Genomic DNA, 71,239 nt, shown 5'->3' with positions numbered 1-71,239 from the left:
AAAGAGGATGCACTGTTTGTTGATTTCTCCCCCATCATCAGGTGGCCAGTGGCCAGAAGGCAGCCCTTGGCAACTAACAATGAAATAGGAAATGGCCTGTGGTAAATATTCCCCTCAATGCCCTGTTCTGACAACAGCACTGGTCAGGAAAAGACGGGGATACTCAGATGACTAATGTGTGGATCTAAAATGCTCTGAGTTTGTCGGGAGAATGTCATAAAAAAAACACCCTATTGTTTTGCCTGCATTTTCATCATCAAGAAGACGGGAGATAACGAACGCTGGCATGGGTGTTGAGGAAAGAGAACCTCGGTGCCCTGTTGCTGGGACCAGGTAGTAGGGAAGCCACTGAGGAAAACAGTCTGGGGGATCTTCAAAAAATTAAAAACAGAACTACCACGTGACCCAGCAATTCCACTTCTGGGAATATATTCAAAAGAAAAATAAACTCAAAGACATGTATGCACTCCTACGTTTATTGCAACATCATTTACAACAGCCCGGACCTGGAAGCAACCTCAGTGTCCATCAACAGATGAATCCATAAAGAGAATGCAGTATATATACACACTGGAATATTGCACAGCCATAAGAAGGAGGAGATCATGCCATTTGAGACAACATGGATGGACCTAGAGGGTATTCAGACTGAGAAAGACGAATACCGTATCACCCCACTCATAAATGGAATCTAAAAAATGAATAAGCAAACAGAAAACAGAATCAGACTTGTAAATACAGAGAATAAACCGATGGTTGCCAGAGAGGAGGATTGGGCAAAATGGGTGAAGGGGAGAGGGAAATACAGGCCTCCAGTTACAGAATGAGTAAGTCATGGGAATAAAAAGCAGAATAAAGAATACAGCCAATGACATTGTTAAAAGTGATGTCATTCGACAGATGGTAGTTACCCTTGTGGTAAGCATAGGGTAAGGTATAAACTTGTCAGATTACTAAATTGTACAGCTGAAACTAATGTAACATTATGCACTAACTATACCAAAAAAAAAATCCAAGTCATTAATAAAGATATTAGAACAAAATAAATCATAGTAAAATAGAAAAAAAAATACAACAAAACAAAAAAATAATCCCAAACTCATAGAAAAAGAGATCAGAATTGGGGTTCACCAGAATCGAGGGGGATGGGAGATTGGGATAGGGAACTGGAAGAAGGTGGTCAAAAGCTGCAAATTTCAGGGGCGCCTGGGTGGCTCAGTCGGCTAAGCGTTGGACTATAGCTCGGGTCATGATCTCACCATTCGTGAGTCCGAGCCCCACATCGGGGCTCAGACTCAGAGCCCCTCTGAGCCCCGGGGACAGCTCAGAGCCTGGAGCCTGCTTCGGATCCTGTGTCTCTCTGCCTCTCTCCCACTCACACTCTGTCTCTCTTTCAAGAATAAGTAAACACTAAGAAACTTTTTTAAACAAAGCTGCCACCTTCCAGCTGTAAGATAAGTAAGTACTAGGGATGTAACCCATAGCATACTGACTACAGCTAAACACTGCTGTATGTTTTACAGGAAAGTTGTCAGGAGGATAAATCCTAAGACTTCTCATCACAAGAAGTTTTTTTCCCCTTTTTTGCTTTCCTTCTTTCTTTTTATTGTTATCTATATGAGAAGATGGATGTTAGTGGAACCTATTGTGATAATCATTTCACGATATATGTAAATCAAACCGTCATGCTGTATGCCCTAAAACGACACAGCGATGTGTATTAATTGTTTCTCACCGAAACCGGAAACAAACGATGACAAAATCTAAAACACAATAACTGCCTTACAATGTACAAAGTTATCTGCAATCTCAACATCCTATACATTCTGAAAATCTCTAATATCAGATGTTAAGTTCTGACGACAAAAGATAACAAAATAGCTCAGTGTTGGAGAAAGATTGCGTAAAAAAGTGTCATTCGATATATGATGGATGTGGAAGGTTTAGGAAAACATACAGTGGTATCATGTGTCAATAGCCACTTATCATTACATGGCTGAAATTCTAGGGTACGTATCCCTTGGAGTCTGTGAGAACAGTCACTGCTAAAATCACAGACGATTCATCCAAATGTGCAGTATCATCATTAAGCTTCTGTTGACCCCAAACTTTCTTTCATTAGGGTATTTAGGATCACTTAATTATTAATGTACGTACTCAAACTTTTTTGAGCTTGCTTTTGTCTATGTGGCATATTACATCTTAGAGTAAGTAGTATTGACTTGGTACTTTTTTTGGTATGATTTATTTTTTCCAAATTGAAGGCCTCTTTGCCCACTTAAATATATCAGAGATATGAAACATACTACATGACACACATATATAATATTTATCTAAAATAACTTCTTAGAGTGGGTATGCAATAATGTGTCTTCTACTCATAGATGTTGAAATCTGCATAATATTCTAAAATTTTGCGCAGTGCTAATTAGGAACTATCATCATATACACAATGAGAAAGTAAGGATTTCTTGAGCTTTTTCAGAGCGACAGAGTACATTTTCCAACCCTCAGTCTCCTCCCTTCCCATTTCATAGACCTGTGAGTAGTAAACGCAAAGAAGTGAAAACCAGTGAATTAGCTTTCGTTCTTGCTGGCCGATCGCCTGCGCTCTTAGCTGCTTCTCAGAAATTCTGATTGAACGATTCCTGTGATTTAATCTGCGTAGCTGAAAGCTAGTATATGATGTATGAAAATTATTTATCAAAACTGTTACAGGTGACAGAGGTGGTGGGGTCACATGTCCTTCATTCTTTAAAGTTTTTAGAACATCTTTCAAGTGTCTTAAACTCCCACCTAGCAGAAGAACCCACCAAGCCGCTTTTCCTCTTCAGATTCCACCCTCGGGCTGGAGGGAGTTGGAACTTCTGCGTCTGGTCCTGTCGTGAGTCTGTTCCCATTTCCTACCCAACCGAGTCCTGGCTTCTCAGCTCCTTCCTGGTTAGGACTGAAGAAGACACAGGTTTTCACCTGTTCCCATTTTTAGGAAGAGTACTTGCTTTTTCCTTCTTGAATGTTTAGGAAGTAGGGTCAAGTTAGACTCGATTTGTCTTGCAAACGTTGCTCTAGATCAAACAGAGGATCTGAATATGGAAACAGATGTAATAGTCGCCGAGTGGGAGCTTGGTGCTGGTAATTCAATTGGAGGAGTGAGAAGTTTTCTATGTGAGAGGTAAGGAGGGGTCAAAAGGGAAGACACTGAATGGAACAGGAAGAAGTAAATAAGAGAAAGAAACACATTCATTACAGTCCAGAATTAAACCAAGGTAGCAGCTTAAAAATTGCATCGGATTTGTGTAAAATTTTACACTGTCAGCTTTATTGGTCAAGGGAACATCAGATATTCTGTATGCCAAGAAAGTTGAAAATTCTGTTGTTTTTTTAAACAAATTTTTTTGGGGACGCCTGGGTGGCTCAGTCAGTTAAGCACCAGACTTTGGCTCAGGTCATGATCTTGTGGTTCATGAGTTTGATCCCCGTGTCGGGCTCTGTGCTGACAGCTCAGAGCCTAGAGCCTGCTTCAGATTCTGTGTCTCCTTCTCTCTCTGCCCCTTCTCAGCTTACACTCTGTCTCTCTCTCTCAGAAATAAAGAAATGTTACAACACATGTTTTGATGCCTTAATATGTATTTTGCATGCTAGAGGGAATTTGAGTATAGTGTTATCTAACCTCACTTTTAAACGTGTAGAAATAATGAAATAATGTCTGAATGCGTAGGGACCAGGGCTAGTTTATGTGGGACCCGGGTATCTGAGGAGACCATGCAGTGGGACAGCCGGAGAGGCCAACGTACAACCACTCTCGTGGGTAGCTCCCAGATTAGAAGGCTTGCTGAGAAAAGTGAATATGGGGTCCTTGCAAAACTGCAACGTACATGCCTCTTCACATACCATAGGCTCAGAGAGTTACTATTCTCTTGATCACTACAAAATGTCTAGGGCCGAGACACCTGGGATGGGATTCATGGTTTCTAAAGCCATTCGTTCTTTAGGTAATAGAGTAAATGTGCTGTAAAAGTGATGTCCTTCCTTCAGTTGAGTCATGCAACCTTATTAGTACTATCTGATACAGTCGGGTTATTTTGGACCCACTTACGTGTGTACATTTTGGTTAGTTTTCCATGGCAATTTCATGATTATTTCTTAAGATATCTGAAAACCTACTCTTCCTCCGCATGCAGGCTCTTAATAGCTCTGATCTGGTAACCTTTTTATTTTAGCCAGAAGATGGATATTTCAATAATTTGAAACGAGTTAATGTGAGCCCAGATCCCAATCAGATCCAAAATTTTAAGTGCTCATAAAAATCTGAAACTCTGCAATAACACTAAATCCCCATATGCAGAGGAAAACAATTTACGTTTTGTGGCACTTGCAGTGAACTTTTGCAGGCATTTCTGCCTGGATTGTCTGTTAAGCCTTCTACTATATTAACGTAGCTTTGGAAGAAAAAGGCTAAGTTGGGTTTAAACGTCACATTCAAAACATTGTGAGTGTAAGAAATATAACCCCAGGGCCAAAAATCACCAATGAAAAGAAATTATACTGCTTGTGTAAACACTGGCCCTTGGGCAAGGAGGCCATGGGTTCTGGTGCAAAGGGAAAGTCTGTCCCATTATGGAAAGGAAGTGAGGCCTCTTACACAAGAGGAAGCGGCCTGTGGGTAATACGTTTTTGCCTGTTAGATTAGGGATGGACGACTGGTCTCAGGAGGAGGCATTTTCTGTTATCGTGTGAAGAGATTTTAAGTCTTTGCTTGGAATCCCACACCAGGAACATTCCAGAGATATCATTTACTCTTTTATTCACAAGTGATGGTCTCTGTTTAACTTTCCAATCTCAGCTTCTGCTGTCCTTTTGAAACACTCTTCAGGATTAATGGAGTACTGAGCTGTGGCAATTCCTGCTGCTGGCTGTCTTACGTGGAAGCTGTTACATATGCCTCTGCTTTTCCATCCCTGGAAGGCTTTCCCTCGTTTTCCCTAGCAGACAAGCACATCCTTCACGTCTAAGCCTGGGCACTACCTTTGGGCCTCTCCTGACCCTTCCATCCTGGGTTGGTTTCCCCTGTCATGAGCTCCCCTGACGCCTTGTGCTTACCCCCAAAATACAGATGGCAGCTACAGGGACTAGACCATCTACAGAGAAGACCCCCACTTTGGCTACGGCACTCGTGTTCTCCAGCCTGGATGAGTTGTTCCACTGCGTTTTGGCTGAAGGCCGTTCTTACACACACTCCTGGCGTTCCTAGGAATGCTTTTCTGCCAGCTGTTTACAAACCCCTTGATAGGAGTGGATCGACACTCTCTGCAGGAAATGTATGGTTGATCGCAAGATAAATATACGTAGCTTAGAACTCAGAATTAATATTTAAATTTGTTGTAAATTGCGGAGAAAAGGAAAGGGCAGTGTTCTCAGGGAGGTGGATGCTGAGGAAGCCTGGCCGTGACCTCTGGCCCCAAGTCGCTAGGCAGAACCATTCTCCAATCCTAAGACTTTACAAGCACAGGTAACCTGTATGTAAAGTCAGTAAATTACGTCCTCTGTCTCCGCTGTGTCTCCTGGTTCTAGAAGAAAACATGAGCGAGGTGGACCCCGGTGAGCGCAAGACCAGGGCAAATAGCAAGAGACTCCGTGCCTCATTCTGAGGCTTGGGGGCTGTCGATGCTCTTTACCAGGCTCCCTGAGCCAGCGCACAGCCACGTGGCACGTGCTTCATGGGTATCACTGGGGAGTCAGTTGGTAGCATCATGTCAACGGCTGTTGAGTCCTCAAAGGACAGAAAGCCATACGAATTCAAGTACTGACATAATTACATGGCCTAATGCTAAACCGAGACTACACAGCTCTCAGCATTTATCCTCAGGGAATTCATATTCTCTCTCAAGCTAAAGAAATGTGGGAAACATGGGGCACCCAGCCCATGCTTCCGGGGGCTGATTTATAAAGAGCTCAGGGCACTTGGAGAAAAGCTCACTGTCTAATACATTTTTTTCCACTTAGGCTCAATCATTTTACATAATTACTTTTCTTGATGAGGTCTGTGAAGAAGTGAAGCTGTTTTTCTTTATTAATTTGTGATCCAAAGTTAAAATGAATGGATAGTTTTTAGGGACAAGCCTATTATTTTGTGCTTCCTCCATTTCATTCTTCCCTAAAAGCCAAAATCCTTGAACAGATGTTCTTTAGATTTTTCCAAAATGTAAATAAGTGACCCCTGGAGAAAGAGAGACTCATAGCGTGGAAAGCTTTCAGGAAAAAATACTTTGCTTTTCAGAAAATCATACATGAAGGAAAATGAGATACATGGGAGTTCTGATGAAAATATATTTATGTAACTCCAACTATAACATTCTCTTCCTAGTATGACTGTAATAACGCTGCTTTCTCTTTTTGCAAATTTCACTTTTAAAATTTTTGTCAACAGAATTACATATTGTAATAGGTGCTCATTTGTTTCTGACTTGAAACTCTGCTTTACTTTGGATGAAAAAAATTTTAAAATTCTCTTTATTATCATCTGTTCTTGTTTCTATGACTACATAAGATGTTTTTTAAAAAGTATCAGTGTTCCTTGACATTGGCTGTAGCAACTTCTTTCTAGATATGTCTCCCGAGGCAAGGGAAACTAAACCAAAAATAAACTATCGGGACCTCATCAAAATAAAAGGCTTCTGCACAGTGAAGGAAACCATGAACAAAACTGAAAGGAAACTTACAGCATGGGAGAAGATATTTGCAAATGACATATCTGATAAAGGGTTAGTATCCAAAATATATAAAGAACGGCTAAAACTCAACACCCCAAAAACAAACAATCCAATTAAAAATGGGCAGAAGATGTGAAGAGACATTTTTCCAAAGAAGACATACAGATGGCCAACATACACATGAAGAGATGCTCAACATCACTCAACAGGGAAATGCAAATCAAAACCACAATGAGATACCACCTCACATCTGTCAGAAGGACTAAAATGAACAACACAGGAAACAACAGATGTTGGTGAGGATGTGGAAAAAAAGGAACCCTCTTGCACTGTTGGTGGGAATGCAAACTGGTGCGGCCACTCTGGAAAACAGTATGGAGGTTTCTCAAAAAGTAAAAAAAAAAAAAAAAAAAAAGACTAGAACTACCCTACGATCCAGCAATTGCACGACTAGGTATTTACCCAAAGAATACAAAAATACTAACTCAAAGGGATATGAACACCCTGATGTCTATAGCAGCATTATCTACAATAGCCAAGTTATGGAAACAGAGCCCGTGTCCATCAACTGATGAATGGATACATAATAGGTAGTAAGACTGATGGTTTTGGCTCAGGTCATGATCTCACGGTTGGTGGGTGTGAGCCCTGAGTTGGGCTTAGCACTGACGGCATGGAGTTTGCTTGGGATTCTCTCTCTCTCTCTCTCTCTCTCTCTCTCTGTCCCTCCCCTCCTTACGAACGCACACGGGCGCATGCTCTCTCAGAATAAATGATAAGAGACAAAAAAGACGTGATATATATATTCACACACACCATGGAATATTACTCAGTCATTAAAAAAGAATGAAATCTTGACATTTGCACTGTTATGGATGGAGCTAGACAGTATTATGCTAAGTAAAACAAATCAGTCAGAGAAAGACAAATACCATATGCTTTCACTCATATGTGGAATTTAAGAAACAAAACAAACCGGCAAAGGGAAGAAAAGGAGGGAGAAGCAAACTGAGATACAGATATTTAACTATAGAGAACAAACTGATGGTTATCAGAAGGGAGGTGGGTGGGGGTTTGGGTGAAACAGGTGATGGGGATGAAGGAGGGCACTTGCTGTGATGAGCACTGGGCGATGTACGGAAGTGTTGAATCGCCATATTGTGCACCTGAAACTAACACTGTCTCTTAACTAACTGGTATTTTAAATAAAAATTTAAAAAAGAAATAAAAAGTATCAGCGTTTCTGAAAGTTGGATGGGGTGTCAATTGTACACCCAGGGAGTGATTATGATTACTGTTTCCAGAGGCCATTTCCCACTTAAACTACCTTAATATTTGCCAGGAGGTTTTAAATCAATTAAAATCAAATTCAGTTGTCGTTCACATTAAAACCTATTTGCTAAAAGACAGGTTTTCCTTCCTCAGTACTGAATATATAACTTTAAACTTCAGTCAAAACCATACACCCCGTAAGCTGCCAATGAACTTTCTTTTGTGGGAGCATCTCACCTGTGGAAGGATGGTAACTTGTAACAAATCTCAAGGGAGAGAGGAATATGGAAAGCCAAGTTGTGGGGAGAGAGCACTTGACTCAATTTGTGACAAAATGGTTCAGATTATTTGAGAACACGCGTCTGTCCTGCCCACTGCCACTGAGAGTCAGGCTATAAGGAAACAAAGACAGTGGCATCTACTTAAGAAATAGGCATTCGGAAGAAGTCCCTGAAAACAGGGCTTGAACATACTATCCTCCCTCTGGTTTTCAGCACATGTGGTGTATCTCTCCCGGGACAATTCTAAAATATGCTGTGGGGGAGGTAAAACTGGAGGGATGGCAGGGAAGTAAAAGAAAGTGGCAGATATACAAGAAAGGGAGGACCTAGCACAAATAAGAAAAAGGAACAAGCCCAGTTTTAAACCAAGCTGACTGTTCTGGGTCTCTTCGACCTTGGCAATACTCAGAGGGTCATATTTTATATAGATGAACTGTCTTCGATTTCTCCTGCGTCTCTGGAACATGCCAGAGTTTTCCCTTGATGCTTTATCACTACATTGTTTTTATTCCTCAAAGTTTTATTATATTAATAGACGTCTCTTGGTGCACGTATTTGAATTCATCTTGACACGGTCTTTTTCATTATTAAAGAAAAATACATTTTTTTGTTTTGCCTGACTTTTTGACACTCTGGCTTCCGATATGATGCTGATGCTTTCTTGACACATTCCCCAACCCCACTGTATTTTAGAACCAGAACACCATGATTGATTGAGTTTATGAGACACATGAAATCATCCTTATCAAATATCATTATTAAACATGATGGAGCACTCTCAATGCCTTTTACTGGTGGATTCTTGTTTGGGGAGGTCATCCTTGTGGGTTGGTCCACATCTGTACCAGACAAACATTGCGAGTGATATCATTTTCTTGACCTCATTTTCCCATTCCTTATTGGGAGTTTTATTAATTTAGAAAAATACACTCAGATAGAGTTAAAGATAAAGCAATGAGATGGAAACACATTCTGCTTAGGACGTTTCTCAAGTAATTACAGATGAGAGATTAGACTTCTCCTCATCATGTTCAGATGTCCACAGGCAGTTGCCAGCTACATTGCCCCTGGAGCGGTAGGTGACATCATTTCCAGTGTGGAAGAGATCCTACTTCTTGGACTTTCAGGCTGCAAATGATGATAGCACTTTGTCTCACACTAAACTATCCAAGATGCAGTATAGTTTCCTAGATGAGGAACTGGCTCACTGCTTTTAATATCTTTAAGATCTTTGACATCAGGAAGAGAATTAGTAGAGATTCAAGGAGCTTCAAGTGAGAGAAAACCCCAAGGACAAAGACCTTTATGACCCCACAAAAAAAAGAAGTCCAGAAATAAGACAGGTTTTGGGTTGGTCGATTCAATAGCTCACGAGCACGTTAAGAATGAGGTTTATTTCATCCTTCCCAGTTTAGAGAAGCCCACATGACCAATAGATCTCCAGATTCGATTTCCAGGTATTTTGAAGGCCTTAACTGAAATGAATTAATGGGATCTGGGGTTCAAGTTCTTCATCAGATATGCTGTTCTCAAATAGAATTCCGCAAGAAACATTATAAGAATCTGTCTTATCAGTCAGTTAAGCGTGGAAGGAGCTCATCTGCCATCTTCTCATGGAGCCCTGTGTTTTATCTTAAGAGCTCCCTGCAGTTTGGCATTATGCTTTCTCTCCTCGTGATGGTGTAAGGTTACTGTTTCAAATGACCGGTGGGGGGGAGGTCCTGAGACTAACCCTAGAATAATCCAAAGTTGTTATAATAGATTAATGAGTGATTTCAAATTTTACTAGTGAAAAAAAACCTGCTACAGTTCAGGCTAAATCAGTGCTCTGGCCACTCAGTGAACACTTCTGAGATGTCTGACACTCTAAATGAGACATGCAGAGTAGATAGGTATATGTAGGTGCCGTGCCACGTGCTGGATGCCATGGCAAAAATAGTAGAAACTTACAGTGGCCTGGAACTTTAGAGTTTGAAGTATCTCAGCAAACTTTCACCCTCATGACAACCTCCTGGGGGTTCTAGCACAGCTATTACTACCCGTGTTACAGACGGGGAAATTCAGGCTCCAAGGACGAGCGACTTCCACGGAGTCATCCGGAACCAAGACAAGAGCATCTCCCAGCATCTCATCCAGAGTTTCCCCACTTTGCCATGTTGCCGAACCTACAGGGCAGAGCTCATGGTTCAGTGGTTGCCGGCCCTGCGTGTGTCAGCTCTGCAGAGCTTGGCTGCCGACTCCCCCCCAGCTCTCCGATCAGCGCCTTCAGCCCGGTGGAAATATTTATACCACCGACATGGGCAAATGCTCCAGACAGAGGGATTTACCTCTCCTCTGCCCTTCAGAAATATATTGTTAAAATTTTCCAGCACACCACTCATTAAGACTATGTCTCTGTATGTTTGCCAGTAGGGTTGTTTGGACACAAGGAATGTTTCCTCTTTACTAATCCATATTCTTTTGCAGGGTAGACTTTGCAGGTAGGTAGAAAATAAGTTCCCAATATTTTGAAGTCACCTGTCTTGAGTTTATGCAATATCCGCAAATAGGCATGTAGGATATGCACAAAGCATTTGTCTTCATCGGGAGGTAATATAATCACATATTTCACTGAAACAGCATGTTCTTCTGAGCCGCTTAGGACAACCCTTGAAATTTACTCTGGTGATAAGTATCACCCTCCTTCCCTTTGTATAAAACCTAAACTGAAGCAACAAAAATCCATGGAGTTATTTAAGAATTAACACTTTACGGGCCAGAGAACAAAAGGCAAAAGGGGTCTGTTGGCCCATGGGGCAAGATGCTAGTTCGGTTGGGATGAACGCAAGCCCTCTGGATTTACCCTCTGAGTCTCTATGAGAGCGGAGGCTTCCTCTGAATATTTGGGAAGGCCGACGCAAAGTAGCTGACCGTGGAGCCCACCCTCTGGGCCACCGCTGACCTCATCGGAAACGCACACGTTTGTCAGCGGCCTGGTCGTGGCATCAGGAGTCTGTTAAAGCGCGTGCTCTGGAGGCAGCAACCCGCGCAGCCCGTGCCACGTGTCGGAACGTCTGTGCCGATGCTTAAGAAAGGTAAATTTTGGTGAGGGAAAGCGGAGGGGCCCCCCCAGATGGGCTGCAGCCCCAGGAACACAAGGGGCCAGGAGAAGAGAGCGAGGAAAGAATTGCGGTGAGCACTGCCACCTTTCCCTTTTATGAACGATAATCAAACTGACGCCATGAAATGTGTTGAGTTCTTTCATACGTGACCCTGACGGGCAGCTGAACTGAAGGAGAGAATCCGCAGCCGGTGTCTCTCCTGCTACCTGTTACTCCGCCCACTTCCAAGACCTGCCCGTGGGCAGAGGTACAGACACTCGCCTTTGTATCTTGATCTCTTAGCAGACAACCTGACCCACTGTAATACCAATGATGATATGATCGATCTTAATAGGATTAGTGTAGGAACAGCCGCATTGTTGATAGGTTTTCTTGTGCCAAGCATCATGCTAAGTTGTTCTACAAGCATGACCTCATTTTATTATCACAGCCACCCTGGGAATTAGACCTTGTTTTCCCCGGTGTGCAGATGAGGAAACAGAGGTTCCAGGAGGATATGACACTGGCTCAAGGTTGAACAATTACTAATTGATGTAGTTGAGTCTCTACCCAGGTCTACCTGATTCCCTAATTAGGGAATAAGAATTCCAAATAGATGCATAGTTCTGCCCTGCAAATATGTTTTCTGTTCTCTTTGAGTAACTTCCTTTCTCAGTGTTTTCTCTCAGTGTAAAGCTTTATCACAAAACTGTTCGTGACTCTCTTTCCCTTGAAGGCCGACTTTTGATACAAAGAATGAGACACAGTCCAGAATGCCGATTCTCCAGAATCACCTGACTGAGGGAAGATACCAGACAGAAGCTGAGGGTCTCTTTCCACGCTTAAGTTCACCAGTGAGGCCAAAGGGGTGACCTCCAGAGGGGATTGTGACTTTTCTGCTACATTCCACGACGTCCACCACTCCCTGATCCCTCCTTCAGGAAACTCCCGCCTCCCTCGGGTTTCAGACTCCCACAGAATGCCTCACAGCTTGGCCTTGGAGTCAGAGTGACTCCGTCTGCACTCCACCATCTCTTACCACTGGCCTGCTGGGAAACTTTCCCACCCTGAGCCTCAGTCTCCCCACTGCGGTGTGGGGAATCAGCAGGACCAGCACAGGTTTGCTGCAAGGATCGCATGAAGCGATGCTTCTGAAGGGTCTGGTGCACACACTGAAGCATCGTGCGTCCCTTGCCCCTTCCCCGAACCTGGAGACGATATGAGCCAGGGCCACTCATCAAATGAGAAACAAGGCACTTTTTAGTCGGAGCCGGATCCTTAACTTCTCCTGCTACAGAGGCCCATTGGGGTCCCCCTTAGTTTCTCACCCTTATTCCGAGGAAGCAGGGCCCCCCATTGGTATTGAAGATGAGGGACAGGGCTTGCCTTGTGATGCCTGCCACCTCACCTGCAATATCCTGAGAGGGAGCATCTCCTTCAAGTTTATGGCCAGGTTCCAGACTGGACACTGAGCATCATCTGTATTTCTATCTTTCCAACTAGAACTTCTGGTCGGCCCAACTGGGGTGGAGGAGGAGGCCTCTTACATATTTCCAATGACATAAAGTTGACATTCAATAAAAGTTAGCTGGACACGTGAATTATCATGTAATCACTCTTTGGTTCTGGGGAACCATATGAAAGCAAGAGACGTCGGAAGACTTCTAGCCATTGTATTAGTTCTCCTGGGCAAGGATCAGCAAGCTTTTCCTCTGAAGGGCCACATACTAAATATTTAGGCTTTGCCAGCTATGCTCCCTCCGTTACAATTACTCAACTCTGCCATTGTGGTGTAAAAGCAGCTGTAGACACACATAAATGCGTGAACATGGCTGTGTTCCAGTAAAACTTAATTACAAAACGGGTGCCGGGCCAGATTTGGTGCAGACGCTGTCGTTTCCTGCTCCTGCTTTAAGGGGGGGGGCACGGATCTCGTGGTTTAAATTCAGTGCCATAAGCAAATTTTCATACTTGGTGTTTCTCAAACATAAAGCCCTCAAGTGACTATGCTTACCCTGGTGGCAGGCTCAGGATGTCATTCATTCATTCATTCATTCATTCATTCCATGATATTGGACCCAACGATGGTGAAACATTGTCCTAAGTGTGAAAAAAGAATGCTCCCAGACATATAGTTTTATTAAAAAAAAAATCTGCCCTGAGATACTCACCTCCAGAAGTATGCTGCTTATTATTTCACTTCAGTTGTTACCTGTGGCTTTCTGGAGGTTTCTTGAATGCCTTTTATGCTGTACCTGCCTCTGCAGCATAATCTATATCTTATGTCAGTTTGGCATGGCCTGAATGATTGCTCTCATTGCAACTTTTGGAACATTCCAGTGGCTTTCTTGGGCAAAGCCCCTATGGGATTGGTGCTAGGTCCGGGAATGGGACCTTGTACCCTTTCACCGCCTCTTTGGGCTGACCTTCCAGTCTTGGCTCCTGGAAGGAAGCTGGGCACTAAGAGGTTTGGTGTATTCCTGATGTCTTTTCTGAAAAAGCAGAGTGTGTGTGTGTGTGTGTGTGTAATTTTTTTTAATTGTGACTAAAATTTTAGGAGAAAAGTAGTAAAAATAACAATTTAAGTCATGAGGTGTATACCATTGTTCTATGTTTAGACAAGAATATAATTTAAATGGACACAGATATTTAATTTTTAATAATTTAATTCAATAATTTCAGTAATTAAATAATTTAATCAAATATTAAAATCAATATTTTAATATTAATTTAATATTGATATTAATAATTAAACGATTTAAATATTTAAATGTAAATATTTTTAAATTCGTAATGATACTGGCATAATGGTGTCTGAAATTGTTTTGACTACTACCGTTTTGGTAAATTGTCTTCTGGGAACTATGACCAAATAAATTTCTTTTTTTGTTTTAATTTTTTTAACGTTTATTTATTTTTGAGACACACACACACACACACACACACACACACACACACACAGAGTGCGAGCGGGGAAAGGGCAGAGAGAGAGGGAGACACAGAATCTGAAGCAGGCTCCAGGCTCTGAGCTGACAGCACAGAGCCTGATGTGGGGCTGGAACTCACAAACCATGAGATCATCACCCGAGCCGAAGTTGGATGCTTAACCAACTGAGCCATCCGGGCTCCCCGAAATTTATTCCATAATCAGAATTTATTTGCTTATTTCTATAAAAACAAAATATCCCTTACTGTTTCCTTAGGAAAAACATTTGGGCAAGTAGATCTCCTTCAAATTGGCTAGAATTTTCATACACACGAGAAAAGCCAATGAAGACACTGAGCCATTGGTGTGCTGGTAAATGTTTAGCAACCATCTATCCAGAAAGAAAAAAAACAATGTGTGCATCTCTACACACATAGCTTTATCATGAATAATCCTGACATGAAAATAATTTGCATACAGTTTACCAACACTAATAAAATACACATGATTCTTTATCATATACTCCATTTGATTCTCAAAGAGTGCTTTTGTTGACTTGCTGAAATCTTAGGTCTGTAGCCAACCCAGCATTGCCGCAGATGTACAAACGTGGTTCTGACCTGACCGTGGGGTGATTTACTTGCCTGATGAAGCCAGAAAGTGAAGAGAAAGTGAAATAACGAAGATGGATGTTTTGGCTTCACGGGTTCTTCATGGTGTGAGTGACTTCTTCACTAACTTGGATCGCCAGTTTTGAAAACTGAAGGAGGATCCTCTCAATTTCTGGTGCTGCCTTCGAGGGTAACAGCTAAAGGCACAACACACGTTCAGGTTTCATCTGCAGCATGAACGTTTTCTTCAACCTTGTCATGAGCCTCGGCAGACGACGAAACACTAAATCAGACCCCAGCTGGTGACATCTGCTGGTTTCTGTGGTGTAAAGACCCTCACCGATGACACGTGACTAAGCACGGACTTAGCTCTGCATCGGGCAGAACTTCCGCCCCACTGATGTCGTGGGGGACAAACCCCTCAAGAGCACAGGACACAGCGAAACAGAGTCAAATGCTCGGGAAGTGATGATGTTTCAGCTCTTATTACCTTGCATTTAATATAGTAAGATATAGGTTTATATACTTGAATATTAAATCACGGTAAAATCGAAAAGCCAAAAAGCTTCCTGAAACTTTAACAGGTGTCTCTTATGTGCCACGATGAGCTGAAACCACCAATCACCCAGTTGAGTTTGGCGAACGGCTCAATCGTTAGCATTAAACGTACCTATAGCTTGAGAAGAGCCTTGTAAGAAGTTGTACTATCTTATTTGCAGAACATTTAACGTTGGTTCCTAACAGGATCAGTTGCTGGCATCTCTTTCATGGAATTAGCTGTGAAGCACGTAATATATGTGGCAACTTTTATTGAAACATATCAGAATAGATATACATATTGCAGTAGTGAGCCAATTAATTGACCTAATTGCTAACACTAGACGTTGTGGGTTGCCTATTGACAGTGAACATGGAACTTCGTAAAATGCAGACTGTAAATTCCATGGGTGTGGGGACTGGGCCCTTCTAAATTCTTATAAAATAACATGGGTTATTCTTGGTAATTTGCATCTAATTATTATAGTCTATCATTATGATAATGTGTCATCCATATTTAAACCACTTAACACAGGTAAAACCATTCGTGAGGTTTATAAAGTAGAACTTGGGACCCAAGCAGTGATGATTGAGTAAAGATAGATATGAAGGAGGACAAGGCAGGATATGTGATCTTAGCGTGAAAACTTTGGGTCTCTGGGTTACTTTTAAAATGTGGGAGGATTCTCTAATTATTCAAGTGGCATTAATGTGAAATTAATTGACTTCTTTCAATATGCACTTCTTTCTGTTCTGCTTCCTGCTAAGACACCTGCTACTTCATAGTGAACTGGAATGGTCGTGGGTCCTGTGTGTGAAAGCCCCAGTGTGTGGGGCTGCTGCTTTGCACACATGTGTGACTCTCCAGAAGGCAGGAAGGAAAGAATGAATGAATAAATAGTGTGCGAAGCAGAGTATCGCTGCTTGGGAAGTGATGGCTATTGCTGGAGGACAGAGACATCCTTACAAACCTGGCCAGGCCAGGCGTGGGGGCCAGGAGAGCCATCAGCACACCGGGCAGCAACCCTCTGGCTTGTGGCTGGACCGGGGACCTGGAGGTAACACCTCTCTGTGACCTGGCCACCTCTGTCATCTGTGCAAGTGTCCTTCACCATCAGCTTTAAATGTTTAGCTCACTTTTCTTACTAAGGATGCGTGATTTTCTCCCTAACTGAACTCACATTTTCCCCTGGGTGATCTGCTTATATGTATAAAATTGGATAGAACCTTTGCCAGCAGGGTGGAATGCACTCCTTGGGTTTCCTCTGGGCTGGCTGGCCCGTCAGGAAGAGCTGACATCCCAGTAATTGGGCCACGAACAGCATTTCCTTTGAACCCGACCCGAGCAGGAACAACAGCTCTGTAGCGAGGTGCTGTCACTCATACTTTATGATCCCTCTCCTCAAAGACACAGGTAGACAATATGTACAATAAACACAATTAATGAATTCACAGGGAGGCCGGGCCCATCCCTCCTTGGCATTGTTAAACCCGCAGCTTCAATCACTGTGAAAAGCTTGATCGCTCAGTTCCCATGCTACGCGCAGGCTTCCCAGATTTGCTCTACCGTAGGGCATCTTGCGCTGGCCTCTAATTGGTCTGCATGCACAGAGGATGCATATTCCGCGTATTGAACTAGGAGGTGCGACTTGGAACCTGTTGCAGGAAAAGGTCCAAGGACAGGACAAGTGCCCCCCCCCCGAAAACGATCCTGCTCGTGACCCCCAGAAAATGACCCTGATCGCTCCCCTACCCACCAGTCTGAAACAAAACACACAGCCCAAACTACGTAAGCTCACACCAACATCTGCACTGGGGGTGCACGCAAGGTCACCACCACCTTGCAGTGTCCATTTCACGTGCGGTTGCCACGTTTCAACAAATTTTATTCCACGACTGTGGTTTTTAGGTGGGGCTAATGAGAAGAAAGTCGGATCACTTAATCTCAGGTTCGACAAAGAATGAACTAAGCCTTCCTATGGAAGATAATATAAACACGTAGAAATGGTGTCCTAGGGAACCAAACTCTATCAGAGAAAATGCTTCTAAGAAGTTATATACTAATAATATTAATTACAATGTAAATAATAGGTAACACTGTCCTCAGTACGTACCATATTGATATCAATTCCTTATTTTCTCCTCAAAACAACCCTCAGACATCAATAGCAGCTTCTTCTTCCCCAGGTCGGAGAGACCTGAAGGTGGGACGGACGCCTGCTGTGTTCCAGCCCTGCACGGTAGATGGGGTCTTGGAGACATGGCACCTGATGGCTTTGGGCACCTTCTACTTATACCAGAGCATCAGGTCCTGTGCACCTCACAAGTGGGGCAGGAGGAAAGGGGCTTCCAGACGGAGAGAGCAGTGAGAGCAAAGCCTTCAAGTTCTGCAAGGCAGGAGAGGGCATGCCAGGAGCTGTCCCTCCATTTGCTTGGGGTGTGTGTGTGTGTGTGTGTGTGTGTGTGTGTGTGATAAAAACAGATAACACGACTTCTACCCTCTTAGCGAATTTTTAAGTGCAGGGTACAGGAGCGTCAACTGTAAGCACGATGTGATACGGCAGGTCTTTGCAATGTATGCGTCTTGCAAACTGAAACTTTATGCCGTCTGAACAACAATGCCCCACTGCCCTCTCTCCAGTCCCTGCCAGCCGCCATTCTACTTTCTGTGAGTTTGACTGCTTCAGGCATCTCATAGAAGGGGACTCATGCGGCATTTATCCTTCAGTAACCGGCTTATGTCACTTAGCGTCCTCCAGGTTCATCCATGTTGTCCCGTATGGCAAGATCTCCTCGCTTCTTTAAGGCGGACTGATATTCCACATGCCCCACAGCTGCTCTGTTGATAGATACCAGGTCGTTCCACAGTTAGGAACAGAGTTCCCGTATGATCCAGAAATGCCCCTTTTGGGTACTTATACAAAAGAAGTGATATTAGGATCTCGAAGAGAAGTTCACATCCCATGTTCATTGCAGCACGCGCACACACTTTCGCAGGTGTATTTTGGGATGGGAGGAGATCAGACTCTCCGATGTCTTGCCAAGGGCTCAGCCGCCAGAGCTGTCACAAAGAGCTTGGAGTGTGTGTCCTGTTGCAGCATCAGGCCGGAGCATTGACACACGGAAGGATGTTTGAAAGCCGGGGGGACTTTGCCAAGGCTTTAGAGCTGGGGTTTTAGGCAAGGATTATCTGGTAGCCTATACGAAGGCACCCCAGGTGTCTGGGCCTCACCACGGGGCCAGGAGCCCCGCGGGACAGTGTCAGGAGCCACAGTAGCCACAGGAGGTCTACTCGCACTCCTGGCGAGGGCCCCCTGCCTCGATGCGCCTGCATCATAAAACCAACGGGTAGGAAAGTGACGCGTCAACACTCTCTGTGGGACTCTCTCTTCCCCCAAAGAGGTAGATGGCCTGGCTGCATTCTGCGGAAGGATAAAGTACAGAAGCAAAATGTGTCCCTGAGCTAACCTGCTCTCAGGATCCCTTCTTCTGTTGTTCTTTTTCATTCCCTCAGCACCCCGACTGTCATGGCGATGAGACATCTGTCCCCTCCAAACAAGAGGAGTGACCCACCCGGCGTGTGAACGTTGCTCGGACTTTGGGTTCCTCCCTCAAGCACTTCTTCCTAAGTTCTTGAATGTACGAACCACCAGTGCTTAGACTGAGACCTAGGACTGGCCTTACACGGGTACGACTTGGGTACAGACGTCCCTCGGGCTCACAAGGGGGGCAGAGAAACCTTCAGGCTGCGGTCCCTCACGAGCAGAAGCCACCTCTGTGGGAAGTCATCCTGAGGAGAAAACGGCTCAGGCCTGCTCTGAAAACTAGACGGCCTAAAGCGGAGTCTGGGCCCGCAGTGCCGGGCCCGTGGAGGGGCTGGCGGGGGGGGGGGGGGGGGGGCGGTATTCCAGGCCACCGCAGGGGCTCACACCAGCGTCAGCTTCACCAGAAAGTGAGTTTCCTCTGTGACCTCCGTTCGGACCTCAGGCCCCACGGCCAGCAGGGCTGGGAAGAACGGAATAGTACACAAACAAGGCACGCCACTGTAAACTGCAAAGGGCTCCCTTGAGAGAGCTCTGTAAGTGCGAGGAGATCTCTGCTCCCTGCCTGGCTGGGAGCCCCCAGGGGCTTGCACCTGGGTCAGACCCCCCACCATAGCCCCTGTGGCCCCGGGGCGGTGCCGGCCGGGGACCGGGGGTCCACAGAGCGTGGGGATCCAGGCCGCGCCTCGTGGCCAGCACCGGGAGAGGGTGCTGGTGCTTGGGATGGGCCGCAGCAGGCAGGGGTCCCGGCGGTGGTGGTGGGGGCCGGGTGTGGGCAGCCGTTGCATCCTGGCTCCTCCACGGAGCCGTGTGTCTGGGTCTGTGATTACTGGAGGCAACCGGCTGCAGGCCTGGACCCGCCTGTGTGCTTAGCTGCTCTGAATGTGCACGGGCCCTTCTCTGGCGCAGAGCTCCCCAGGGGCAGGTGAGCAGGTGCGTGGGCCTGGCAAATGTGCCTCTTCATGACCCCCCCCCCCCCCCCCGGGGCCCGAGGTGCGTCCGGCTGCTCTGACTCCATTGGGAAACTCACGGAACAGAAAGTGTTTGCCACTGGAACACGACCGAAGGTATAGAAGATGAGATGAAAACCGAGTCTCGGATCCCCCATATTTCTCTGTTGCTGAGAGACTATCCTCGGGTTTATTTACGATCTGAGTACCTCATAAGAAAAGCAATATGATATTGAAACAAATAATGTGTTAATGTCCTATAAAAACAAACCTATGCAATACAACTTATGAGAAATGTGATTCCACACAAATATCTTTGCACTAAGAAGCCATATTTATTTACCTTTGGCATTCCTGTATAATCCGAAACCTAAGTGGCTCGCGGCAGATGCTCAGAGGCCTTGGCTGGTTTGAATCGGGTGCTCTGACCCCGGAATCCTGTAGGAACCAGGTGTCCTTTATCAGCAGTGGTAGGCCACATGGCCCATGACAGTCTGAGACTACAACATTGGATCCCATATTACCCCTTTTTTCCACCTGTACTTTTTAATGCCACATTTAGGTCACTCGAGCTCCCTAATGACGTCCTAACCAAGGGGCACGTGGATATAATCTATTTCCATATAATCGCTTTCCTTTAATCGTATTTATGTTATTTGGTGCATTTACTACACTGGGAAGAAAGCTTATAGGCCTTACAGAAGCCACGCACAAGGAGGTTAAGGGTGCACTCCAGGACTGACGGGAAGTCCCACATCCCTCGGCTCACTGCCACCCCTCAGCCTTTGCCTCCTCCCCAGCCCGGGAGTCTCCAGGCCTGACACCCGGTCCCACAAAGGAGGACACACTCCCCTGCTTCAACCCACCCTCAGACCGGCGGCTTCCTCCAAGGCCTGACAGTGGACAATGATCCTCTCTGTCATAGGGGTCCTGGGCGCCACACAGGAGTGTGGGCTGGCCTCTGGTCCTCAGGAGCAGTTGTAGGATTAGCTGGGTCGTGGCTCCCGGAGGACGAGCGCTGTAGCCTTCGCGGGTAGTGCCCGTCAGGCCCACCCACCGAGCCCGGGGGAGCCGTGTTGGGGGCCACAGCGTCTTTTTTGGTCTCTTCATTGAAGTCTGAGAAAGTCTGCTGCTGGCCTTGCCCATGGCTGTAGCGACTCCTGTGGGAGGTACATCTGCCCTGGCTTTGCTTGTGTGGAAAGCGAAGAGGCAAAACGTGGAACATGGTATTTGCTCAGAAGAGACATGCCGGGGAAATCACACGTTGATTGTAGGGCAGCAGTGGAGATTTGAGCTTTTCTTTGCACACAAGGCATCAACCCCCCTGGAGACAGCAGTGTCTTCTGTGCTGTTTGTTGGCCGAATTACCCTGGACCCATTACTTGGTGCCAGTTTCCTTGTCTGTAAAATGGGGTAGTAACAGAATCTTCCGCTATGTTTTCCTCAGTCCTAGATCTGTGAGCTAGCTATGAGTCCGGGCCCCATCTGGGCCACACTCTCCTGTCTACAGGATGGGCCCGTGATCTATCTGGACCCCACTGTCTCCACCTATCCCCCAACCCCAGGGTTAACTAACTAGGACTTAAATGAAAAATTTGAAAATAAAATAAAATTAAATTAGATATAAAAACATACAAATGTCGGTGCTATTTCAAGACCCTTTTCAGATGTATCACATTTCTCCCATTAGTGAAGGGCCACGACTGACTTTCCTTTGCTTCAGTTGGTACAAAGCCAGCCATGCCAATGGGCTTGTGCTACTTCTCTCTCTCTTTTTTAAATATGAAATTTATTGTCAAATTGGTTTCCAGACAACACCCAGTGCTCCTCCCAACAGGTGCCCTCCTCCATGCCCATCAGCCACTTTCCCCTCCCTCCCACCCCCCATCCACCCTCAGTTTATCTCAGTTTTTAAGAGTCTCTTATGGTTTGCCTCCCTCCCTCTTTGTAACTTCTCATTGTTAGTATTTTGACTGTTTGTTTTTTTATTATGTGTGCTTATTTTTTCAAGTTGATATACTTCCAGACCCTCGTAAGTACATAGGTCTTTCTGAAGTTCACGTTCCTCTTCCTGAGCTGAGAAGCAAGCTCTTTGACTTCATTCCTCCCCACCTAGATTTTCTATTAGTCTCCCCTTGTGAAAAAAAAAAAAACCCACAATGCACTGAAACTGGGAAATCCCTCACCAATAGGAGTTTTCCACCACATGTGGCTGTGGAGGAGGCATCCTGTGGGACCTTAGCACCTTTCACCGGCTCCTTCCACTTCCCACGGGGAAGTCTCCATGTGACGGCAAATCTTGGCTTCGTTGTCTGTGCTACAAGGAACCCAGTGTGGTTCCTTCATTATTACGGCACTATTACCTGCCCCGCCCCCACTTTTGTTTTGTTTGTTTTTAACCGAGAACCCTTTGCACTGCAATTTTTGTGGGCGGTATCCTTTCTATGATTTGGTGGAAGTGAGAAGAAAAGCCAGAGGGAGGTGTGATTCAACACAAGGTGGCAGAACTCTTTGTCAAGAGGAGTACTTCCTCAGAGCCCTCGTCTCCTCTCTCCACGACTCCTGTTTCCAGGCAGTTATTGGAGAGACAGGTGTGTGTGCGTGTGTGTGCGTGTGTGCGTGTGTGCGTGTGTGTGTGTGTGTGTGTGTGTGTGCACGACGGATGCGTAGGAAACAAACTGAGGCCTTGAGGGTCTCCACTTCCGGGAAATCTCCTCGCTATGGTTGAGGCAGAGAAAACAAAATCCCTGATGGTCTCTCAACTTAAAAACCTTTTTTGTTTGTGTGTTTGTTTACAGAAGTTTAAATATTCGGCAGTTTGGTGATGATAGTGATGCAGTCACTTTTTTTTTTTTTTTTTAATTCTTTGAACTTTTTAAAGCCCTTTGTGTTTTCCTAACTGTTACTCACGGGGCCGGGAGAGGAAAAATGCAGGCAGGCTGGTGCCTGCTTCTGAGCACTCAAGTTTGAGCAATAGCGTGCCACACAAACTCGGCTAGTTACATGTATGCTTTTCCCTGGTGGTGGCAGCAAGAAGTTGGATGGGTTTCTGGGCACGTCTTGTTCTCCGGTCAAATGAATGATTTCCTTTCAGCCCCGCAGGTTTGAAATGAGTTCCTGACACAGGCTCTGTGTCCTGTTGGGAGCTGCTTGTCTGTGAAAACAGCCATCGGACACAGGGCTCCAGGCAGCCCAGGTCACTCTGTGCTCACCAGCCTAGATGCCACCTTGTCTACCTGAGGGCTGGGCGGGGGCGGGGGGGGGGACAGGCTGTCACTGCCACATTGACCCCTATCTCCCTCCAGGTGTCTTAAGCCAACTCCGGGCTCTGATGTTTTAGGACATGTGGTGGGATGCTCCTGGCAGGAGTTGCTGCTGCTTTTGAAGTGGCCTTGTGGCCGGTCTTGGTGGGCAAATGGCCAAGAGATGCTATCTTTCTAACATCTGCTGTCCTCTCTGTTGTGTGGGAACTAATGGCTGCGTTTGAATAATTAGGCCCGAGCACACAGCACAACAGAAGCACCCACCACTCCATTAAAACAAACATAATTATCGTGGTGCACGGATTCAAAGCCCCTTTCATCCCTTCAGAACCTGCGGCCTCTGGGAAGGTCTGTGCGCTGGAGTGTTTGCTCGGGTGCCGCGGACGCGGTCCCCTGCGGGGTGAGGACGACTCTCCGGGTGGAGAGCGCATGTCTGGGGGGTTTGGTCTTCGGACCTTCCTCTGTGCTCCATTACACTCTAGTCAGACCTCTGCTTTCGCGTTCATTGTCTCTTGGGCGTCGTTTTTCCTCCTAAGCTGCTGGGGTCCTCTGGGCCGGCACCGAGATCCTGTCCACAGCCATTTATTTCTCTTGCACAGACTTTGGAGCTGAAGTCTGCTGACCTCTCTGCGCCTCAGTTTATTCATCCGTTCATCATCACTTCTGCCCCAGCCACTGCCAGGATGGCTGTAAAGATCAAATGCAGTCATGGATATAAAAGTGATTTGCAAAGTATAAAAATACCACACAGATAATAAAAATCCTACAGCTACCTGGGTTAGGGCACAGATACTATTTAACCAGCCCTGCCAACCATTTGACTCAGGATGTGGCTCTTCAATGAATACTTTTGAGAGATAGGATTTGTGTTCCTGGTGGCCAGGATAACTCTAAAAAATGACAGTCCTATTTATGAGAAACTCTGGTCTTCAGCTTCTTGGGCGCTGTTCCCTTCAGATCAGTGATCAGTGTGTTCTTTTCATTAATCAGCTGATCAACATTTATGGAACACATGTAACATGGAAGGCACCGTGCCAGTTAATGCGAAATACGAATATGCATGCGGGCGGTGGGGAATATAAGGCTCTCCAGTCCCTTGAATCTATCAAACTGTGCCAACTGGTGGTAAATCCAAAATGGCGTCAGGAATTCAAAGGACAGAGACGGGAATTCCTGGACACCGCTCTCTTTTTCAATTTTTGCTATTTGTTGATGAACCTAGGGCTGGAGATGTGTCATGGAAGTAGAATTTGACATGAAGCTTCAAGGACGAACAGCCTCTTTGTCAACAGAGGAGAGATCACTCATAAGATGTACTCATTGATGTATTGATGCCAATCATATTTTGGAATTCTCCCTAAGATAGTCAGCCACCTATTGCTTCCCTACGTGGCTGTACGCTCCACAGTACATGTGATGAGCACTCATTACGACTGTCAATTATAGGAAAACCCAAGGTTAGCCCGAGACAGACAGGAATCCTCAAGGAGCTGGTGGTTGCATTGCATTATGGGTGAAAGGGGAAACGGGAGGTAGAACTCTTCACTTATGTCAGCTCCTGAATGAAGAAGTGTTTTGTTCTCCCATTTGGAATTTTAAGCCCCATAAAGAAGGATTCAAATAGGTTTTGTTTTGTTTTGTTTTGTTTTGTTTTGTTTTGTTTTTAGATCTTAGCAGTACTCCTGGGGTGCTCTAAGTTAGAGGATCCAGACACCCTTCTATCCTCTGCAAATCCTTCGGCTTTATAGACGCTGCCCAGGCTGCGTATAGAATCCTCACATCGGTGAGATATTAACAAGTCATACGCAGACGAATAGGCACATTTTATTCCTGGAGGAGCTCATCTTTTGTAGAGTATAAAGGTACACCAGGAGGAAGTTGTAAGTGGCTGAGTACCTTTGGGGAAATGTCAGCGTTCCATAGAGTTGATGAATTTGGTCTGAGAACACTCTTCACGTATCTGTCACTTTAGTGGAGAATTATCATATGTCAGATGAAGGCACTGAAGTGAATTAGGTCCCTGGCCCAGGTGAAATCAAAGTGGATAAATGAGTTCAATGCTCTGTGATGCCATAAGAGAGGTCTGCACCACGGACCCCGTGCTGGAGGTGGGGTGGGGTGCAGACCTCTTGGCCAAGACCGGGAGGGTTTGCAGTGGAGGTGAAATTGGACGTAAAGGGTAAGTGGAGTTTGTCAGGCAGGACGAGGTGGAAGGAAGGCCATTTCTGAAGCAGGAGTGGAGGTGACAGGACTCCGGTGGGCCAGCTACGTGAGCATCATGGCAACAGTGGCCTGAAGGAACTTGCACAGTCAGCTAGCTGTCTTATGAAAGCCCTCCGGGACGTTCGAGAGTCGGGCAACCTTTCAGAAGCACCAAACTGCTCTCACACGTTCTCTGCATCTTAGAAATTGTCCATTTCTAAAATTCAACAGATGACTGCTAAGAAAGGAAGATTTTCCTCGGCCAGGGCAGCCCTTACCATCTAATCCCTAATCCTGTCGACCTACATTACACACTCCCTTCCTTTGGGAGTTAAGATTTCGTGGCTAGCCATGCACTGAAAACCATGAGATTCGAACCTCTCGGCATTTTCCCTTTACTCAGGGCTTGGAACAGCAGTAGAATCATCATCCTCTGGAAACAATGAGCCCCTCCGTGGAGGGGCTCATCTTAGCCATCACAGAATATGGGACAAGCCAGTTTTTTAAGTTTCACAACGATGTTTGTTCCTTAGCTGATTGCCACAGCTCACTGTGGCCGTATCAGTAGAATAACCTTCATTTCAGTCAGACCAAATTTACTCTGCACTTCGGCTGGAGTCTATTTACTTTCATTCCATTATTTGGAAGATATATTCCACTTAATAAACTTCCATGTGTAGAGTTCCAGGAAGGCCTTGACTCAGGTCTAACTCTTCTCCAGGCAAAGAAATGTTTACCCCTGTAATTTTCCCAGGTACGTGAGTGTCCCTGGGACACTCATGAGGGAATAACTCATCTTATTCCCTAAGGGGCCGTGTTCAATTTTGTTTGCTGGCCGAGTGAACAGGATGCTACTGAGGCCCGGGTGGTGATGAGTAGAATAAAAACACTGCCTCCTGCTCATGATTTCATACAATAAATCAGAGGCCCTCAGGGCTGCTGCGGACCAAGGAATGCTAGTTCAGCCTTCCCTTTGTACTGTTGAGTACAACAGTACTCAAATAGTGTACATCAGCCTCCTCAAAAGACAACGCTACCTTGAGGACACAAACTCTTTTGAGATCCGATATAAAAAAATTGATTTTCCCATAGCACCTGTCTTGGGATTCAGTCATTCAACAGATATTTATTGAGTGCCTACTATGCGTGGCGTCAGTGAAGACAACCTTAGCACTGGCAAGGTCTACACGTTCCTGCATTTACATGCTGGTAGAAGGAAAAACCCAAGAAAGAAGTAAATAGAAAAAAAGAATATAGCAGAGAGTGACAGCAGGCTGACTTGAGGCCTCGGCTAGAGACCGAACCATGTGGAGGCCAGGCTGGGCCTCCCCTCTGAGGGCTGAAGTCGTAAGCCTGAGCTTCCCTTTCATAGTACTGAGGTGGTTTAAGAGAGTAAATGGTGATGATGATGCTATTGAACTTCACCTTTACCTTCTAAAGTTTAGGTGGCTTAGCTTCGGGCAATGTTTCCCATTTTTTCATAAAATTACAGACAGCAGTATTAACACTGTCTAAAGATCAAAGCCTTTTGGAGAAGCACAGGGCCGAATGAAGCTGTGTGTTAGGGGCAGGGGTCCCAGTGTAAGTTTTCAATGTCATGTAGACATCAGAACAGAGGAGAGCCCTCCTAGAGAGGTTGAGGTCCTGCGCCCTGGCAGTGGCCATAACACCGTGTTGGCTCCCTGGATGTGCAGAGAGGCTCCCGGTGGCAATCAGAAGTTCTAGGCCTCTCGAGCACTGAGTTCTGGGGGGGCTGCGGGAGTCACGGAGCCCAAGGATGGCTGAGGGGGGAAGGAAAGAGATGCCCCGTGTGGAGGACAGGAGGGCAGGGCTGAGTGGGAGCCGGCAAACCCCGGCTCCACCGCAGGCTCTGGGGAAAGGGGAGCCCTCCCAGGGCCACCGGGGCTGTGCAGGGCGGGTGGGCGAGTCCCCCCCGCCCCACGGACACTGTCCTGCCGGGTCTCTGCCCTCTGCGACTGCACCTCACTTTGGAGCAGCCCGCGTGTGTCATCAAAGCCGCCAGAGCTGGAAACTCCACCAAACCCCTCCCACCGCAAACCATAATCTTGCAGGCAGACAATGAAGATAGGACAGCTATTCAGAAAAACGCGTGGCTTTGGAGGCTCAGGACATGTCCCAACTGCACCTGCAGGTTTTCCTTTCCCGGGGCCGCCGGGCCCTGGCTGTGCTGCACCTGCCGCGGGCCAGCTCCCTGCCTCTCAGTCACATACCTTGTGCTGGGCGTGCAGGCCCCGGCCTGCTCCGCATCCTGCTCTGCCCTGACGACAACACCTCCAGTCCTCGGACTTCCCGACACGCTCCGCGAGGGAGGCCGTGCCTCTGCTCTCCGACTTGGGATCTTCTGTAATAACGTGAAAAAAGAGAGAGGAGCACCACTCTCTTGGCCCCCTCCTTGCCATAGTCCACGGTGGGCCCTCACTTGTCTTTGTCCGATCCATTGCTTGTCGGTTCCTGTCCTTATGATGGTTTTCCACGAAGCAAACCGATCTGATATACATCGGTTTAAGCTGTGGGTGATCTTGGAAGAGAGATAACCCCAGTCGGGGAAACAGGAACTTGGGAGGGCTCGCAGGTTCTCTTGGGGAAGGGGCTGGTTGTGCTTTGCTGTCGGAATGCATCGATCAGCTCTTTGTGAAACCAAACGCCATCTGCTACCCTACCTGTTTTGAAAATTTCAGGAATTTGTTGCAAACTCTAAGAGAAATCTACAGGAATGGGATTGTTCGGAAAGACGGGGTGGGAGACACCAAGAAAGAACCGGCCATGTCAAACTCTTCAGCCGAGTGCATGCACGAGGGAGGGACGGTGGGCTGTTCCACTAAGTCACAGATGGCCCCACTCCTCTGAGCTCTGTGAACTACCTGTCTGACTCACTAGTGAGGATTTGCCTGGGTGGCTTTTAGTAATACCGCTTCTGTGATGTGTTACTTAGCACTAGAACAGTGTGAAGATTTTGCTACTAACGGTTAAGCACATGCCATAACTTTCCTGGCCCAGGTAGTGATGAAAGTAATGAAAATATTCTCTAATGACAGGAGTTTAAAGTCTTGTTATGTGCTTCAGTGGATTTTTTTTTTTCTTACTTAGACATTTGTGTTTCCTTCGAACTCCTATTTTGTGTAGGGCTGGGACGACACTGCAGCCATGCGTGACTGGCAGGTGGGGACAGTCCTGGACGATGGTGGCACAGAGCTGGAGGCTGTGAAGTGAGTGTCAGGCAAACGGGAGAGAGGAAACCAGGTTTTACCCATTTGTTCAAACGTCCCTCCTCCTGACACCCCCTCAAGCAGGAAACACTGTGTGTGCTGGGGGGGACGGGGGCTGGGCCACATAATAGGAGCAGTGTAGGCTGAACAGGCAAGAGGAGGTAAAAACAAACAAGATGATGTGTGTCTTAGGGGGAGGAATATTTTCTTGAGGGATTAAATCATGGCGTGAGTACATAGCAAGCCACAAATTACTGAGGATGAGGCCCGTGCTGTTCAACACGCCAAAGGATGCTGGCGATTGCAGGGAGGCTGTGACAGAGCAGGGGCCTTTCTGGGACATCCTCAGCAGCCCCTGTGTTGCTCCTGACCTTCTGAGTGAGGGTCCGTGTATGTGCACGAAAGGCAAGAGGGAACGCCGGGTCCATTGGATGTACACATTGAGGTAAAATCTTTTCAACGCTGGGTCTACTGGGAGGCCTTCAAAATCGTATCAGCTCCATTCCTTCCCGTCTATGAGCCCGTGATCGTTTCAGCTATCCGGACTGCTGTCCTTAGGCTGGCTTCGAACATTCCTGCAACAGAAAACACATATGCTATTGTTGGACTGGTGATCTACCAAGACGTTCTTCTTCACATCTTACCGAATCATTTCTGGCTGCAAGAAAGACCATTGCCCCCCCCCCCCCCCCGCCGCCTTTTTTTTTAACTTTTTTGGCTACGAGCAAAATCAGACTGGCATTTGGATGAAATCAACTGCCCAGTTTTGTTGTTCGTTTAGGACTCGTGCAGTGAAACCGAACCTTGGTTTTCATTTCTGTAGGTCAGATAAGTGATTTCTTTTGCAATGTGTGATGTTTGCAAAGCCTTTACCGGTCCTGAGGGTCATGCTTGGTTCATCTCCAGAGCCGAGCTTCTCAGTCATGCCTAGTCTTCTCTGCAGGATCTAGGGAAAGGAGGGTTCCTACTCAGCCGGGCTGGTGGGGCCCGAGACCCTGCATTCTAGCTCCCCGAGAGCTATTGCCCCTCTACGGGCAGCAGAGTACAGATGCTCTGCGGCCAAATGGGTCCTCGGTATGTCCAGATCCGCCTTCTAGAGAGAAGGGGGCACCCTGAGGTGAACACGCACTTGCACCTGTGCTGAAGCACGGGCCCGAACAGGGAGACTCCATCCTGCGGTCGAGGGGCGCGCTCTGTGCCCTCCCATCCCTGTGCTCACCTCCAGCACCCTGTGTCCTTCCTGCTGTGACCAGGGGATAGGGTGACCTGAAAACAGGTCATTCATTCCCAGGAGCTCTTTGTCATCCTACCCGCCCCCGGTTTATCGAGCTGGGCCATGTGTCACGAGCGTGGGATGCACGGGGACACTACTGTGAGCAAGGCGGCCACTTTCTGCTCCCTACACAGCCTCAAGTCTGGTCTGTTTATTATTCCTGGAGCCTGCACTGAGTTAGTTCCCCCTCGTGTCCGTCAGAAGTGGCTTTTCCTAGAGAAGGTAAAACACGGCTCTGTTTTCCTATACCACACACCTGGCAATCCCTAGATAAGGCTGAGGCTCATGCCATTCTTTCCTTTTCCTTTCGTTTACCTTTCTCCCTCTTGCCTCCCCTTGTCTTCTCTTCACTTCACTTATCTCCTTCCCTCTTCCCCTCACGTGCACCTGGCTTGGCATCGGCCACGGACAGCCAGCTGTCCATGCTTCTGTATGGGCTCCTGTTGTAGCCCCAGATTGGCACTCTTTTGTTAACCGTTTATATTTTTTCAAGGATACGGGTTTCTTCTAAGCAGCAGGATTCAAGGAACCCACTTGCGTAACCATATAGAGTTGTGTGGCCTGGCTGACTTGGGTTTTCCTTCCCCGTCCTCTCGGCACTGGGCATGGGGCACGAGGCAGCTAGCTGCACGCCCGTGTCCGCCGAGGCTGGAGCCCAGAAGGGCACTGCTTTTGTGGATGGGCCTCAGGGAGACGGTGACCAGGACAGATTTTGGTCTGAAGGTTGTGGTCAAAGTCCCGGAGGCGTATCTGTTGCTGTGATCCCAAGACTGTGTCCAGCTCGCCTTTATTTTCTGAGCCCCATGTGGGGTTTATTTCCACATCATCTTCCATGAAATCACCAGAAATGGTTAACAAGGGGAGAGACCGGCAGGAAGAGAAAAGCACACGATAATCTGGAGACATTCAAGTCAGTGCAAAGACAGGCGGAGCTGGGCAGCGGAGACCTGAGAGACTCAGAGGGAAGAAAGCCTCACTGTGCGGACAGGTGAGTTCAGGTGTGTGCGGATGAGCACGTTCGTGGGCGCGCACACACACGCACACACCACATGCAACGGCAGCTTAAATTTGGGCCAGGTAAGAAAGCACACTGAAGCTCCCATAGTAATGGATTGTGGTTTCGTGGTTAATAATAGATGTGAAAAAGGATTCCTGGGGCGCCTGGGTGGCTCAGTTAGTTAAGTGTCTGACTTCAGCTCAGGTCATGATCTCGCAGTCCGTGGGTTCGAGCCCCGCGTCGGGTTCTGTGCTGACAGCCTGGAGCTTGGAGCCTGCTTCGGATTCTGTGTCTCCCTCTCTCTCTGCCCCTCCCCCACTAGTGCTCTGTCTCTCTCTGTCTCTCAAAAATAGATAAAAATAAAATGTAAAAAAATTAAAAATTAAAAAAAAAAAAAAAGAAGTAGCCTGTGTGCCTCTAGGATACTATTTTTCTAAGGAGAAATCCCCTGCGTGTTCAACCAATAAGGATTCAGATTATGACCAGGAGTTAGCATCCTAGGATGCTTCCATTCTTAGCTGAGAATTTTTGTAGGGAAGGTATTTTTATTTGTTTGTTTGTTTGTTTGTTTATTTAACATCCAAATTAGTTAGCTTATAATGCCACACTGATTTCAGGGGTAGATTCCTTTATGCCCCTTCCCCATTTAGCCCAACGCCCCCTCCCACAACCCCTCCAGTAACCCTCTGTTCTCCATATTTAAGAGTCTCTTGTGTTTTGTCCCCCTCCCTGTTTTTATATTATGTTTGCTTGTAGGGAAGGTATTTTGCCTCGTATACTGAGGAATCTTCATCACCGTTTAACGGTGGCTGAAATGCACCTGCCTTGGCCCCTTCCAGGCATGCCCCCTTAGGACGCCGACCCCTGGAAGAATTCCAGTCCTGCTCAGAAGTGCAACAGATTGGCGGCTGGTGGCCCACACTCAGTGCCGTCTGAATGCTGTAAGGGGTAACCAAGGGACCAACTGACTGATCGTACGGCTACTCTTGAAATCATGACACCGAATAAGAAGATTCACGAAGTGCAGCCAAAGCATACAATGTTTACATAATAAGTCATCTGTACCTAATAATACTAGGAGCTCACATTTATTGAGCATCTATTATGTGCCAGCCACCACCCTAAGTGTTTTTAATCTATTCACATATTTAAACCCTCTGCGGCAGACGTTCTGCTGACCCCCACAAAACTAGACCGGCATTTGGATTAAATTAAACTTTATGGTCGTGTAAAGTAAGGCAGAGCGGTCAAGGCGTCTGTCCTGGGCCACGTGGGCAGATGGTGGGAGCAGTGCTCAGCCCTGCCTGGCTTGTAGAGCCCACGCTGAACCCTGGCTGTGTGACCTTTCCAGGTATATGCAAAGGCTACAGGGGTGGGGTGCTGTGCATGGTTTCGGAAGGAGGGTACCCCATTCCTGGCATGCTGCCCAGTGGCCCTACCAGAAGTCATGCTTGCTTGATCCTGGAGGTGCAGCTCTGGGTTCTGGGGTGGGACAAAGCACAAGTCCCAGGGTCCCTCTGACTCAAACAGGAGCAAAGGCCTTGCTAAAGAGGGGTGCTGTGGGGCGCCTGGGTGGGCTCAGTCGGTGAAGCGTCCGACTTCAGATCAGGTCACAATCTCAGGGTTCATGAGTTCAAGCCCCACATCAGGCTCTCTGTTGACAGCTCAGAGCCTGGAACCGGCTTCGGATTCTGTGTCTCCCTCTCTCTCTGCCCCTCCCCTGCTTGTGCTCTCTCTCTCTCTCTCCCCCCCCCCAAATAAATAAACATCTAAAAATCTAAAAACAATAAACAAAGAGGGGTGCTGTGCTGCACCTGCTCCCTTGGGGCTGGGGGACAAAGGAGTTCCACCACCTCTGGTTCTTTGCGTTCAAGGCTACAAAAGCCTCAGTCCAACTCCCCCGGCCTCCCGCCCCCCCTCCCCGCGTCCTGGGGTCCAGTCTCAAACTGTTCTATATTCTGACTTTGTACTATAACCATTCACACCCCCGCGGCCTCCAGAGCAGGGCTCTCCCCTTTCAGCATTTGAAAGGATTTGCTATTCCGGCATTCTTCCCCTGGAAGCAACAGGTCCTGACAGGGCATGCGGTTGGAGCCTCCGCCTGCGTGCCCCAGGTGGACTGAGGCAGGCCAAGAATGAAAGGGGGAGGTGTGGGGCGGCCAGAACGCAGTCACCTGAGAAAGGAGGAATTCAAGCCCGAGTAATCCCTCGCCCCGTTCCGTGGGTGCCCCTCTCCCCACCCGCCTGGATGCTGCTGTCTGCCCTCCCGGAGCCCCACAGGCCAGGACGTGGGAGGAAGGATCCAAGCAGATGTGCAGGGCCTCCCCAGCACGCGGCTTCACGGGACACCTGCCTGCCTCTCGCTGTCCCGGTGGCCTTGTCGGCCCCCCTCCAGCCGCACCTCCACACGGCTCACCCTCGCCTCCCTCTGGCCTCTCTCCAGCCGCACTGCCGTGGGCTGTGCCGTGGCTTGCGTGGCTCTTCGGGGGTACTGCTAGGAAGGGACCAGAATGTTCCTTGCTGTTTTCTCGAACTGTTGTTCTGGAGGCCTCTTCATGCCGCAGCACTGCCTTTTCTGCCTCACTAGATCTTTCCCCTGGTTGCACATCCGGTCAGAGAGCAATTCCTTTCCCTCACACTCTCCTCGTTCCTTCGGTCATGGGCATTGCTACAGCAACTGCTATGCCTCTGTGACTGAAATTTCTAAAAATACACTCTCACATTTAACACATCCTGCCCTCCCCACCCCCCTTTCTAACAGACCTCTTCTGGACAGGGTGGGAGTTTCTCCTTGACCACGTACTGGGAGTTCTCCTCTTTCCAGTTGAACGGGACAGTGGCTTCTCTGCAAAACTGCCTCTGCTCACAGGACATGAGAGTGGCCGAGAGGACCTTTAAAAAAGGACACTGAGTCACAGCGGCGGTGGTGACGCTGTGCTGGCTCCCGGGATGTGCAGAGAGGCTCGGGGTGGCAATCGGGAGTTCTAGGCTTCTCGAGCACTGAGTTCTGGGGGGGCTGCGGGAGTCACGGAGCCCAAGGATGGCTGAGGGGGGAAGGAAAGAGATGCCCCGTGTGGAGGACAGGAGGGCAGGGCTGAGTGGGAGCCGGCAAACCCCGGCTCCACCGCCGGCTCTGGGGAAAGGGGAGCCCTCCCAGGGCCACCGGGGCTGTGCAGGGCGGGTGGGCGAGTCCCCCCCGCCCCACGGACACTGTCCTGCCGGGTCTCTGCCCTCTGCGACTGCACCTCACTTTGGAGCAGCCCGCGTGTGTCATCAAAGCCGCCAGAGCTGGAAACTCCACCAAACCCCTCCCACCGCAAACCATAATCTTGCAGGCAGACAATGAAGATAGGACAGCTATTCAGAAAAACGCGTGGCTTTGGAGGCTCAGGACATGTCCCAACTGCACCTGCAGGTTTTCCTTTCCCGGGGCCGCCGGGCCCTGGCTGTGCTGCACCTGCCGCGGGCCAGCTCCCTGCCTCTCAGTCACATACCTTGTGCTGGGCGTGCAGGCCCCGGCCTGCTCCGCATCCTGCTCTGCCCTGACGACAACACCTCCAGTCCTCGGACTTCCCGACACGCTCCGCGAGGGAGGCCGTGCCTCTGCTCTCCGACTTGGGATCTTCTGTAATAACGTGAAAAAAGAGGGACGAGCGCTAACCCCCTTCACTCTCCCGCTTGCCTCTGTTTTCTTTGAAAGAAGTCACACCAGGGAAACCTTTGCTCCTACTCAGTTCATCTTATTTTAGTTTCCGTCTCTTCCTCCTCCTTTCCAGGAGGAAACCTCCTTCTCCTGTTTTCCGGGACAACAGCAAGTCTCATTTCCCAGATGGTTTGCTCCTGGTGGGTAGGGACAATGTCCCTATCCCTTTCCCTCTCCCTGTCCCATATCCCTTTTCCATGTCCCTTTTGCTGCCCGGCATATAGTCTGCAGACATTGGGTATAGCGCCGTGCACACGTGATGCATAAATCCAGACATGATCTTCAGGGTCCTTGGAAAGAAGGAAGGTGCATCCCCTTCCTAGTAAATAATTTGACGGTAATTCCTAAGGCTGCTGTATTCTTTTCTGCATGTGCACGCATCAACATACAGTGATATTTAGAAATTCAAGGAGGACAGAAGCCTGTTTTGCCCTTAGTCAAATTTACACTATCCAATTTAAGAACACAGCATGTGGACCAAGGTGTGAGCTTGGCTAGTTGGAGCTCACATAACTTGGGTGTAAGTTCATGTTTACTCACGGGTTTCTGACTCCTGTGCATTCACACAAACCACACATCTTGGTAAGTTCTCTCTAATACGTCAGCACATTAGAGCCAGCGTAACAAACACATGAAGCCTTGAATGTCGTTAATCACGACTGTAGACGTTAACAGTATGGCGCCGATGGCCTTAGAATTCATGGTTATCTTGAGTGGATGAGAGAGAAATTCAAGACACTCTGATGTGTCTGTTAAATAGAATAAACTACCATGTGTATGTCTGTGAGTCTAAGAGAGATGTGTGTGTGTGTGTGTGTAAGTGAGTGAGTGAGTGAGGGTGTGGGTGGGTGTGTGTGCTCACAGGAGAGGTAATTTCACTAACACTAACTCCAATCATGAAAATTCCAGTGTTGGTTGCACTGAAGTTTTGTCCTAATTTCATGAGATTCGTTTCTGTAAATACATTAGATTACTAAAGATATTTTTAGAGGCATCCTTCAGCTTTCTTTAACTGGCTGAGTGGCTTGAGCAATGTCAAGCATGTGGTCAAATGCCTCTCATTTCCAGGTTGTTGATGTTCTTATTGACTCATCGCATATGAGCTCCTACTGAGAACACAAACATGTCCCGATGCAGGGCGTGTGTTCCACTGTCTAGCACATTCCAATATCAATCTATGTATTTATATCATACTTCACAGTTTACAGAATGATACCGTAGACATGATCTCATGCAATTCTTACAAAAACCCTGTGAGGTGGAGACACCAAGAGTTGGTATTATTCCCATTTTACATGAAATGTAATTTGAGTAATCCGTAGCCTGTAAATGGGTGGCATGCATATGGCTTTGCCTGGGATGACATTGTCCCACTGTAATTATGAGCATCTCCTTCCTCTCTCAGTATCTTTGGTCTGGATGACAGATAACCATGGTGGTCCCCACCAATATACACACCACCTTTCACTTATATCAGACTTTTTTTTAAATGTCTATGTATTATTTTCGAGAGAGAGAGAGAGAGAGAGAGAGAGTGTGTGTGAGAAGGGGAGGGGCGGAGGGAGAAGGGGACAGGGGATCCGAAGTGGATTCTGCACTGATAGCAGTGAGCCCGATGGGCTGGAACTCACAAACCTGAGCCGGTGGGACGCTCAACAGACTGAGTCACCCAGGCGCCCCTATTTACATCAGACATTTTAGGTTCATGCAACCTATGCAAGGCCATGTGATACCTTGTGACAATTAGACGCAGTCGGAGCTACAACACAGTGGGGCTGGGCTACAAATCCAGCTATACCTTGATTAGCCTCCTTGGGCCAGTTACTGGCACCCAGTAAGGGCCATATCATAATTGCCGGTGTTTGCCACTGACTCATAGCCTCTCATCACTGGCATCTTCTTCAGATGGACGTCTTTCTTTGGCATCACCCAAGATGGCCCAAGAAACATTCTTTGTCCTTCTCCATTTGAGGGGCCCTGCCCTTCCTCTCCTTCTGGAAGGACTTCTGTCTTTCTCCTCACAAACCAGCAATGGTCTCAGGCTCTGATTTCTCCTTCTGTTGTTCGTTGACCCTCACTTCACTTTTCCCCCTTTGCTGACCATGGAGTCACAAGGTCTGAGGGCCCGGCCACCATTCATGAACCCCATTTACCACAGGTGGACTTTGACAAGGCAAGGTCCCAGCCCAATGTCTAGATTCCTATTGGTACCAACCACAGGCACACCTTTGCATCCAAATCGGAGACTGCAACTAAAGGAAGGAAACTCCAAGGTGTTTCCGATGAGGACCGTGCCCTGGAGAGAGTTGTCAACATCTCACTTCCTGGCATGCCACATACCCAACACTTCCAGGGAGCCATGAAGGGGCACTCCGAAGACTCTTCAGGAAGCAGGGGTGCTCAGTTATTTCAAACATCAGGGGGATGTATGGCAAGAACACATACTGCTTCAGAGAAGGATCTTCAATGTTAGAACTAAATGCGGCCTGAGTCTTGGCTTTGTTCTTTACCAGGGTAGGACGTGGAGAGAGTTTCTTGATTTTCTTAAACTCCTATTTCCTCAATCTGCAGGATAAAGAAGTAACTGATGTTTATGTTTACCTCTTAGGACGGTTGTGAGAAATGAGTGAGATAGTAAATGTAGAGTGCTTATCATAATACCTGGAACAAAAGTGCTCATTGGATTTTTGTATAATGTGTTATTGAGATTGCCAGGACGGTTTTATCCCACTTGCCCACTATATTGCATTTCTGAAGGACTCATTAAGGAAGACTTGACCAAATGGTTTTAATTACTCTTCGGGAGTGCTTTGGGCTTTGGAGCTAATCACTCCTACCAGGAGGTGGTGACTCAAGCTCTCAATGTCTCTCGTAAGGGAGAACTTGTAAATTCCTCTGCTTCCTTCCAAGCCATTGGCCATCTTCAGGCTCACTGTTGCCCGGCTCTTGGCTGAGGTATGGCCTCGGTCCACATGAAGACTCTGGAGACAGGGACAGGAGATGGGAAGGTGCACCTCGGGTGAAGGGGAGGACAGCCTGTATTTCACCCAATTTATTCAAATGCCCTTTAAGCTGACAAGCTTCTCACCCAGGGAACTCTCTGTGAGTCTGGCTGGGGCCACATAATAGGAGTAGTGTGGAGCTCAACAGGCAGGAGGGAGGTAAAAATAAACAAGAGGATGTGTGTCTTAGGGGGAGGAATATTTTCTTGACGGATTAGGTAGGAGGCAGGAGGTACACAGAAAGCCACAAATTACCAATGATGGAACTGTGAGCTGTTAACCGCTGCTCAGGTTAATGGCACTCTGATAAAGACGTTTCAAGTGTGGAAGCATGCAGCAAATTTCCTGCCTTTTTTCCCCCCTCGTTTGAAACTGAGCAAGTTTCCTTGAGAAGATATCTCATGAGAAGGGGACGTTGATTTGCTTGGTATGTATTTTGGCTTCTCCTTCAGGAGTAACTGAGACTGGAAAACACTTAAAGAGATCGTCTGCTTCACCCTAACAGAGAACATGGTCACTGAATCAGGAAAGACACATGTATCGTTTCTCCCTCTTTTTGAAATATTACCAGCCAGTCCTCAAGACTTGCTAAAGTGTAAGTAGCGTATGCATAGGTTAAGTTTCTATTTCATTACAGATTGTTTATAATAATCTCTGCGTGTCAAATGCAGTGGCCATCCTTTCTTGGCCACACCAAGTGAGAATTACCATCCGCTCTGGATGACTGTGCAAGACTTGGGGTGGCGGGGATGGAATCCTGCGAGGGAACGGACACAGATTAAATGCAGTCAGCAAAATTGGGCAGTCCAAGGAGCTGTTCCGTGTAGCCTTTCTCAGACACGGCTGTCCCCACAGTTTCGAAGTATATTTCATTCTAAGTCCCTCTAACCACGTCCTCTAATTAAAAATGACATAACTTTTGGGGGGAGGGGTGGAGAAGGGCAGGAGAGGGGCCGTCACTGTGCTTCCAAGGAGTGAAGGGGATGACACAACACGGCTGTCGCAGGCACGAGTGAGGTGACGGCAGGGTAACCCAACTCGCGCTGTGTTCACCCTCGCAAGGTGGGAACCTGGTGAACGCTGTGGATGACTTTATGCAAGCAATTGCAGGCTTGGCTTCTTAGCAAGTGCGATCTTGTACACAAAGCTATCTGCAGGTTAAGAATGCGGGACTACCAGTTTTCGGGGGTAGTTTCTAAATCCTGTAGTCTGAGACATGTGCTTGATTGTTTCCCAAACAGACTCTCTGCACGCTGTGAGCGAGGCAGCGTGTCTGTCCCACCGGGGCCCGGCTGGCTTTCTGCTGGTCACCCGAGGGCAGTGGGAGAAGGGAAGCCAACGTTCCGAGGAGCCGGTGGGAGGAAGGCTACGTTCGGTCCTCCAACTCCAACTGCTCATCCACGGTGCCGCCCCAGCCACCCAGAGGCAGGCAGAATGGGGTGGGGTGAAGTCAGGGCAAGCCGGCAGCAGGCAGGCAAGGCCCGGAGGAGGCCGCCGAGCTCGGAGCGAGAGGAAAGAGGCTGTTTCCTCAAAGGTGCTCCGTGTCCTCGGATGGCCCTGCTATCGAGCTGGGAGGATGGTCAGTGTGAAGATCATTTATGAGTTGTCGCAGCAGGACAAGTGAGAGAACCCGGAAATCCAGACACAGGCACAGACGGAAATGATTTCGGCGGACACGAGGCGGAACAGCGTAGGGGGTGTGGTCTGTAGTATTCGGGGCGGGGCGGGGGCGGGGCGAGGGCGGGGCGCTCTCACACGGAGCTCGCGAGTCAGTACAGTCAAGTGCTGACGGCATCTTAAGTTCCACCGAAATTACTCGGGCGTTTCTAAAAAGGCCTTTTCCGGGGCGCCTGGGTGGCTCCGTCGGTCGGGCCTCCGACTTCGGCTCGGGTGGTGATCTCACACTCCGTGAGTTCCAGCCCCGCGCCGGGCTCTGTGCGGACGGCTCGGAGCCCGCTTGGGATTCTCTGTCTCCCCCATCTCTCTGCCCCTCCCTGCTCGTGCTGTCTCTGTCTCAAAAATAAATAAAAAAACATTTTAAAAAATAATAAAATTTTAAAAAGGCTTTTCCAGTTTTAAATAATGTCGAGTAACGAAATAGGGTCATTCACACGGAAGTCACTTTTTATACAATCTACAGTACCAATTTCAGGTGCAGGTGTAGAAGACTAGTTCCCTAAATGATAACTCAAAACCATGGTCAATCATGGTCCACAACATCCGCGAAGACGTTAAAAGGAGGTGCACCCCAGAGAAGCGAACCGGGCAGCGCGGGCACCAGGCACGGCAGAAACCCCAAAGCCAGGCCCCTAACCCAACATTCGCTTTTACACACGTACCCCGAGTAAGCCCGCACTGATGCATGTGAAGAGATTTATTTATGAGGACAGTTCACTTTGGAAATTAATTGTAAAAAAAAAAACAAAAACAAAAAAAACCCAACCAACCAACCAACAAAACGTGGGAACAACCAAAATGTCAGTGACGGGGAGGAGCTTAATCAAGTCTGTTGTGATGGACCAGGTGGTCATGGCACGTCAGGCTGTAGGCAAATAGAAGTCGACCTGAGAAAATGCCATGAGCAGGAGGTCCATCAAAAAAGAGCTTAACAAAGGGCATTTTCAACGTGATCATCTAAAAAAAATCTACAGGTCTACTCTGGGCAAAAGTATAGCTATACTTACAAATGCCTTCAGAAAGCCTGAAAGAATGTATACCGGAGTATTCATGAATATTTTATTTTTTAATTTCCTAAACTTCTGAAATGGTCTTCAGCGAACCTCTCTTACTTCATAATCAGAAAACCACAATTTTTACAAAATCAAAGCGCTGTGCGTTCCACTGTTTACAGCTACTCAAGGCAGGAAAATGGTGTCGAGGTCCATCTACGTAAGAATCTAAAATTTTAAGAAAATACATAGGCGGTAAAACACCTTTTATTTCATGGAATCACTTACTCCATTTATTTGTATCAGTCCTTTTTTTTTTTTTAACACAAGGTACTCTTTTGCTTAAACTTAATACGTATGTTAACGAAAGGGATTTGATGTCTCAAGTAGGCTCTGAGTGTTTATCTGTGGACGGAGGGGATAGCTGCAGATCTGCACGCTCTCAGCTGCCTGCACGCATGTGAGAAGGGGGTGAACGGCAGCTACCGGAACCTAAGCGGGCCCCATCTTTCTCAAGCTGCGCCCAGTGCCTACAGGCACCTGCTGGACGGTAGGAGGCCGAGGAAGCAGCTTTGCCTTCGGGAGTTCACGGCTGGAAGGAGGAGATGCGACGCGCTCCCTGTTAAGGGGTGCGCGAGGGGATGCCAAAGGTGGGGGCCTGACACCGAGGCACTCCCAGGTGGGGCGAGGGGGGCAAGGGATGGGGCTGAAGCGGAGAGGCAGAGGGATCCAGCGCAGAGAGGGGACTTCACAACCGGCCGCAATGCGTGAGGAGCCTCGGGGTGACCCCAGAGATGGACCGAAAGCTGTGGCCGCATCACGCGTTATGTCCAGAAACAGCCCTCTCTTCCCCCTCCGCTCACCAAGAGTCTGGATTCATCTTGCAGCACTTTGCACTCTTCCCTCCACGCTGGTGACTGCCTACCCGTTCTATTCAGGCGACTGTCCTCACCGCTGTGCCAGACACAAATATGGGTTGCGGGGATCCCTGCCTTCAAGATGCTCACTGTCTCCAAGGCTGTTGTGGCGAAGCCTCAAGCAATAATAGGCATCATGCTGAAGTAGGTCCCATGCCACTTTCAGCTCTCGGAATGTCCCTCCAGGCCTAGCGGAAAGGTGTGGAAACGCTAACTGCCATTACCCTTTCCTTCTTTTGATGTGGTCTTGATTTACCGCCCCAAGGGAAATTCAGTAGTCTCACTGATTTTTCAGTGTATACCCAGCCATCTTTCTGACATGACGAGTATCTGCCTCTGCATGATTGTATAATCGATTTGTTTCACGACAGTTCAATGGAGAGTCTACGTGATAAGATATCTGGCAATGTTAAATTGCCAAACGCACACTCAGAATGGGGCTTCTTGTCTCCCATTTGTTCATTTGCATCTTCCACCAAGGTTGGATGACACCTGTTGGTGAGTCCCCTCCCCCGCCCCAAACACACGACTCAACATCATCTTTCTGAGCTAAGCAGGAGAAATAAACAATACGTATGCGCCTCCTTTTTTACTCACTCGAGACAACACAGACATTTAGGTATTTATATATCATTGAATTCATTCGGATCTTTAAAAACTTGGGCTTCAAATTCCATCTCGCTCTGTAAAAAAAAAAGTGCTCAAATTAGCACAGACTTCCAAAAAGGTAAGGAAAGCAAAACGTTCCGTATGTCTCCTTCATGTTTGAAGAGCTACAAGATAACTGAAGAAGAGTGGGGACCAGGAACTTGTGACACTCGTGCACTTTCCACTCACGGGCAGGGACAGTGTCCTGTTCCAACATGACACTCGGTCTGGGGCCACAAAGATGAGCAAAGGGGCATGACGCAGCTCTCGAGGAGCCTCCAGCCTGGTGGCCAGGTGGCCACAAACGGAGCTTAATTCATGGCGGGGACGGTGTCAGAGGGTGACTACATGGGGGCTCTGGAGTCCAGGAGGCCTTGTGATGTCACAGCCAGGCTGCGGCCGGAGCCGAGCAGCTGCACTGAGAGCTGGGGTGGGGAAGGGATGTGGGCCAGCAGGACAAGAAACCAAGAGCCCTGCGCTTGGGACCTACTAACAAGTAGGGTGTTGTGACCTCAGCAAGAGCAGTTTTAGGAACGGGCTGAAGAAACCGCGGTAGTGTGGGTCACAAATATAGACCGTTCTCTCACGACGTTTGACTGTAAGGAAGAAAGCCATTGGACAGGAAATAGAAGTACATGTGGGATTAAAGTCCTCCCTTCCTTCCTCTGCCTTTTCCTTTTTCCCTCCCTGTTTCCTTCCCTTCCCCTCCCCCCCGCCCTTCCCCTTCCCTTCCCCCTTCCCTTCCCTTATCTCTCTCTCTCTCTCACCATTTTTCAGATCAGGCTAAATTTAAATTCTGAAGGGCAAAATTTTGTAGTGAGGTAAGAGGTTGAAGATGTAGGGTAAAGAGAAAGGCCAGTGATAAAGTACTTCCTGAGGAGATGGAAAGAGGCAGATCTAGAACTCACTATTGGGCACTCCTGAGATCCATCCATCCATCCATCCATCCTCTCAGCATTTACTAAGCACCTACTGTATACCATGTGCTACACATGGTATATGGGGAAATATGGTGGAAAAAAAAAGACTAAGTTCCTGCCCTCAGGGAACTTCTACCCATGTTTCGAGACAGACAAGAAGTACATGAGTAGATAAATACATTCTATGTGGTGATAAGAACTACAAAGCAAAAAGGGGCAGTGGTAGGGGGCGGAGGGGATGGAGTAGTTAAGAGGGTGGATGGCATCTGCGCAGAGACTGAGTGAAGTAAGCATCTGAGACATGCTGAGGTCTGGGCACAGGACACTCAGAAAGAAGCTACAGCAAGTGCAGAGGCACCTTCTGTAGGGAGAACAGGTAGGTGGCTGCTCCAGGGGCAGGAATCTTCCATTGGGAAGGTAGTAGGAGACCATGGTTTGGAGAGAGACATAGGGGCCACCGAACAGGCATCAGAACACACTGGGGATTTCAAGCAAGAGAGAGGCACGACAGCATTTGTGTTTTCAAATACACTGGCTGTTACAGAGCATAGTTTGTGGGGGGCAACATCAGAAGCAAGAAAGCCAATGATATAGGCTGAGTGTCAGGGTGGCAGCTTGATTTAGGTTGGCAATCACACACATGTGGAGAGGCTATACTCAAGGCCATATTTTGTTCATTTTTAAGAGAGAGAGAGAGAGAGAGAGAGAGGCAGAGAGCAAGGGGGACAGAGGATCCGAAGTGGGCTCCACACTGACAGCAGTGAGCCTGATGCGGGGCTCAAACTCAAAAACCGCAAGATCGTGACCTGAGCTGGTGCCATGAACTGACCATGAAGGTGCCCCAAGGACATATTTTGAAGTAGGAGCTGCTATAAGAGGGAAATTAAAGGTGACTTAGGTTTTTGACTGAAACTGAGTGCAGAGCCATGTCATTTACTGAGGTAGGGAAGATGGGAGAGAAGTGATTTTTAGAGGAAAACCAAGAGTTCATTGAGATTATCTACTGGACATGTTGAATAGGCAGCTGGATAAAACAACCAGAGATTGGGGAAGCGGGTATATGGTAATATTTATATATCACGTCACTCCACCTGCTTAAAATCTTCCAATGAATCCTCATGAGCTTCAAGACAAAATCCAAGCTCTAAGCGCCATAGGACTTGGCTCTCCTATGCATGTCTAGCGTCAACATGAGTCTCATACTACACTGAATGCTCTTCTAACACAGTCCTTCTTTCTGTCCCGTCTTCCCCTCCCATGCGTGTGTCTTGCTTAGACTGCTCTTCTCCATTTGGACCTTGCTAACTATTGTGGCCTTAAAACCCAGCTGAGCCTTCCTTGTGCCACCAGCCATTCACCAGTGATTCCATCCAGCTGGATTAGATGCCCCCGACCACCGCGGCACTCTCCGGCACATATCTCTGTGGACTGGAGCACCAGGGCGCCCAGGGTACTCCGTAACTGGTGACTGACCTGGGGCAACTCGCCAAAACTCTCTGATGCTCATTTTCTTCATCTGTAAAATGAGGATAATAATACTACCTCCTTCATAGCATTGTTGGGGGGATTAAATGAGGTAATAAACATCGCCTGACATAGATGAAACACTTAACAAGTCAGCATTATTATAGTAATACTTATCACACTGTTGTGTAATTGGTTTCATGCTGGCTTTTCCCAGGAAAATATTAGACCTTGAGTGCAGACATGGAACCTTTCATCTGTGTTTCTGAAGTACATTATGCTTCAATAATTGTTTCTTACCTGAATGAATGAGTTAATGAATGGGAAAAATGGCATTAGGCTAAAACGATACTATGAGATGAACCAGCAGGTGGGCTTTCCCTACTTAGAAGCTATTCCTCGTGGGTGAATATAATTCATCTGATCCTTCACTCACCAAACCTACAAGTCCTGGGTTGTTGACTCTCCGTTATGTATTGGTCACTGTTCAGTGAAAGCGATATTACCTTTGGATCAGGTAGACATGGTCCGAAAGCTTCTAGTAGAAGGGTCTCTTCCCTCACAGCCTGTTCATAATCTGAGAAAGACAGCTTCCCATCATGATCATGGTCCTGGGGGGTGACCAGCCACACATCAGTCGACATGAAAAATGCTTACTGCAAACACAGACTGTCTTTTGTTGGAGAAAGGATAGGATAGGAGAAAGGTGATGGGAAAATGAGAGACTAAATAATGAAATTGAAAAGAACTTTCAATATTATAGTAAAAAAGAGCAACAATGTAAGTGTTTCATTTTACCAAGCAGGAAACTGACAGTTACTATAATTTGAGTTCTAGTGCCTTACCCCATATCTGGCCTGTAAATTTCAATATAAAATCCTAAATTTCCCACATTTACCATTTTTTTAAGAGTTATTTCAACCAAATCTTTAATTCCTTCATCAGGGTCTTCTTCAGACGGCTGTTTGAGAAGGCTGTTCTTTAACATATGGAACATCTCCTCCTTTGAAATGAATCCATCACCATTCAAATCAAACACCTCAAAGCAATCTTTTAAAAAAAACAACCAGTTATGAATCTGATACTCTCACTAAGGGAAATTGTGCTCTTATACAGTTTTCATGGCCAACATCTGTATTGTGGATGTTCATGTCAACCCCGCAGGCTGTAGGGCAATCTGCTTTTCATAGTAAATGCTTCATGGACGCTTGCTGTATATAGTGAACGACCCTTAGAAAATGAGTCCTTACACTCATTCGGCTGTGAACAAGCACGCCAAGGAACAATGACCTGAGCTCTTGGAAAAACTGACTGAAATATGATCCTTAAGCAGAGTTCATCAGCATGAATTAAGAATGAATTAAGAATCAGAAGACTTGAACCAACGTTCACTACTTCTGTGGTTAACAGCTCAGGTAAATATGTAAAATACTTAACACCTTGATACATAACTGCATACGCACACAGTCAGCATGGATAGTATATGCTTATGCAGGTTTGCTCGGCATGAACGACTCCCCAGGACCTCTTGGTTTTCCTCTTTATTAATTTTTTTCAACCTTTATCATTGACTTAAACTCGCTCTGTAAAAGAGGCTACGGGGGATTCAAACTAACCAACCAAAAGACAGACCTTTTCACTGGCAGATTTGGAAGACGGGAGGTAAGTTCTTTAGATGTGTTAATCCTAATGTCCAAAGCAATAGAATAACCTGAAATCTTACATTTCATTTTTTCTTCCAGAGTTCCTCGAAGAAATACTGATAATCCAGAAATCCACTCTGATACGTTTACACAGCCGTCGTTGTCCTTATCAAAACCTCGGAATACTGACAGAGGAGACAAGTACAACATTACAGCTGTGCTGCATTTTCTTTTCTCAGAAGTACGTTTACACTGGTGCCACTCACTTCTAAAATTGAGACAGAATTCAGGATTGGATGGTCCAACGTTCTCACTCGACAAAGGGGAGAACTAAGACATAACATTGGGAACTCTTTTATTTAAACTTTGACACTTTCCCTTCGTATTTTGTGGGAACAAAGTAAATTCTGAGCATCTAAATATATTAATCAATAATTATTAACATATGAATAGACTAGTATATTAAACATGCTGGTATATTAGCACAAAATACATTATTTTATATTTTTCTTACTTAAGAAAAGTAATGCCATTACATGATACAGAAGACTATAACTTAATTTTTGTTGAAATACTTTTGATGATGCAAAGTTTGTATGTCCTTTTAAAACTATTATTTTCATCATTATGTTTACTAAGTAGAAATAGAACTATTTGAGGCTTTCAGATATAAAGTAAGGAAAACCTAATTATTCAAGATAGACTTCTTTTAAATACACAGAATAGAGAGGGTAGAATCTCCTTCCCTATGATCCTCCCCTATGCATATACAAATCAATTTTTTATATTTAAGTGAAATTGGGAATTCAGAACATTAAGCTTCCTACCAAGGAATATATCCAAACTCCAAACTTTTTTTTTCCAGTTATGGCTAGATGTAGCCCATTTGAATATTGTGTCTTCTTACCTCTGTCCATAATCATGTCATCTGTCATTCCAAATGTCATGTGTAAGATGTTTCGAAATGCATTACGATCTAGTCCAGTGACCATACCTTGCCGCTCTGTTACATCTCCCACCATGTTATAAAAAAGATTTATAAGACATTGCACTTCAAATTTATTAACTGTGAAAAAGTAAAATTAAAATGTAATAAAAATGCATTTTAATCTTTAATTTCTAACTTAAACTTTACATTAATGAGTTTATAAACAACATCAAGGCCATCAAATACTCAGTTTTCAACAGACGACTATTCTGTTTTAAGATTCATGACACTTAAATTAATAGTGGGTGGCCACTACAGAGGATTCCCCATTAAAATAAGAGAAACAGCCTTCCCACCGAATAAGACTTGAATATTAAACAGATGTACACTCAGTCACGTTTAGGAAGAAAAGAATATTAGCCAAGTTACCTGAAGAACGATTGTGGGGTTGGATCCTGAACTTTAAAGGCAGTAGAGGTGCAATTGAAAGTAAGCAAGGTAATGTTTAAGAATGGTCACTTTCCCCCAGCATTTTGATTATACGCATTTATGGAATCACTTAACTTTTCCCTGGGAATAGATACCAGACTCCTGAACACCAGGCAATAATTTTCACTTCCCATCAGCTTTGGTGAAATCATTAAGCCAGATTTTGGACATCAGAATCACCTATTTTCCAATTCAGAAGCATTTAACCATCTTCTAGCACCCATCATGGTCCTTGTTATATGTGAAAATCAACACACAAGGATTCAGTAGTATCGTGGCGGAAGGGGAATTTTTATTTAAAATAGATACACAGACATGTACACTGGCCCAGGCACATCATTGCATGAAGGGTGTTTATAAACCCTGAGCTAATTATTTGTGTTCCAATTCTCATTTGACGTACGTAGGTGGAAGTGATTACCTGGCATTAAGAACATAAAAGGGAGTTTAAATATGAAGTATAGGTGGGGGAGGAGAAAGATTTTATGTCAGAACAAAACAAAATTATGACTTGTTTTAAAAATCAAGGATGAAACCTGTGTGAATATAAAGGAAGAGAGTAGGTAGGATTGGAGAAATCACACCTCATCCTGCAAGTCAAGACAGGATTGAATGTGATTATCTGGTTTTGGGTACCACAATTTAGGAGGAACATTGAATATTAGGGGAAATTAAAGATTTGGTAAAAAAAAAAAAAAGTGATTAAATAGGGGGCGCCTGGGTGGCTTAGTCGGCTAAGGGTCCAGCTTCAGCTCAGGTCATGATCCCGTGCTCCGTGTGTTCGAGCCCCTCATCGGGCTCTGTGCTGACAGCTCAGCGCCTGGAGCCTGCTTCAGATTCTGTGTCTCCCTCTCTTTACCTCTCCCCTGCTCACGTTCTGTTCTCCTCTGTCCCTCAAAAATGAATAAATGTTAAAATAAATTTCTTTTAAAATGGGTTAAATAGTAGAAAACAATATAATGGTTATAATTTTAAAAAGAGCTATCATGGGGCATCTGGGTGACTTAGTCAGTTAAGCATTTGACTCGTGATTTAGGCTCAGGTCATGATCTCATGGTTTGTGAGTTTGAGCCCTGTGTGCGCCTCTATGCTGAGAGCGCGAGCCTGCTTGGGATTCTCACTCTCTCTTTCCCTCTTCCTGCCTCTCTCTCTCTCTCTCTCTCAAAATACATAAATAAATTTAAGAGAAAGAGAGCAGTTAGTTGCTATAGAAAATAGCATACCAGTTCTTCAAAAAAACATTAAACATAGATATTAAACTAGGTCACCCAGTGACTCCACTGCTGGGTATATGCTTAAAAGAACTGAAAGCAAGCACACAGGTGCTTGTACATCAATGTTCATAACAATGTAATTCACAAGAGCCAAAAGGTGAAGGCAAACCAAGTGACCATCGAGGGATAAATGGATAAATAAAATGGAGCGTATGCATATAATGGAATATTATTCAGTCTTGAAAAGGAAGTAAATTTTGACACAGGCTACAACGTAGATGAAACTTGATGACATTCCGCTGAGTGAGAGAAGTCCGATACAAAAGGACAAATATTGTATTATTTCACTCATATGATGCACCTAGAGTGGTGCAATTCAGATATGGAGAGTAGAATGGCGGCTGCCAGGGGCTGGTGGAAGGGGAAATGAGGAGAGACAGTTTAGTGGGTACAGTTTCAGCTGAGAAAGATGAAAAAGTTCTGGAGATGGACGGTGGTAATGGCTGCACAATGATGTGAATGCATTTCATGCCACAGAATCGTACACTTAAAATGGTAAATTTGATGTTACATATATTCAACCACACACACACACACACACACACACACACACACACACCCCTCTAAAAATAAAGGAACTGTTAGCGGCTGAAGAAGAAAAGCCTGCATAGGGGCGCCTGGGTGACTCAGTCGGTTGGTTAAGTGTCCCACTTCGGTTCAGGTCACGATTTCAGGGTTGGTGGCTTTGAGCCCCGCATCAGGCTCTGTGCTGACAGCTCAGAGCCTGGAACTTGCTTTGTGTTCTGTGTCTCCCTCTCTCTCTGCCCCTTCCCCACTCAAGCTCTGTCTCTCTGTCAAAAACAAATAAACGTGAAAAAAAAAAAAAAAGGAAAAGCCTGCACGAAGAATGATATTCATGTATATGAAATGTTAGTAGAGTGGATGTTGATTAGCCATTTTTCCATTTGTGCCTGAAATAAAAATTAAAGAATATTACCTTAATTTATTACCCAAAAGATCCAAGATTGGCCATAAGAAAGTCTTTCTTGCTGCAATGTTTCTTAAATTCTAGAATGAAATACTAAATGAAACCAAGGGAAATTCAAGAATTGATTTTCATCTCTTTGGATTGGCCTACATGTGCTCTGCACATCATATTTGTAGAATGGGAGGTTAGCTGGGCAATCACTTAAGATATTTTTTTCTCTGATTCTGCAGAATTTTTCCATTTCACCCTGGTAGGATTATCGTCTGGCAAGTAAAAGAAAATCTGACTTTAGGGGAAAGGTTCTCTGTTTCAAACAATGTTTTAATGATAATGTCCATGACTTGTAACTATCTGTATAGAATTGAACTAGTCATCATCTAGGTTTTTCAGGCCCACTTTAAAAATTTTATGTAAGGACAAAAGGAAAAAGAGTTGGCTGTTTTACCTGCCAGGTTTTCACTTGCCTTTTAATACATCCACCTTTTGACTGTTCACAGTACACTGTAAACTTACTGAACAGGGACGAAATCAAATTCAGCATTGTGGATAGCAGTCACTGCATTGTTTATTCACAATGTTCACTGGATGTTTTAAGATCTGTTTTTTTTTCCCCTTGAAATGGAATTATTTTGAGAAAAACAACAACAGGACAAAACTCTCACCAGGTTATAATAACGATAATAATCCCTTACGTTATAGGATGGCTTTTTTACTAAGAAGCTTCAGATGTTTATACACACCCTAACTTTTAGCTACAGTGACACTCCACTAAAGGGAGCTGTATTTAGATACTAAGTACAACCAGAAGACACCAGATCCTAAATCTCTAGGACTGCATTATACCTTTTTGTTCCTCCTTTGCACAATGGGGGTGGTCCTGGGATTATGGCTTCTCCTATTTTCTCAAGTGGCCATTAGTTTTGCAACCAGCAAAACAATTTGTAAGCTTGTGCATCAGACGTATCTTTCTCATTGCATACCATCTCGTAGCTTCCGTGCCTCCTCACCCAAGTACAGTTCTGGATACAATTCTAAAGTTGCCTGTGAAACTCTAGGACCGTGTTTTGGAATGTGTGATTGGAGCAGACCTCTTCAATAAGTGCTCATTTTGTCGCCTGCAGTCTCCTTTACCTGGCAACCCCAGCAGCAACTGCAAAGTCTAAGTCTGGAGCCGGGAGCAGGTTCTTGACTGTGTGTTTAGCTTTGCAGAGCTCTTTGGTTTCCAGACACACTTCCTTGCTCTGAGGTACAAGTTTTTGTGACACTCAACTCATCTTTCCTATGGATGTTCAGCTATCGATAACCGTTTTTCCCTGATGGATTTCCTGGTAAGTTTCCAGAACTTGGATCCTGCCAGTTTACTTGCTCTAGAAAGAGCTAGGTGGGAATGCAAACTGGTGCAGCCTCTCTGGAAAACAGTGTGGACCTTCCTCAAAAAGTTAAAAACAGATCTACCCTATGACCCGGCAATAGCACTGCTAGGAATTTACCCAAGGGATACAGGAGTGCTGATGCATAGGGGCACTTGTACCCCAATGTTTATAGCAGCACTTTCAACAATAGCCAATTATGGAAAGAGCCTAAATGTCTATCAGCTGATGAATGGATAAAGAAGTTGTGGCTTATATACACAATGGAATACTAGTTGGCAACAAGGAAGAATGAAATCCAGCCATTTGCAACAACATGGATGGAACTGGCGGGTATTATGCTAAGTGAAACAAGTCAGGCAGAGAAAGACAGATACCGTATGTTTTCACTCCTGTGGATCCGGAGAAACTTAACAGAAGACCATGGGGGAGGGGAAGGGGAAAAAAAGAGTTAGAGAGGGAGGGAGCCAAACCATAAGAGACTCTTAAAAACTGAGAATAAACTGAGAGTTGAAGGGGGGTGGAGGGAGGGGAAAGTAGGGGGTGGAGGGAGGGGAAAGTGGGTGATGAGCACTGAGGAGGGCACCTGTTGGGATGAGCACTGGGTGTTGTCTGGAAACCAACTGGACAATAAATTTCATATTATAAAAGATAAATAAAAAATACAAAGAGCTAGAAAGCAGGTGCATGCTGGCTGCTCTAGTTTTCTTGAACCTGGTGGGTTTCAGTACCTATTTTATACATGTGTCTGAGGCGAAAAGCACACGTGTCCTGCCAGTATATACGTAACAGTTCTACAATGGACAGGCAAGTTCAGAAGAGAGTTTGGGAAGCAAGTGAGTGCCTACACGGGGGTGTAGTGCCAGACGCCCGGATACCTGCGTACTGGTCCTTAAGTCATGGGCAAGCGTGGGTAGGCGGCTCGAGGTAGCCCCGGGGATTCCCTTCCAGACTTCTCCTGAGGGCACGGAAAGTGGGGCTCCACGGGCATTCAGACTGGAGCCCGAAAGCGGGCCGAGCCGCGGACACTAGTGCCGGGCTGGACCTGCGCCCTGGCCAGGAGCTCTGCTCGCCCGGCACTCGCTCCATTCTTACTTACAGTGCTTGCAATTTTTAGTTAAGGTGTCGGTCAGCTTCTGCAGCTTCTTGCGGTTCATGCCGGGCGCTCGGGAATCGGGCCGCGGCGGCTGTCGGGGGGCGCGAGGTCCCCGGGCCCCGGGGCAGCTGGGCCGGCTCGCCCCCGCCGGGCGCGCGCGCGCGGCCCTAACACACGCCGTGGCCATGGCAACGCCCGGACCGGCTGCCGATTGGCTCCCGGCGCGCGCGGGGTGCGTGCGCGGTCCCAACGCGCACCGTGGCCATGGCAACGGCCGGACGCCGCCTGTTGGCCCCGGGGCTGGGCGCGTTGGCCCCTCCCGGGCCCCGGCCGGGGCAGTTGGAGGGTCTGCTGTTTGCCGGCGTCGGAGTTTTAGCCCTGTCGCTGTCCTTTGGGCCCACAGCCCCTTGGAGGGACTGCACTGCGAGTCCCCAAGGTCTGAAAGTATGCTGTGCACGCGGCCAGAAGGGGTGTTCGGGATGGGGCGCGTGGCACCAAGCGAGGCTTCAGATCTTCGGGGAGATCTGGGGGAGCTGGGAGGAGCCTCAGGAATTAGCAGGTGTGTTAGCCCGACGAGCGTTTTCGGGGTGTAGGACGGTGAGGAGCCTGCCCTTAAAGCTGAGCCCCTCTTTTTGGTTGTCAGTCTTTTTGCTGTGATGCCCGGAGGGAGCCTGGAACAAGGTAGCTTCACAATTTTGGTAATGTTGCTGGGAGCAAAAGTAGTTGGGAATAGTTCTCCCACCCTCCTTCATTCTTGGAGGCGGGGGTGGAGGCTGTCGGTGGAATCTGGAAAAAGCCTCGGGCAGCGTTTCAGCTAGTGAAAGAGGCAGCCTCCCAAACAGGTTGACAACTGCCACTTGGCTGTGGGGTAAAACCCAACCTTGCTTTTCTGAAAAATATCCCAGTAAAATCGGTCCTTTACTTATTTGAAAGACAGGTTCTGTGTCCTTCAATGTGGGAGGATTTTCTGCTCTTAATCACAGATGGGACACCCTCTTGGAATTCAGACAGCAATAAAATGGGTTAGCTCAGCCAGGAGCACAAAACCTACAGTATTCTCCAGTCTGTCTCCTGGTTTTACAGCAGAGGGGAAAATGCCTTTGAAAACAAATTATTTCATAGTATACATAATGTCATTGTCGGGCTGAAAGCGGAAAAATTCTGCCAACCATGAGTAACAATCCAGAATGAAATGGTTCCAGGGTTGAAGTCTCTGATTTCCTCTCCTTGTTTCATTTGTTTATCAAATGAAGAACCTGGAGGCTGTTTAAAACCAGAGTCAAGGGTGCTTGGTGAAGGCAGGGACTGGGTTATCTTAAAGCAAGTTCTCTGAGAACAGTTAACCAATATGAAATGATAGTAATTGTGAGTTTGCAACAGTTCTGTGGTTAAATAGCATTCCTATATGTCCTCTTGTCTAGCAGCTGTGACACTTTTTTTTTTTAAGTTTATTTATTTTGGAACAGGGGAAGGGCAGAGAGAGGGAGAGAGAGAATCCCAAGCAGGTTCTGCTCTGTCAGCACAGAGCCTGACGCAGGGCTTGATTCCATGAACTGTGAGCTCATGACCTGAGCTGAAATCAAGAGGTGGTCGCTTGACCGACTGAGCCGCCCAGGTGCCCCCAGCTGTGATGCTTCTGATCAGATTGTAGAGAACAAATGGAGAGGACTGGACATATTCTAATTACACTTACCTGTGAAACACTTGTGGCTTTTGTTAGATGACAGAATTGTAGCAAATATTTCATTTACAGAGATCATTGCAGTATTCATTTTAAAAGACAAGGGTCAGTAGGGATGAAGGGAATCCGTGGGCCCCACCTGTGTTGTGTTGGTAGGTCTATTAAAAACTACCTATGAGGTGTTCTGATCAGACTCCCTGCTGGCCCATCTTGGGAGCGGGCCTCCATCAGTGGGGAGAACGTTGATGGGCATGTCCAGATGTGTTTCTGCAGACATCATACACTGAGAGCTTGTTGGTGAGCATCTACGGTTGAGCTGATCACTTCTTTCTTCACAAGCTTCAGGCTTAGGACCATCTTCCCTTAAGGCCGAAAGTCTGGTGTAAGGACAATACCACAGGAGGTTGAGATTAAAAGAGCCCAATCTGTTCTGCCAGGCAAAAAGTTTTTAACCTGCGAAGAAACCTTTGTGAGGCACTCTTCTCCCGTATGTCCCCCTCCCCAAGTTCTTTTCATCCATGCTGTTCTTTTAGTGAAAAATTTCCCACGGCATTATTATGTGAAACTTCTCTAAGACAGTGGGCAGGGTATTTGTTAGGAGAGTGTTTTGTCAGCATATTGGAAATCTTCGGTGCGTTCATTACGTTCTTGTGACGTTTTTGAATGTAATCTTTTTAGACTTTAGGGACAAGCTGTAGGCCTGATAAGACTCAGTTAATCACATGTCAAAGCAAATTGAAATTCCTATTTGTAGTTTTTAGTTGCTTGTGTTGAGTAGACACAGGATCACTTTCCCCCTCATGGCCTTTTTCAGAGTAAGGCAATTAAACCTGAACGGTTACTTCATATCAAGTCGATCGATAATAGAATAATAAAAAAAACTGCATTTAATCTGTGCACACATTTGTCCGCACATGACCAGATCACAGAACTTTCCAAAATTCGACTTTGAGATGGATGCTTTTGTAAATAAAAAAGTACATTACAGTGACTATCAATGCTGTAAATGTTTCCTTTAATTTTGTGTGCAAAACAGTCTTCCCTTTGACTCACAATTAATTGGAACTTTGCCATGATAAATAACCTGAACCTTGAATTGATGAAAGCCTTTTACTTCACGTGGACCTTTTATGATGAAGGCTTTTGGAAGCTGTTCAGGAAATGACATCATAGAATTGATTTCCAAATAAATTACAAATCTATTATGAAATTACCTTAATGTAAGAAAAATATAAAGGTCAGTTATCTACATAATTTAAATTCAATTTTACCCGTTTCATTATGTAGAGAGAATGATGAGAAATTCAGAGGTGACTTTAACGAACTGTTTGGGTGGTTGAATCTCCACTACTGTCTCCTGCCACTTTGTCTTTACTGCTATGATCTGTGACCAGCTGCCTTCAATACCTCCAACCACCCAGCTCTCTGCCCCAGGATTTCTGCACATTCCTCACCCATCTCCAAAGGCAACTCCCTTCAAAGAGCTTTTGACTTCACTGTGTAAAGTGAATCCCTCTCTACCCCAGGACCATTCTCTGCCTCGGGACCATTTTCTTTCTAGCACTTGCTACAGTGAGTGATTACTTTCTTTCTCTGATCTCTCCTCCCCACTAGACTGTAAATGACGTAATCTCTCTCTCTTCCTATATTCATGTCTATTTTTGTCTCTGGATTTCTAGATCTATCATCTTTCTGTCTATATCTCTGCAGTTTGGCCACACAGTCCATGTTATGTTGTCTGTATTAAGGGAGGGGGTGTGAGAATTTGCCTGAGTGGGGGATGAACCCTGAGTTTCCCCGCAACACCCCATCAAGAAGAGCCCCTTTGAAGGGATAGCAGGGCCTTTAAAGAGGGCTACGTAGTAAAGAAAACTTCTCCCAAAATACATTTGTATTCACTGGTGTTAACACATTTCTAGCTAGCATTTTTTAAAAACACACAGTCAAGTGACTTGTGGGTAATGCAAATGCCTAAGGTTTACTAAGGATAGGATTCTTATCTTCTTCTATGACATTGTAAATTAGATGTGGCACATGATAAGTAATTGCAACAGCAATAATGTCATCAGGTTGAATAAGGAAGCTGTTTCTCTACACCCGGTAGAGCCGACCAAGAAATCCCAAGGGACCTGCCATGCTCCTTACTGAGTGCTGGGTCGTGGGTGCCCAGAGCTAGGTCATGGTGGCTGTGCTATTTACAAAAGCACAACAGGGACAGTAGATACTCCTTCCCAGGGGATCCTAGAGTGCCAGGTACCATCCTGGAACAAATCACGGCCCCCTGCAGCTGTCACACACCTCCCATGCAGAAAAGGGCCACGCTTATTCTCCCAGACCACACCCGGCACTGCCTGGCCCTGTGAGCCAGTGCCGACCACAAAATGACCGGAACCAGTCCAAATATTTGAGACCACATTCTCTACCTCTGTTGCTCTTGATCACTCCGGGAGAGAAGGAAGCTCCCAGAATTGCCTATGTCTAAACAATCTTACCCCCATCACACTCTCTTTCTTAGCCTAGGTCTCTAACCCCTCTGACCCGTCCTCAACAAATTGCTTCTTGACTGTGAACATTCATCTTACACAACCCGTCGATCGGTACACAGAGCCTTTTCTCCTTGGAAGTCTGCTTCTTTTGTAGACACCCCACAGAACAGGCTGCCCATGGTCTCGTGCCCACTTGCTCACAGCCGGAAGGAAGCCAGTCCCGTTGACCCACATCATCTCTTCCTTACTGGATCGCTCTTTCCTTTCTCTTCATAGGCCTTTTCAGAAAGTGCAGGCTGCGCCCCCTTCCTTGCTGTGCACCTCCTGCCTCATCCATTGGCTCTCCCATCCATTGGCTGTCCCAACCAGCCCCTGCATTAGCCTGCTGTCTTCCATCGCGAGCTTCTCAAAGCCATCCACACGGCTGCCAGGAGGATTTGCACTGATCCAACTGTGTCTTCCTTCTGCTCCGTGACTTCTCAGGTCCTATAAGAAGACCATGTCCACACCCAAATAGTACAGTTTCCACAGGTCTCCAACATCTGGCCTCTGCCTTCTATGTAAGCCTTTCTCTGACCAATCCCTATGTATTTAATGTCTGGAGCTTTAGCCGCCATCTTATACCATGAGGTTCCCTGGAAGCTTGGGGCCACTCAGAGTGGAAGGGCAAACTAGAAGGGGCTGTGTCTCTTAATGCTGCAGGCACTCCTGAACAGGAATGTACAATTAGATTTTATCTCATTTATCCCATTTATATTTGGGGGTTTGCAATTACTTTCAGTCATACCTCATCCTACAAACATAGTCTTTAAAATAATAAAGTTGGACTTCTTTTCATCTAAAGATTCTTCTGGCTTTGAGATTCTTAAAGACAAAAATAAAATTTGATTTCCACCTATTTCCACAGATTCTTCACTACGCCGAACCTTATGAAAATGTCAGCAGTTGCACACTTTGATCTATAAAACACTGACCCCATATCAATCTAACGTGTCATGGTATCTTTGTATGTTTGTTCAAGATTTCAAATCATCCAAGCAAAAGCAAGATTTCCTCTGCAACATCAAAGTGGCTACCTCATCTTTTCGTCATTCAAATTCCCTGCGATCCCCATTCTAGATTTGTAGTATGCTACAGGAAGGAATTTGGAATAGTTTTCTTTTAACCTGTCTCCCATATTGGTGGGGAATATACCCAACGGCTGACCTGGGGCAGGTTGTACCTGGAGGAGCCCTGCTCTATTCTCACTGCTTGGGGATGACAGAGAAGACTGTAGTGAGGTATTTTCTGGATTTTCATTGAAATTAATAGTTTACTGGGCAATCCAGCCACTCCTAACACACTTTGTTTAGCACTTGAGAATTGCAACTATGTTTAAAGAAAACCCTTCCTGCTCTGATCTAATCTTTAATGGGGTTACGTTTAGGAACATCAAAAGGGCATTGTCTTTGTAGTAGTAGAAACAAAAGCAAATCAAGAAAGGCAATTTCACACTCAAAATTGTAGAAAGGATGTGGCCACCATTATTATCTTTATATTTGTGGATGTTGTTTCATTCTGCTTTAGAGAGGAGGACTTTTTTTTTTTTTTAATGATACAAATTCCAGGAAGTTCATTTGGGTCCGTTTCCACGTGGCATACTTGTGTATTTATTCATTCATTTAATCAATATTTTGGGTGCCCGCTATATACCAAGTGCGTCACATCAGGTACTCATGAATTATGCCCAGTTCCTGCCTGCTGGGCTCTGACCATCCGTGGTGTAAAGTCACTTGGTAAAATGGTATATGTGCTAGTCTGGGAAGAATGTACCCTGAGCTGTGTGCTTCCGCAAAGAAACTCATTCCCTGGGACCTGCTAGTTCAGTCAACGCTTCCTAAAATCTCGCGTTAGGGAGGGCTCAATTTGTTCACTCATCCAAACGTGATGATGAGATATGACCTGTATTGTTAGGAAAGCAGGGGCTGTCTACAGAAGTGAGTAGCACAGAGAGTCAGTGGGTCCTAGCCATCCTTTCCAGAGATGCTCTGGTAGGAGGTCACAGTTAATCTGGCAGGGAGCAAGCGTGGGGCACAATGCATCTACCCTTGTTGCTCTGTCCCATCGTCTTAAAGGCAGAGAGTAATGGTCTGCATTTGGAGAAGATGACTGAAGAGGGGTGTATACCTTCATGCTATGCACTCGCTCATTCGTTCATTCCGTTGGTCAGTCAACAGCCACGTATGAAGCCCTCACCATGAACCGAGCATTAGCTGGGACATGGAGATTCAAGATGAAGGCACGCGCCACTGAGTGAGAAGACAGCTGCTGCTGAAATAATTGAAAACATAGGTGACAACAAGCTGTGCAACGTCTTGCGAAGGAAAAATGCAAGCAGTTCTGGATGCTGCTGAGAGGCCATGGTTACTTTTTATTAAAATAAAATCACCCGACAGGAAGAACAGTGACCAAAATATAGCCACCATCAGTCTAGCACTCTGGGATCCAGATAGATTTGAGTCCGATGTCTGCCCTGTTATTAACTAGTGTGGGATTCTGGCACCTTCCAGAGCTTTCCACGCTCCTTTGCCGCACTGGACAACGAACACACAAATGGCGCCCACCTCGTAGGGCAGCCAGGAAGGCAAACTGTGATGATGACTTTGGAGCAACTAGCTTGCTGTCAGACACACAGTAGGCTGCACTCAGTGCCCCTTAGTTAGCTGCTATCATTGTCCGTGGTAGTGGGTTCTCTGTGGGGACAGGGTTACAGTCCCCAGGATTCACATCTCAATCCCACGACTGGGAATACGCTACCTAGATGTCAAGAGGGGCATTGCGGATGTCATTAACGTTACTAATCTGCTGACCTTAAAACACAGAGCTTCTCCTGGATTACCAGGTAGGCCCGGTGTAATCACAGGAGCCCTGAGAAGCAGAAGAGGACATGGAAGGGGAAGGCAGAGAGAGTCAAAGCACAGGAAGGACAGCACGAGCCATTGTTGGCTTGAAGAAGGAGCGGGATACATGTCAGGGAAATGAGAACCCAAAGCCCTACACCATGAGGAAATTAATACTGCCAACAGCCCGACTGAGCCTGGAAGTAGGTTTCCCCCCAGAGCCTCCAGATGGCTGACAACTTTCATTCTGACCTGCGAGACCCGGAACAGAGAACCAGTGGAGCCTGCCAGAACTTTGTGTTCTTGTTTTAAGCTACTAAGTTTGTGGTAATTTATAACATAGCAATAGAAAATAAGTACACCATCATTTTCAAGTTTAAAAAAAAAACGTTAGCAGGCGTTGTAATAATAAAATAATAAACATTCAGATCCTAAAGAGCTATTGAAAAGTTTTATTGAGATGAAATTTACATAAAATAAAGATCACCAAGTTTAAGTATAGAATTTGGTGAATTTTGAAATGGATGGATTCATGTGACCCTCTACAATAACCATGCTATAGAATGTTCTGTTACCCCACAGAGTCCTCCCTGCCCCTTGGCAGTCAGTTACGTCCCTACCACACTGTCAGACACCATTCTGCATATTGTCCCTTTGCTTTCCCCTCTATGCCATATAAATGGCATCAGTTTCATACCTGGCTTCTTTCATGTAGCATAAATGCTTTTAACAAAAAAATTAACATTTATTTATTTTTGAGAAAGAGAGAGAGAGACAGAGCGTGAGCAGGGGAGGGGCAGAGAGGGAGGGACACACAGAATCCAAAGCAGGCTCCAGGCTCCGAGTTCCTAGCTGTCAGCCCAGAGCCGGATGCAGGGCTCGAACTCACAGATGGTGAGATCACAACCTGAGCTGAAGTCGGAAGCTTAACCGACTGAGCCACCCAGGCACCCCCTAGTATGTCTTTTTAATAATGAGTTGTACGTGTTCTTTTTTCTTTTTAAATTGAGTATAGTTAAGTGTTCTTTCTACATTATGGATGGAATACCTTTATCAGATACCAGCCAATTCGTTTTCTTTTATTCTCTTACTGGTGGCTTTTGAGAAACAAAGTTTTTAAATTTTGATGAAATCCAATTTATCAAACTTTAATTTTATGGTTTCTGCTTTTTGTGTTCTATCTAAAAAGATTTGCCTACTACAAATCCACAAAGATTTTTTTTTCCTGTACTTTTTTATGTGGTTTATGGTTTGTTTCTTACACTTAGATCTCTGGTCCCATCAGTTAATTTTTGCGTATTCGTGAGCTAAAGATTAACGTTCATTATTTTTCATATGACTATCCAATTTGTATAGAAGACTATCCATTTTCTATTGAATTACCTTGGCATTTTTTTCAAATGGTTACATAAGTGTGGGTTACTTTTGAACTCTCTAGTCTGTTCCATTGATCACTATGTCTATCCTTATGCCAATATCATACTGTGTTGATTTCTGTAGTTTTGTAGTGAGTCTTCAAGGCAGGAAGTGCAAGTTCTTTAATGTTGTTCTTTTTCAAAATGGTTTTGATTAACTAGCATCCTTTCCATTTCATATTGATTTGAGAATCAGCTTGAGACACCTGAGTGGCTCAGTCGGCTAAGCCGCTGACTCTTGATTTTGGCTCAGGTCATGACCCCAGGGTCATGGGATGGAGCCCCACATCATGCTCATAAGATTCTCTCTCCCTCTGACCCTCTCCCCATCTCACATGCACTCTGTCTTTTTCTCTAAAGTTAAAAAAAAAAAAGGATCAGCTTGTCAATTTCAAAAAAAAAAGAAAAGAAAAAAAAAAGCCCAAATAATCCTGCTGGGACTTTGAGTGGTATTGCGTTGTACCTACATAGAAATTTGGATAGAATTGAAAGCTTAAAAATATTGAATTTTCTGATCTCTGGACATGGTATACCTCGCATTTATTTAGGTCTTCATTAATTTTGAAGCATTATTTTGAGGTTTTAAGTGTACACATCTGAGCATTTCTGTTACATGTTTTCATAAATATTTTTGATGTTAATATATAATATTTAATATATTTATAGTATTTACTATATTTATAATGCTAAACTTATATATTGCTTCTATGAGGTTTTTTTTTTTGTAGATTACTTAAGATTCTCTACATTAATTGTCCTATTGTCTACCAATAAAGGAAGTTTTACTGCTTTTCCAATTTCTATGACTTTTTCTTTCCTGATCTTCCTTTTTATGGGGAAATAGTGGGCACGTTCCCGCCAACACAAGGAACACAGCAAGGATTTCTACTTTTACCACGTTTAGTGTAATGTCAGAGTAGTAGAAGTAGAAATCCTCGTGTTGGCAGGAACTTGCTCAACATTTCACCATTAAATGTGATGTTAGCTGTAGATTCTTCACAGATACCCTATGTCCTCTGGAAGTTTTCTTCCATTCCGGATTTCCCAAGACCATTTATCATCAGTGGGTTGTTGGATTTTGTATTGCTCATCCACCATTGCTGCAGGTAGCTGGAGTACCTATTAGGTGAGAGCTGCATATCACAGGAAGCGTCAACAAATCTGGGATGCTTGTCTTTTAGTAAAATAAGTGACTCGCAACTCATTCTGAACTTTGACAACTTTTGTATACCCTGCCATACTCTGATCAGGAAACGTCAGGGTTGGCACAACAGGGTTTGTAACCACTCACCCTCTCGTTGTGAATTGTTGTCAGGGTTTCGTGATATTTTAAAGACTGTGGTGTTTTGTTTGTTTGTTTGTTTGTTTGTTTGTTTAATAAAATGGGCTACATTAACGATTTCGTTCACCTTGAATTTGACTTCTTGACTGAAGTACTATGCCTACAAATTATGCAATAGATTCATTTTAGGTCTGGTGCCATCTCGATAGCCTTAGTTGGTGATTTTTGTTTCATGTTGTTTATTCATTCGGGTTCAAGGTTCCCAGTTTTTCAATAAAATATTTTTTTCTTTATTTACTACTTCCTTTTGTGTTAGTATATGGGTACTTTGGTACATTTGGGTTTTTTTTAGAGGCTCACTAAATTTCTTTCTGGAAGCAGAATTGGCAAAATACGTAAGTTCAGACGTTTTAGAAATAGATGATGACAGTTTAAGACACACCTTTAATATCCCCTACTAATGATATAGGTAGACTATACTTCTCAGCTCCTTTTCATTGGGGCAGTACAATTAGCCGGATCTTAGTCAATAGGACATAGACAAAATTGCAAGGAACTTCATCCAGGCCTGGCCACACAACATCTCTCTTGATTGCTTGGTTCCTGCTCTGTGCAGCTGGGACACAGAATGCTAGCAGTCTGAGCCTCCACAGTTAACCCTTGGAGGACAGAATCTCCTGTCAAGAAGAATTTCAGTGGACATTGAAAGAATAAGAAGTCTATCCCCATTGTTCTACAACATTGGGATTTGGGAGTTGTATTCTACAGATCACCTATCTGACTAATATAAATCTATATAGCATCATGATGTAGCCAATTTCCCAACTCAGTGACAGGATTCACTCTCTCTTAATGTTTTAAATCAACATAACTATTTTATAAGCGTCTTCTAGTCGTTTTTTCTGAAGAATGAATGATTTCTATATTGTTGGCCTATTTTTTCCATGTATTACTACAACATATTTTATAGAAGAAGGGGGAACAAATGTTTTCCAAAGATATTTGGATTTTATTTTTTGGCTTCCACTGTTAAGAGACCAAGCAAGACTTACATGTATTTCCTGCTCCCTTAATTAAAAATTTGTAAAGTTCTTTGTTGAGTATTCACAGCTTTAAATATCTTTTAAAAATTATAAATATTTTCTTAGTATTCTAAATATTTATTTCTAATTATCTTACTCATCATGCTATGATTAATTTATATATATACACTGGAGTATTACTCGGCAATCAAAAAGAATGAGATCTTGCCATTTGCAACTCCGTGGATGGAACTGGAGGGTATTATGCTGAGTGAAATTAGTCAGTCAGAGAAAGACAAAAATCATATGACTTCAGTCGTATGAGGACTTTAAGAGACAAAACAGATGAACATAAGGGAAGGGAAACAAAAATAATATAAAAACAGGGAGGGGGACAAAACAGAAGGGACTCATAAATATGGAGAACAAACGGAGGGTTACTGGAGGGGTTATGGGAGGGGGGATGGGCTAAATGGGTCAGGGGCATTAAGGAATCTACTCCTGAAATCATCGTTGCACTATATGCTTACTACCTTGGACGTAAATTTTAAGAAATTAAAAATAAAAAATATATAAAAAATAATAATTTATATTTTAAATCACAATGCACACTAAATTCAAGTTTCCTCTCCAATGATACATTTATAATCTCATAATTCAAATAACCTTTCTAATTAACTTTTTTTATTATTATTATTGTTTTGGCCAGCTTCTTGCAGATCTGGCAAGATCACCGTAGGCTGTATTTTATCCTATGGTTGACTTGGGGGGGGGGGGGAGGGGCATCTCTGCCTTTCTTTTGCTGCCGGTGTGCGTTCCTCATTAGTATTACTCTCAACATGGCCGTTCCGTGAAGGAATGATTTTAACCTATTGGTCCTTTTTTTCCAGGGCGAGTTTAGTAAAACTGGATAATTTAATCCATAAATTAGCTTAACTAGGTACAGGAAACTGCAATACCCATGACATTGTAAAAGCAAATACACAAATGAAGGGGCCACCATTACCTTCCCCACCTTCCCAGAATGCCTATGTTAGAATACTCACGTGACCCTTCTACAATCAGGACACATTATTTTGAGAACCTGCCTGAGGATGTACTTCATGACAACAACGACAGCAACAACAACAACAATAAGACAATTCTAATTTAATAACTCATCCTAGGGAAATTCTTCCTCATGATAATCTCTGAGATCTATTTCTGCATTGCTTTGTTCATGATGCTCTGTAGGTATCACGCCTCTGTGCATGCATTCTCTTTTCCTATTTCAAACAGAAAATAGAGGGTATCCTGTGGGAAGTTTCTAAATCGTTACCTTTTTTCCTCCTACTCTGAGAAATTTCATCTACCCTTCCTTCCTGTCTTAGGGAAGAAGTGTTTTCTCCCTGACAAAATAATCTTTATAATGTTTCCAGAAAGCACATCAAATTCCCTTCAGTTTTTTAACTTCTATTCAAGCATGCTTTTCAATGCCATCCTTGAAACTTTGGAAATTAATTTTCTATTTTTTTTCATTTCTATTGTCTTTGAGCATCTGTCTACCTTGAACTGTATTGTATTCTGTTAGGTGATATCATGTCCTGTGCTAAAGAGATATCATGTTAAACAATAAAACGTTCCAAAGAGAGCTTTAGTTATAATGACATCATTTGACATGTCAACGTTTGGTTTGAATTTGTAGATAATTAGCTTCCTACAACTTTCTGGCTGTTCGTCATCTATTCTTTAGGCCTCCGGTGGCAAGTCGGCTTTAAGATCAGCTAGACCTCACTTTCTCTTTGACGTTCCAGAATGAGGTCTACCATGAAGAGAAACAGCATTGTTGGTCTTCTGTTTTCTTTTAGCCATACACACAGTTCAGCTACACTTGAAGAGCTAGAGCCAAGAGATTCTTTAATAAGATATCAGTGTTACACATTTGACCTTACTTTGTTTAGGGAGAGCTTAGGAAGACTCAAATACGTTTTTCTTCTTCATTCATCCCTGGTGAAATCAGTTCCTGATAAGTGTCAAGGTTTTCCTTGGGCAAACCTTAGAGTCTCTTATTAAAGCTTTGATTGCATACACGGGACTGTTCAAGAGTCACAATAGGCAAGAGGTCACGGTACAAAGGCTGGTGTTGTTTTTGCTGCTTTTCCTCAAAGTATCCAGCACGTGGGAAACTGTATCAATGGAGTCTGTCAGTGAAACTTCCCAATTGATGCATCTTTTTGGAATCCCCTGGAGCAGAACCATTCAATTCAGACCCGGGCATTGATGAAACAAAGTGTGACTAAAGTTGCTTTTAGAGGACATGCTTAACAAGACAAGTGCTGTGGATGATTTAGGAGAGAAAGTCCAAAGCACTGACTGAGCATTGTTTTATAATTGCTAGGGCATTAACTGATGGGTTTTCTGCAGGCTTATCAGGTATTATGGGACCAGCAGTTACTTGGAGAATGAGAGGAGACCAGTAGATCTTGGTGGGAAGATAGCGATTCAATTTTAGGTCTGAAAAGGGTCTCTGGGATTGGCCTGTGCTGCCATAAATTCATTCGAGATCTTGTAATTTCAAATTAAATCTAAGAACTTAAACACTGTCTTTTTAGTGGTCAGAAATCCTTACGTTTAAATAAAAACTGAGCCAGGGTTGTAAAGCCTCTTTGGTAATTAAATTCTAAAGTGTTTCTTGCTCTGGATTTCAAGTTTTTTTAAGTTTTTTTTTTTTAAACATTTATTTATTTTTGAGACAGAGAGACAGAGCATGAACAGGGGAGGGTCAGAGAGAGAGGAAGACACAGAATCCGAAGCAGGCTCCAGGCTCTGAGCTGTCAGCACAGAGCCCGACGCGGGGCTCGAACTCACAGACTGCGAGATCATGACCTGAGCCGAAGTTGGATGCTTAACCTACTGAGCCACCCAGGCGCCCCTGGATTTCAAGTTTTTAAATGCCTTTCTTTCAAAAGTCTTTTGAGTTGTTGATATCTATCATACTCATTCTAAAACTTACCTTATCATCGAGTGTGCATGTATCAATATAACCAGGAACTAGACAAACACGTTATTCTTATTTAGATTTAAAAATGGTCCATTTCAATGCTGACAAGGATCCAGATAATGGGCAAATGCAGCGCAGAGAATAACTGAGGTATTTAGCGACAGTACGCAGTCAAATGTACTTACGTTCTGATCTTTGGGCCTTGCATATGCTCTTCTGTAAGGCTTTGCTTTAAAAATAACACCAGCTCTAGTAGTACAATTGTGAGCTTCATGTAAGCAAACGCATTTTGGGATTAGTCTCTTAACAGTGGCCGAAAAATAATTATTTAATGAGAAGCTGAAAGGGAAATGTAAACTTCTGTTCAGGGAGGCTCCCCTCCATGGTAAGGCCTTCACCACGTCTCTTCTGCAGCAGGACCGTGGAGCTGAGCTCAACGCAGACCCTGGGTTGAGCAGGGCTGATGCGCTCCACGTCGGTTTCACACTCCCGGCACCACTGCTTTCTGTGTCCCTCTGATTGCCTGACTAGGGTGAGATTGGGTGCTTGTTTTCTCTCCGCTGTGGATCCCACCAGCTAATCTACTATGTCTCTCAGCTAAGCCCGAGGAGCCTCAGCGCAAGTGGCATAGTCACGTAACTTATCTCTCCTTTTGAACGGTTAGCTCCAACTTGATTTTGGTATAAGTTTCCTCAGGACAATTCCTGGGAGAACTGGCCCCTTCGGATGGAACGGTGGCCAAGCCTACTGCTGGTACACTAAGTCTCTTCCTTCCCTCTGCATGCAATGGGTTTTGTAGCTGAGCACAAGCCTGCCCAGACAGACCCCGACCTCAGCCTTTCCTTTGACTAGGAATGACCTTGTGAGCAGGAGAGATTAGTACTGCCTTACTCTGTACTGACTTACTCTTAGGTCACAGGTCTGTGACTTAAGACATCCAAGCAGGTTCACTTTTTGCTTCCCATGAGCTGGGACAGAGAGGATTTCTGCCGCCCGAACTGGCCTATGCAGGGGGTGTGATGGAGCCTGCGTGTGGAGGACCACGGTTGCCTGAAGGGTCTCATGGAACACGGCCACCTGCCGGCCTGAACAGCTCACCTCGGATCTGAAAGAAATAATTACGGATGTGTTTTGAGCCACTAGGTTGTTACTAGATGTCTTGTTACGGTAAGTGAGCCTGGCCAAGCTAACATAGCTTGCCGTGCTAGGTAGTGTTCTAGGATCAAACCAAGGAGCGCTGCCCTCATGGGGCCCTCGGTCTACTGCAGGAGACAGACAGCGAACAGCCCAGGTGCTTAAATATGTGCTGAGTTAGACAGGGTTTACGTGCCACGGGGGACCTGGGGGCCAGGAAGGAAGATAAAGGTGTCGGGGGAAAGGATTGCAATTCTAGACAGGGGTCCGGGGGAAGTCTCACCGGGAAAGAGACTTGCTGACACAACCGAAGAACACGAGAGAGCTGGCTGCGCGGAAGACAAGTTGGGGGACAGCAGCCCAGGGAGAGGGAGCATCCTGAGTTAGGGTGAAGCCCGGCACGGTCGTGAATCTGCAACGAGGCCGTTGTGCCCGAAGCGGAGTCGCATCCGCTGTTTGTTTCCATGGGACAAGTCAGCTCAAATCCTGGTGGCTTGAAACCGAAAGTCCCCCCGACTCTGTGTGCCACGTTGTGCCTGTCCACACGAGCCACGGGCCGGCACAGACTCAGGCTGTGGCGAAGTACGCCACGCCTCTCACCGGGAGGAGTGGCCACCCCTCACTGCAAGGCTCATTCGGGCAGGGTGGCCCGGATCACTGTGGCCACCTGTGCAGCGTGTCCACTTCGGGAGTAAACGAGGATGGCAAGGTCACAAGGGCCGCTGCCCACTCACTTGGAACTCACAGGTTCGAGGGGCCTCGTTAAGGTACACTTCTGCGGGCTTCGGCCGGCTATATCAGAAAACGTTCAAAACTTCTTGGAAGCAAATCGCCTGGGTGAGTGTTAGTTACATAACCAACCAGCAGGCAGGCAGCATGGTAACCACTGCTAAGCGTCAAACCCACACTTAGGGCTTCACGGCGCTGGACTGAGACCTTTTGTCCACGGATCTCTTCATTCAGAGCAGCGGGGCAGGGTGAGGACACCCATGCCTACAGGGCTTAAGTGACTTTCCCAAGATGTCACCCACGGCAGAGCCTGTCAGACCGAGCCCTTCGCTGTGACCCTCTGTGGCCACGGAGATCCTGGCCACGGCCCAGAGCTACCAGGAGACATGAAGTGAGGGGTATCGCCCTGGGAATACTGCCCGCTTCCTTACTTTGGGTCGGGGAGAAAGGAACTACTTAAAATAACCAGAGAGAGATTCCAGAGGAAGAGCCAGAGAGGCAGCTCCCCAGTGTTTTTACTAATATGGACTTTCTTGGTCTTGAGGAAGTACTTTGTTTCAAAAATAGCTGGTGCTTTTCCAAGAGGAGGCTTGGAACTGTTAGCCGTTCACCTCATGCCTAAGACGCACTGCTCCTGAGGGCCGGGAGGGAGGCGGGCCGCCATCCCCAAGCCTGCAGGAGGGAGGAGGCCCACCGGCCTCCGGAACTTCCAGGACAGGGTTTCCTCATTCCTGCCGGTGCCCAGATATTTATGCCTGAGGGTACAGGGGACAAAGAGCCCAGCAGGAAGGGAGGGTTTCCCCCTCTTCCTTTGCTTAAGTCGGAGACGTTAGTGTGGAGCCAGCATCCGAAAACACAGCCGAGGTGACTGGACAAGTTGGTTAAGGATAAAGATTTGCCTTAAGAACAAACTTTGAGCTTGATTAATTGGAATCTACCAGCATTTGTAATCAGGGCCTCTTTTTTAACAGGTAGAAAGTTGGACGTGGGGAATGGACCCCAGAAAAGTTGCAACGAAGCATCTACCTCTTGTTTTTAAGAGTGAGTCAGAGTCATTAAGTCCTTACTGCATGCTAGACGCTGTTCTCAGCCTTGTCTGTGTCTTAAAGCGTCTAACCTCACGTGAACCCTATGAAGGAGGCAATATTAGTTTCTCTGTTCTAATTTGAGGAGATCGAGGCTCAGGTGGTTACACAAGTTGCTTCATTTTGCACGCCAAGGGGGCTTTGGTCTCCTTTCCAAATGGACCGATCATTTACGTGCTGCACGTATGTGTGTGTGCACGCCTGCCCAGCTGCGTGTGTGTGTGTGTGTGTGTGTGTGTGTGTGTGTGCAGGCACACGTGTGTGTGATGTTTTTGGCAGGCACACATCTGCCTGCATAGCTTCTGTCAAAATTTCACTGGTTTTCCCATCCTCGGGGGGCCATTTGTCCTTTGACGCTATGGCTTCATTTATCACTTGCCATTTCTTATCAGCCTACGGTCCCTGGAAAGCTATTTCCCTCGGAAGATGGATGTGGACGCTGCATTTGGGGCAAAGAGAATGTTCTGTTTCCACACGCCTCTCTGCTGAGTGTTTTCGGCAGACGTGGATGTGCTGTGGTTTGAACGCCAGGTCCTGCCCCGAGTCTGCTTCGTAAAAGGCTTTGACTTCTGGGCTCAGGGGCAGATTGTTTATATTATTATGTGTGTTACAAAGCAGACTTCTTTCTGCAAAGACAAGGTAAAGGTGAGGAGTAGCGTCTGTGTATCTGAGAAATAAACATGGATTTGTATACTGCGGGTATACGTGCATACTTATTTACTTTGTATGCTTTATCACATTTTATATTATGCCTTAGACTTGACCTCACTCGGTAGCAAGGAATCACCTTTTTAAAAACGGAGCCTGGGGCACCTGGGTGGCTCAGTCGCTTGAGCGCCTGACTTCAGCTTAGGTCATGATCTCACAGTTCGTGGGTTCGAGCCCCTCATGGGGCTCTGTACTGACAGCTCAGAGCCTGGAGCCTGTTTCAGACTCTGTGTCTCCCTCTCTCTGCCCCTCTCCCACTCATGCTCTCTCTCTCTCTCTCTCTCTCTCTCTCAGAAATAAATAAACATTGGGGCACCTGGATGGCTCAGTCGGTTAAGCCTCCGATTTCGGCTCAGGTCATGATCTCACGGTTTGTGGGTTCAGCCCCACATAGGGTTCTGTGCTGACAGCTCGGAGCCTGGAGCCTGCTTCGGATTCTGTGTCTCCCTCTCTCTCTGCCTCTCTCTCTCTCTCTTTCTCTCAAAAATAAAATAAACATTAAAAATGTTAAAAAGAAATAAATGAACATTAGAAAACTAAAACAATTATTATAATCCGAAGTGTTTGCTATTTCAGATCTTATCTCTATCTGCCTCATGTCCCTATAGGTACCACTCTCACCTTGCAATGGTTATCAGATTCCGAGTTAATTATTTTGTTCTTTATCTGCCTTTCTCAATAAACCCTGAGATTACTTTCAGTTATTCGAAAAGCCTAGCATATTGCTTCCGGAAGCTGTGGAGATCAGAAGGAGTCTGTGTCTTGGCACCTGGTACTTGCTCAGACTTTGCTATTCCTTCTGCCTAGGGGTAACTTTCTGCTTCTATTTTCTAGAACAGATCTTATACAATTAGTGTTAATTCTTCTTTCAAGTTTTGGTAGCATTCTCCATGGAAACAATCTGTGCCTAGAGATTATGTTTTTGGATTGCTTTTAGATACAAATTAGATTTCCTGAATAGTGAAAAGGCTATTCAAATTGCATCCTTCATAATGGTAAGTTTGGAAGTTTCTGCTTTTCAAGGAATGGGTCCATGTCATCTAAGTTGCCCGATTTATGTGTGCAGACTGGTCCATTTTACTCCTTTGTTACCATTGTGATAGCTGCAGGACCCATAGTGATATCCTCTGTTTCATTCCTGGTACTGGTCCTCTGTGTCCTCTCTTCTCTCTCTCTCTGTGTATGTGTGTGTGTGTGTGTGTGTATGTGTGTGTATTGTTGATCCTTTCAAAGACAACCTTTGCATTTCATTGATTTCCTCTATTGTTCTTGTGCTTTTAGCTTCACTGGTTTCTGTTCTTTTCTGCAATTTTCTTTACTTCTGCTTGCTTTGCGTTGGCTTTCCTAGGTTCGGGGTGGAAGCCTACATCGCGGACTTGAACATGCCCTGTCTTCTAATGTTTGCATTTAGTGTGGCCCGTTCCACTGCTGGGGCCTGTCCATGCCTTCTCGAGGTGGTATTTTCATTTTCATTCGGTGCAATGTATGGTTTCTTTCTCCCGAGGCTTCCTCTTTGACTCACGGGTATTTAAAGGCGCAGTGGTTAGTCTCGAAGTGTTTGGGGATATTTTTCCATTTTTGATTTCTGGCCGGACTCCAGTGTGGACAGCAAACACTGTCCATATGATTTCAGTCCTGCTAAATCTGTTGCTTTTGTTTGCTGACCCAGGCTGGCGTCTGTCCTGATGTGTCGACTCGATCCTGTTGGCCGATGGTGTTGCTGAGTTCTTCCATATTCTTAGTGGTTTTCTGTCTGCTTTTTCCTTCAAGTGCAGACAGAGGGGTGTTGAAGTCTCCACCGACAACCGTGGCTTTGCTAGTTTTGCTTTCGGTTCTCTCAGGTTTTGCCTCACGTGGGATGCCGGCTCGTTGTTTGGTGCATACGAGTTTGGGATTGCTGAGCCTTCTTGGTGGCC

The 71,239-nt window shown here is 45.8% G+C and overlaps 2 protein-coding genes across 5 annotated transcripts; one reads left to right on the top strand and one right to left on the bottom strand.

Annotated features, from left to right (window-relative positions):
* Positions 1-28,767: 28,767 nt before the first annotated feature.
* On the bottom strand, positions 28,768-52,080 carry CLXN (calaxin). 4 transcript variants are annotated; one of them, XR_008292633.1, is made up of 10 exons: positions 51,926-52,080; positions 46,745-46,903; positions 45,918-46,022; positions 45,093-45,244; positions 44,701-44,805; positions 41,760-41,845; positions 36,915-37,139; positions 34,366-34,496; positions 29,405-29,547; positions 28,768-29,176 (listed from the first exon to the last, which is right to left on the bottom strand). XR_008292633.1 is itself a non-coding variant. In XM_053208266.1 (7 exons), the coding sequence occupies exons 1-6, from the start codon at positions 51,981-51,983 to the stop codon at positions 41,786-41,788; spliced, it is 639 nt and encodes a 212-aa protein (XP_053064241.1). In that variant the 5' UTR covers positions 51,984-52,080; the 3' UTR covers positions 36,858-37,139; positions 41,760-41,785. The 4 variants fall into 4 exon arrangements, 3 of the variants coding, with proteins under 3 accessions (XP_053064241.1, XP_053064242.1, XP_026898616.1); XM_053208266.1 differs by lacking the exons at positions 28,768-29,176; positions 29,405-29,547; positions 34,366-34,496 and having other exon boundaries at positions 36,858-37,139; XM_053208267.1 differs by lacking the exons at positions 28,768-29,176; positions 29,405-29,547; positions 34,366-34,496; positions 36,915-37,139 and adding an exon at positions 40,508-41,350.
* Positions 51,982-56,977, top strand: LOC113594693 (uncharacterized). The gene is made up of 3 exons (XM_053208224.1): positions 51,982-52,481; positions 53,796-53,900; positions 56,366-56,977. Exons 1-3 carry the CDS (start codon positions 51,982-51,984, stop codon positions 56,562-56,564), a joined length of 804 nt encoding a protein of 267 aa, XP_053064199.1. The 3' UTR covers positions 56,565-56,977.
* Positions 56,978-71,239: the final 14,262 nt, after the last annotated feature.

This window comes from Acinonyx jubatus, chromosome F2 (assembly GCF_027475565.1).
Source record: "Acinonyx jubatus isolate Ajub_Pintada_27869175 chromosome F2, VMU_Ajub_asm_v1.0, whole genome shotgun sequence".
Classification (NCBI taxonomy): domain Eukaryota; kingdom Metazoa; phylum Chordata; class Mammalia; order Carnivora; family Felidae; genus Acinonyx; species Acinonyx jubatus.
Note: the sequence above shows the minus strand (reverse complement) of the source record. Positions and strands in the feature narration are given on the sequence as shown.

Coding starts and splice junctions, on each gene's coding strand:
- LOC113594693 (XM_053208224.1), top strand. CDS start 51,982: ATGCCGGGCGCTCGGGAATCGGGCCGCGGCGGCTGTCGGGGGGCGCGA. Junction 52,482..53,795: donor GGAGCCTCAGGAATTAGCAG/GTGTGTTAGCCC, acceptor TGTTCTGATCAG/ACTCCCTGCTGGCCCATCTT. Junction 53,901..56,365: donor CATACACTGAGAGCTTGTTG/GTGAGCATCTAC, acceptor TTCTCTTCATAG/GCCTTTTCAGAAAGTGCAGG.
- CLXN (XM_053208266.1), bottom strand. CDS start 51,983: ATGAACCGCAAGAAGCTGCAGAAGCTGACCGACACCTTAACTAAAAAT. Junction 45,245..45,917: donor TCTGGAAGAAAAAATGAAAT/GTAAGATTTCAG, acceptor TTTTTTTAAAAG/ATTGCTTTGAGGTGTTTGAT. Junction 41,846..44,700: donor CATGTCTACCTGATCCAAAG/GTAATATCGCTT, acceptor TTTTTTTTACAG/AGCGAGATGGAATTTGAAGC.